The following is a 72,089-nucleotide window of genomic DNA, read 5'->3' on the forward strand; positions in this document are numbered from 1 at the left end:
CCCGTACGCATACTTAAGTGGTTACTTTCTAAGATCGGTTGTACATGAACCTAAAACATTTATCAATAAGGAATGCAATCTTTGCAAATTGTGGCTATAATGTTCATGTATCGATTCGAGTGAATCAAACCGATTTTGCTTCAATTGTGTTCTTGTATAAATCCATGAGAATTTAGCAATTGAACAACTCTTTAACTAGTTTCATTTGAGTCATTTGCACTAGTTATGGTAAAGATGAATAAGGTTGATATGAGAGTAATCATATGGCTAACCTTGGTTAACTATTTGTGAACCAACATAGTGTACACGTTTGCGTACGGTTACATAAACCTAAATGAGGGTACATTTCATTTGTGTGTAACAAGCTAAGTTCGATCTAACGGTTGAAAGATATTAGCTTGGTTGAGTCAGGTTTTTCATCTAACGGTGATTATTGAATGCTTTGTTACCAAGGTAACTTGGATTGCAAACCCTGATTTGAAAACTATATAAAGTAGAACTCTAGCAACTGGGAAACCTAATCCGCACACCTCCTATGTGTTACTAGTTGCATAACTAGAGTTGATTTTCCTTTAACCTTAGGTTTCTTCTCGAGACCATGTAGGTTAACGACTTGAAGACTCCATTGGGATTGTGAAGCCAGACCCAACTATTCTCTTTGTAGTTGCCTGATCTGATCTTGCTGTTTCTATCGTGATTGAGTGCAATTGTAAAATTGACTTGAGATTTATATTCTTAATAGGAAAGATATAAAAGTAATCACAAACACCTTCGTCTCATCGTTTGTGATTCCACAATAACTTGTTTCGCTAGTCGATTAAGTTTATTTTGAGGTGATTGATAATACTAGGTTTTTCTTCGGGAATATAAGTTTGGTTTATCAATTGGTTCCTGTTCACCTTGATTTATCAAAAGACGGGACAAAAACTCTTGGGTATTTCTGTGGGAGACAAATTTATTCAATTCTATAGACTTTTCTGTGTGAGACAGATTTGTTTATCAAGTATTCGACTTTGGGTCGTAGCAACTCTTAGTTGTGGGTGAGATTAGCTAAGGGAATCAAGTGCGTGGTATCCTGCTGGGATTCAGAGACGTAAGGAGCGCAACTGTACCTTGAATCAGTGTGAGATTGATTAGCGTTCAACTACAGTCCAGTCTGAAGTTAATTGGTAGTAAGCTAGTGTCTGTAGCGGCTTAATACAGTGTGGTGTTCAATCTGGACTAGGCCCCGGGGTTTTTCTGCATTTGTGATTTCCTCCTTAACAAAATTCTGGTGTCTGTGTTATTTCTTTTCCGCATTATATTTTGTTATATAATTGAAATATCACAGGTTGTGCATTAAGATCAATCAATTAAAATATCCAACCTTTGGTTGTTGATTTACATTGATTGACACTTGAACATTGGTCTTTCGTACCGTTCAAGTAATCCTCTTATATTCAATCGGACTCGCAGATTCCCATTAGCTGATTGTGGATTGAATTAAGAGTTAGAGATATTAAACTCTTTGATATACTTTATTCTAGATTGAGTCTGACTGTCTAGTCGATTCTCTAGAAAATGTATTGGAGTAAGTCCTCTCATATTGTGAAACGAATTGTTGGGTGTGGTTGTTAGACCCCCGCATTTTCAATTGGTATCAGAGCAGGCAAATACGTTAAAGACCTTATAAGTCTGTGTTTGTAGCAATCTGATTTCTGTGGGCTTGTGTATCTCTTAAACCAGCGCATACTAGGGCTGTTCATGGTCGGTTTTGGTTCGGTTTCTAGCGAAACCAAAACCGAAACCAATACTATTGGTTTCTAAAAATCTAAACCAAACCAATCCATTAACCATTAACCATTGGTCCGGTTTCCAAATAGTTCCAGTTGGTTTCGGTTTGTCCCAGTGGTTTTTGGTTAACCAATAATTATGTCAAACCAAAAAAAAAAAACACAAATTTACAGATAAAAAAATCGTAGTTGCCGATAGTATTGGTTTACACAAATTTACAGACAAAAAAATAAAATAAAAAAATATCAAGAATAGTTAAAGCTTACTTTAATTCTAGAGATCAAAAAAAGATATATAATATATCTTAATTTAGTTATTGACAAATAAAAAAGAAGGAAGACGGGAAGAAAAAAATCGAGTAGCAACAGCTGTAGTTGGGGGTGGAGAAAGGAGGCGACTGAAAGAAGGAGAAAGAGAAAGAGGGAGTGAATCATAATGAAATATTAGATTTAGGGTTTCTATTTATCCTCTAAATCAATGGGTAGAATCTAATACTTGTAAATTAACGGTAGAAACTAAGTTTAAAAATTAATCGGTTTTCCAATGGCTTTTGGTTCGGTTTTAGAGGTCAAACCAAACCAAAACCAACACTATCGGTTTTCCACTTTCTACACCGTAACCAATCCATTAGTAAATGGGTTTGGTTTCTTCCTAATTGGTCTGGTTTGGTCCGGTTCCATCGGAAAACGGAAATCATGTTCAGCCCTAGCGCATACAGAGACGTCTTCCAAATCTTCTGATTACACCAAAAATCTTGGGTTTGCCTCAAAGGATAACTCCTTAGAAGATTCTTCCGAATCAAGAGGGAAAAACAAGACTTGTGATAGCCTATCATAAATGGAACTCACCAGAACGTTAAAAAAATCTACTGAAATCATTGATTGTCAAGCGGCCAAAATCAAGTCTCTTGAAGAAAAGAATGATCAACTTATTGATGAATTTGAGAAATCTCTTGACAGGGAACGTGAACTCTACAGCTACGTTGAATCTCTCTCTAATAGTATCGAAAAACTGGCTCAAGAAACTACTCTACAGCACAAGAGATTAGTATGCTTGAAAATACTGTCAGAGAAAACTCAGCTAGAGAAGAACATTTAGTCAAGACTCATTAATCAGAAATTAACAGTTTTCATGTTGAACAGTGTAACACCTTAAAAAGGGAAAACTCTGTTTTGATGAAAAAGTCATCTCTTGCACCTTCTTCTATTTCTCACAAGGCTTTACCTAGTATGAATAGTTCTTCTAAAGAATTACCCACTGTGAATCACTTGCAAGATTTGCATGTGGCAGAAGAAGTTATGGATCAAGGCAAGCATGTCTCTAATCCACGATGTTGTTCCTTCTGTGGGAAAAAGAATCACTATGCTCTTCATTGTTTTGCCAGAAAGAAACAGATTTCTGTTCTGCATAAATTACTTCTTTCTACTGTCAATGGAGTAGATCGTCAGAGGACATCTAAAGAGAGGTTGTTACCTACAGAAAACCAGAACTCTTATAAAAATGATTTCCTTTCGAGAAAACGTCATAGGATACATGTTCATCTCAATGGTACAAAATTCTTGTGCCACTAATGAACACATTCCCTGTGTGTATAAAAATGAGTCTGGTAAATCAAAGTCTATGAAATGGATTTCTCTAAATCCTTATCCTCTTGAACCAATCTCAAGAGGTCCGAGATTTTGTCCTCAGAGAAATCCTTCTGACGGATATGTTAAACAGGTTGTGTCCTACTCATCTGGAATGAAAGTCAACTGAAGAAAAGAAAGGAACACAAAGGTTAAACATTCTGATGTTGTTTACAATTATTTCCTCAATGATCGTAGTGAGATTATTTCTCACTCTACCACCTGATTACAGGTATTTTCATCCTTGTATCTAGCTTGGGAGCTGCAAGAAATAATTGAGGAATGCTCAAGTATGATTGTACAATATTTTTTATTTTTTATTTTTGTGTTCTTTCTGCTGACCGGTACACGAACGTTCGTGTCCTCCTCTAATGAGTCCATAGGGTTTCCATAAAATGAGTTTCCTTCTCCTGTTTACAAACACATATGTATATATTCTACATATTGTGTTTTCTCCATCCCTAACAAAAAATTACATGGAGAAATCTGAAAAATCTCAAGAGATTGTGCATCTTGACATGGAGGAAGACACTCAAGAACGCGAGTCGATTCTAGAGCTGGTTCTAAAGAAGATGCTTGCAAGGAAGGACCACAACTCCTGGATTGATGATTCTATCAAGGATTTAACTCGTTTTCATAACGATTCAAAGGTCGAGTTTGCAAATCTTCAACTGCAAATAAACCAACTCTTAGATGGTCGTGCCAAAATCCTTGCAAATCAAAATATTCTGATACGGAATCAGAAGAAGCTCATCATGGACTGTGTCAAAGCTAGAGAACTTGCTCGGTTTGTTGATCGTAAAGTTTGTGTGCTTACTCACGCACATGGAGTTTCTACGGTCAGAAGAGTTAAGGAAATCAATGACACCTTCTATGATGGATTTATTGAAAGGTATGAGGTTCTCAAGGAACTTTGATTGTATAGTAAATCTTCATCTTTATGTTTTTAGAAGAATAACTAGGGTTTGGAATAACCATTATTGTGAGTACACATAGCTATGTCCAACGATTTTCATCTTTAATCTTTTTAGATTTATTCATTTAAATTCTAAGTTATTTGGAAGATGATTTTTTTTGCAATTTTAATCTTTATGATTTTGTATATTGCAAATTGTTATGGGATATGTTGTTTACGTCTGTGAACCTGTGACTGTCCCATACTTGTTCAAAAGTTATCTCTATTATGTCGGTATGAAAGTATTGATAGAAGATATAATGAACTTTTGACATTACAAAAGTTAAAGCCTTTTATGTCATTGTTTTGATGGAATAAAGGATAAAACTTTTGTTTACAAGGATTAAGTCTATAATATGTCATTGTGCAAATAGTGATGGAAAATAGAATGAATCCTTGTCTATTCTGCAGTATTGGTCGATCTCTGATCCACATTTTTGTGCATATACTGTGTTGCTCCATAAGTTTTCTTATGTTTGAGCATGACCAATTTAATTGATCATTCTCTTATGTTCAGTTTAGTTGTTTCTTCGTAAGTTCTCTTATGACGAGCATGACCAATTGAATTGATCATTTTTGTGGTTAGTTTAGTTGTGTAATTCCAATTGAATTAATTATGGGTTTTCTTGTGGTTAATTTAATTGTGCATTTCGATTGAGTTAATCATGAATTATTTTGTGGATAATTCAATTGAATACTTTGGATTCAAATTCATGTTTTCATGTGATTTGGTTATGTCCAAAGAAATCCTTCTTTTCTTGTGAAAGTAAGGTCGCATTTGTTGTTCTTTCGGGAATGACATTTTATGGGGGAGAGTTCTTTTTGAACTTGTGCTTAATTGCCAAATCTTTGTGGGGAGTGCGGTTGTGGAATATTATAGGGGTTATCTTGTATCTTTATAAACTCCTTGATGAATGCATTTAGCTTCGGCTTTATGATGGCATCTAAATAAGTTGATATGGTATTCTCTTTTGATCATGAAGTATCTCTATGAAAATTTCATGAGGATCCCACTAGTTTTCGTACCTTTGCCAATTTATATTGACAAAAAGGGGGAGAATTAATGTGTAGTGTGATACTACAAATACATATGGTTTACGGATCATTATGTAAGGGGGAGTGGTTTTCATGTCGAGATGAAGTATTGACTAAGGGGGAGTGATACATATCACCATAGTATTGTTGTCAAAGTTGTGATACAATTGAACTTTGATGTTATGTAATAATACTATGACACTGTATAACAATGATTGAGAGCATTTGTTTTCTCATTATTATCGCTACGGATCTTCAACAACTATGATGCTGAACTTACAACCTTTAGGATCATGGAGTACTTGGAAGTGACGAAGATTTCGAGTCCCGTTGAAGATGCCAAGGAGATCTTGTGGAAATTCATCGATAAAAGGTATGTGGAGACCTAAACTCATCTATCATTTGGAAAGTCTATTTCTACTCTATCTCATATATTGAGACATAAGTCGTGTTACGATATAGTTTTCTCTATACACATTTGAGATTTCGAGCTGAGTATATCTTGCTTACATATTTCTCGAAATATATATTAGTAAGCTTTCGCTTCAACCAAGTTCATCTTGTATCATGAGACAATTTCCGAATACCATCTTACATGGTTAGTGTGATACAATCATTTGGTGTAAGACTTGGAACGTTTCGATAATGATTATCTCAATATCTTGAAAATTGCTTTGATGTTAATAGTGTGTGAAAACGGCTATTGTCATTATAGAAGAATGTTTCAATGATTTAAATAAAGAGTTTAGAATATTGTAACCATCTTAGAATATAAACATAGTGAGTTCGCACATTATTGTATAAGTCCAAAACCGGGAGCCTAAAGTATGGATACTTGTGTATATACTAAAAGATTGTAGGAGACTGGGTAAGTATGCGTACCCGTACGCATACTGGCGGAAGTTCACGTCCGTGAATTTCTGCTGAGTTTGAAAACCAAAACCAAACTTATCCGGTTACCTAAAGTACGCGTACACGTATGCATACTGGGGGAAGTTCACGTCCGTGAATTTCTGCTGAGTTTGAAAACTAAAACAAACTCAAATTCGGTTACTTAAGTACGCATACTTAAGTGGTTACTTTCTAAGATCGGTTGTACATGAACCTAAAACATTTATCAATAAGGAATGCAATCTTTGCAAACCGTGGCTATAATGTTCATGTTGATAGACACATTTTTGTGTCTGAATTGTCCTCAGTGTCTCTATTGCTAGTGCTTGTACTTATTATGGTGTTTTTATGTTTGTGTAGGTGTTTTTGGAGAAATACACTTGTGTGGAAAAAGTTGCTCAAAAAATTCTATTTGGACCCCTGGAGGACATTTGCTATAGGACCCCAGATTTGGCTAAGGGACACCCAAGGTTATGCGTAGCCCAAATTCATCCTCAGCAGCCAAATTTGTCCTCAACACCCATCTGCTATTCTCACCCCAGAAAAGGATAGGGGCACTTCATCTTCAACATTTCAAAAAATAAAAATAGCGGGAAAAATATTCACTCTACTAACAATTTTCAGTTCATGGTTTGGAGGAGTTTTTGTGTGATTCTACCGCCGAAACTTCATGGATAGTTGTGATATGTCCTAACAGAGCTAGTATGGGTGTTTGTTTCGATCAAATTTGGATGGATAACTTGGTTTAATCCAAACAGGGAGTTGGAGGAAAAACATGAGCTTGCACGAGTTGTGAGGAATTTAAACGTGTATTGCAGGTGCTTGGAAGAGTTGATCGATATTCTAGAGCGTGAAGAAGGTATAGAAGGAAAGAAATACATCTGCAAACGCGTAGGAAAACGATTTTTGGAAACAATATATTTTCGAGAATAAAATAAATAATGGGGTTAAATAAAGAGATTTTGGGAGATTCAATGTCGCAATGATGTATAAATAGGTTCCTAGGATCACATAGAAGGGAGACGGAGAGTTTGGGAGAGGCGGAGAGCAACAACAGAAGAGAAAAAAATCGCACCAGAGAACCACCATTTCTGCTGCTGCTGAAGAACACGAAGAACAAAAGACCACCAGAGGCAGTCGTTCATGCTACAGTGACAACGATAGCCACACGAGGGTCGCAGAGATACAACAACAACAGTTCCTTTTTATCGTTCTTTGTAACAGTGTTTTGCAACAATTATAAACGTTGCAAACACCCGATTTTCATTATTTTCTCTCCATTTCATCTTTGTAAACAAATCTTGAGCATGAGTCAATATTTTGAGCAAGTTTATACAATGATGAGCCAAACCCATCCTCTGGGGCGACGGAGGAAGCTATTTCGCCAATAAAATATGGTAATCTCTATTTTATTTAATTTATGCAATTATTATATGATTATTTGCCTTGATAAATAAATAGATAAAATGGTTTTTGTTAACCAATTGTTATTTCAATTGATGGATCATGCTATCCTAGGGTTTTGATATCCCATACTTTCGATTTACAATTGTTATTTCTAAAAAATCAACTTTTGCAATATTAATAATCAACTTGAATGAAGGATTTGCATAATTATAATTAGAAAATATAAATCACTTTGATATTGGTAATTAGTGGAATCCATAGACCCAGTCTTCTCCATATTTTTCATATCACTTTTATTTAAGTTTCCTATATTTTTTATTTAAAATTAAGTCTAAAATATGCTTTCACAAGTCTTGAACGAATCTTATTATTACAACAACATTGAAAATCACATCAACCGATTCGAGTGAATCAAATTGTGTTCTTGTATAAATCCATGAGAATTTAGCAATTGAACAACTCTTTAACTAGTTTCATTTGAGTCATTTGAACTAGGTATCACTACACCATATCAAGGATTTTGCAACATTTCGTTTTTTGGTTTGCAACGCATATCAACGTTGGGGACCATAATCCGTTGGTCATAATCTAGAATACGTTGTACCATATCAGGATATTCCAAAAAAAAAAGATGGAAACAGGACACGCTTGCCTTTGTTAGAATTGTTGGGGGCTTAAATGTCTACTGAAAATGATTATATCTGATTATTCTTATTTTTCTTCTATTTTTCGTTCTTTTCTCTATCCCTCTCCATCACCCAAACCAAAACTTATCTTGTTCTCCACCTCTTTTTTACTTTCTTCTGAACAGAAATCTTGGAAATCAAAATCTATGTCCCTCTCCCTCAGCCAAAACTCGTGAACCAATATTATCCTCAGCTAAACCTAGATCTGTTAAAATCAAAACTATCTTTTGTAGACATAAATCAAACTCAATTTGCTATAAATCAAAACCCATCAGAAATCAAACCTAATTTTACTTACCAAAATTTCATTTTAAACAAACTCAATTTTCTATAAATCAAAACCCGTCAGAAATCAAACTTAATTTCACTTACCCAAATTTCGCTTTAAACCCTAAATATGTGATTTTTGCTTAAATGAAATGCGTTTACCGGTGAAACCCTTATTTCATTGTAATTGATTTTGTGAGTCAAGTTTATTTTGCATAGTTGAATACCAACCTCGATGAAAACTCTCTGATCTGAAATTTTATTTATGTGAATCTTATTTTACATCACGAAAAATATGAAGAAGGTAAGTCAAGAATTATGGCTTTATTTACATAAGAGATTTTCTAGGATTCTATCTCAACAAAACCATGTGTTACTTTAACTTTTTATGTTAGAAATTAATTGGATTGTTCACGATGATGAATTGCTAATAAACTTTTTGTCGTTTTTCTTGTTAGAGTGATGGCGATAAAGATTTGGTGGTGACGATGGTGAAATTTGGTGGCAAGACCATATATGAACGCTGGTAAGTTTTCAAATTAATTTTATCAAAAACCAGATTCAAAGTTTTTGTAGATTTTAGTAATATCAAGACCATATTTGAGGATAGTTATACTCTTCTCTCTGGAATTGGAGTTCTTAGTTTCCCTTTTTTTTTTTTAATATTAGTTTTACATTATGCCCCTCTCTTGCAGGTGAGGAATGGTAGAGATAATGCATAGAACTGTTGGTGTTTGGAGCAACAGAAGATGAAATGGGTTTTGCAGTTTTAGTCTGAAGTTGAAGTTACAGGTTCAGGAGATGGATTTGGTTACTGCTAATGGGTGGATGAGATATGTACTGAAATGGCAGTTCATGGTGGTGATTGTTTCTTGAGGAATTTGAGATGGAGATGGAACTGCTAGTGTTGATGAGATGGTTTGTTTTTGAAGCTGTATGTGGATAAGATGCAGAGAGACAGTGGGTTATATTTTTGCTGATGCTTAGAGCTTGTGCTGATGTAGTGGATGTATGAGATGAAGATGGTTGAGCAGCAGAGAGGCCTTGAAATGTGTTGTGCTTGAATCTTGTTGTTATCAACAGAATGGACTGTCTTGGTGATGTGTAAACAAGGAAGAAGAACAAATCTGGTGTTGAAGTTGAATGAATGGGTTGAGCTGATGTTGAGGAATGAGCTGAATTGTAGATGGTTGGTGGTTTGGTATTGCAGGAATGGAGTTGTGTGGTTCAATGGCCTTGTACTTCGCAGAAGCAATTTCAGGAGCTGGATGCTAGGGTCAGGAAGCTACATCAAGTGTAGATGATGTTTCTGAACAAGAAATTGTCATGGACTTTAGAACTCAGGTTATTAGCATCGTGACCTGATAAATTTACCACTACACTAAGGTGACATCCGCAACTTTGTGAAATTTTCGTTGCAGGTGATCGAGCCGTTTGTAACGTTGCTCCATTTCGACTTACCCACTGCTCTGCAAACTCAATACAGAGGATTCCTCGATAAAAAAATAGTGTACATATATATATATAACCTCGCTCAAATCGTTGATCTTTTGTTTTGTTTAGAATCACATTTTATAGTCGAAGAACCTCAACTGATAGTTTTATGAATTTATCATAGGGATGATTTCAGAGACTTTGCAGATCTTTGTTTCAAGAACTTCGGAGATGAAGTTAAACATTGGACAACAATTAATGAGCCACAACTCTTTGCAATGTATGGTTACCGTGTTAGTCTTTCTCCGACTGGTGATAAAGTCAACGATCCATATGATGCTGCCCATAACATCATCTTATCCCATGCTGCAGCTGCTAAACTCTATAAACAAATATATCAGGTATGAATTCACCAACGTATTTATATTCGTTAACGTTTACATGCAGCACATGTATATTTAACGTTTTTATTAGGCTGCACAAGAAGGAGAAATTGGTATTTCTATCGTGGGTCAATGGTTTGTGTCGCACTCGGACTCACCCCGTGATAAAGAAGCAGCAGAAAGGGCTAATGGCTTCATGGTTGGATGGTTCATGGAACCATTGGTCTATGGAGATTACCCTTTTATAATGAGAGCATTAGTGAGGGATAATCTTTCCATGTTTACAGACAAAGAGAAAGAAATGGTGAAGGGTTCTTATGATTTTATTGGTGTAAATTATTACACTGCTAGATACGCCAAAGACATTCCTTTTACCAGTGAGCATAAGTTCACCTCCACAGACAAATACCAGTTTGTAGCACAGAAAGGTACATACGAATACTCATGCACAACTATAAGCTACGTGCCTAGAACTTGGTAGATTTTTCCGCTAATATCCAGTTGCCCTGAATTGTACCACAGAGGAAAAAAATGGAGTTCCTATATATGCCCATTGGTAAGATTCATCACATCATAACGTTTTATTTCCAAGTGGGACAATTAATTAACATTTTACATATTATATATATAGTCTCCTACTGGTGGTCCGGAGAGCATTTACATTTATCCGGTGGGACTAAGAGACGTCCTGGTTTATATGAAAGAAAGATATGAAAATCCTAAGTTCTACGTTACTGAGAACGGTATGTCCAAAACTCTTTGGCGATGATATCACCAGAATATTTTTTTATTGGACAGTAAGATTTCACTCCTAGATACAAATTTTGTATTGATTAACAAATCCATCATTGGGAAATAGTTTTGTTTTACTGCAGTATATCCTCCTCCATCAAGCTCATTAAAATTCCTACTTTGTGCACATTGTTTAATCCTTACAGGCTGATGGTTATCAAAGAACAGGTTGCTTCAATTTTCTTTGCCAGGGTTTCATACAAGTGCTCTCTAGTATATCATTTGGTGATCCATTAGATCCAATAAATTTATTGATGCGTGTTAAAGTATATCGTGTAAGGAACTCTCAACCAGATGATGTCTTGTTGTGCATTTTAAGTTTACTAGTTAACTTGCCTTAATACTTAGGGCCGCATAATTTAGAGGCGCAATAGTTTTTGGATTAGCGACTGGCCAAGCTAATGAAGAACTGATGCATCTTATGTTTGGAAACTTTGACAGGAACAAAAAAGTGTTAATCGGTGGTTATCCATTGACCGCGAAATGATAGGGTACTGGCCAAATGAGCTCTTTACTCATCTAGCACATGATGCTTCTGTTGTCAGATACGGCGGAATAGCGGGGGCAGTATTCAGAAGCCCAAGTGATCCAATGGGAAATGGAAATTTACCATCGTTTAGTATCCAACAGTCTGGATGGATGAAGGAAATGAAGGTCTACAACGAATCAGGATTCCACGTTTTCTTTGATTTTTATTTATAAAGTATACAAGAAACAATATACACCAGCGGATTGTTTTAACCTTAATAGATCTTACCTCTGTTTCTTTATGTATGTACTAATGCTTCTCATCTTTCTCTCTTTTGCAGTTCAGTTCTTTCTTATCACAAATGCATTCTTATATTTCATCAATAATTCTGATTTCGAATAGATAGTTAACCAAGGTACTTACGACCTTTTTTTTTCTTTTTCTTTTTCAGTAGTGCCCTCCGCTGAAGGTCAATCACTTGCTGACGAGTATTCCAGAAGTGCTCAATACCTTGCGTATTTTGGTGGAAAAGTTGGGTTACGGTATGCTGAGAGTTGTGCTCGTGGTGGGATCTGCTACTTAAACAGGTGATATTTTATATGTTCTACTTGTGTTTATGTGATTTTTTGTTAGTTCAGTTCTGTTAAATCATCGTACTTGAATACTTATGGGTTTGTCAGTTCTTTACTACTTTTACTCACTGGTTCCGTCCAAAATCTATATGTATGAACTACTCTCTAAAATTTGAATAAAATGCTCATGTACAACATATAAGCATTGTATTATGCCAACAGCATATATACTTCCTTGTTCTCTTTGAGTTTCGTCTTTTGGTAATCAGTTAGATTGCTCTTGATGAATATGATATGATTTATATTTTGCGAATTAGATCTTCAAGTTAATATGTTGTCTATTGATGTTGCAGCAGCATGGTAAGTTGGTTGACAAAGAAAATCGGCCAACGGAGGGTCCTGTCATTATAGGTGTAACTTCAGGTGCTTCTACCCAAGATAAAGTAATTTTCCTCACAGCAAACTTGGTTCTATTTTCCATAGTACCTTACACCATAAATCTGCACCTGAAGTGGCATCACTCTATGGCAATACGGTGATATTTTGTGTGACATGATATATGTGCTTGTATGGTTTGATTTGATGGCCCTGTGACCGTACTGCTAAGTGTTTGTTGTTGGAATGAACATTATCGATTCTATTCTCATTTTCTTGTAATAGGTTCATATTTGTTTTCTTATGATTTGTAATCAACATTTTGATTGTTCGTTCTGCAGAAAAGATGCTGCGAAGCTGGTAATTTATGGATGGATTGGTCAATTACATCATGTCATTGTGCCTAGATGCAGCAAAAGAATCGAGGTACCTTGTAGATGCTAGTTGAAACTTGGGAAAGTCCTGTAGTGTGCCAACATACACACTCCCACTATTTTCTTGTTGCTCTAATCCTTAAAGCTAGGACTAAGCTAGTATTTGGAGTAACAACTGGAAACAATAGCTTCATAGCAATATATTTCTTATGTTCGAAATGGAATTTCATTGCATTTTTTTCAAACTTAGTTTATCTTGTTGTAAGGATTAGTGATGATCTGATAAAATTGGGTCTTTTAGTTGATCAACAAAGGTATATGAAGGTGCAGAAATCCGCCGGAACTGTCGTCGGAATTTATTTATTTTTTATTCGGAATTATCATCGGATTTTATTTTATTTTCACCTTTAAATGGGTTTGCAACGTATATAATTGTTGCTCAAATTAGAGTAATATGTTGCCTAAATTAATGTAGCTGTTGCACAAATTAAAGAATCCCTTGCTCAAAAACGTTGGTAAACTTGTTGACCAACGTTTTTATGCGTTGCACAGATTAATTTGCCCAACGGATTTTCGCGTTGCACATAAATTTGCTACGCCATATTTCCATACGCGTTGGTGAAATTCATTGAACGCTTATATCCACCCCAAATCGGATGTTTTGGTGTAGTGTATGGTTAATATGAATAAGGTTGACATGAGAGTAACCATATGGCTAACCTTGGTTAACTATTTGTGAACTAACATGGTGAACACGTTTGGATACGGTTACATAAACCTAAATGAGGGTACATTTCATTTGTGTGTAAAAAGCTAAGTTCGATCTGACGGTTGAAAGATATAGCTTGGTTGAATCAGGTTTTTCATCTAACGGTGATTATTGAATGCGTTGTTACCAAGGTAACTTGGATTGCAAACCCTGATTTGAAAACTATATAAAGGAGATCTCTATCAACTGGGAAACCTAATCCGCACACCTCCTGTGTGTTACTAGTTGCATAACAAGAGTCGATTCTCCTTTAACCTTAGGTTTCTTCTCGAGACCCTGTAGGTTAACAACTTGAAGACTTCATTGGGATTGTGAAGCCAGACCCAACTATTGTCTTTGTAGTTGCGTGATCTGATCTTGATGTTTCTATCGTGATTGAGTGCAACTGTAAAATTGGCTTGAGATTTATATCTCTGATAGTCAAAATAGAAAAGTAATCACAAACACCTTCGTCTCATCGTTTGTGATTCCACAATAACTTGTTTCGCTAGTCGATTAAGTTTATTGTGAGGTGATTGATAATACTAGGATGTTCTTTGGGAATATAAGTCCGGTTTATCAATTGGTTCATGTTCACCTTGATTTATCAAAAGACGGGACAAAAACTCTTGGGTATTTCTGTGGGAGACAGATTTATTCAATCCTATAGACTTTTCTGTGTGAGACAGATTTGTTTATCAAGTATTCGACTTTGGGTCGTAGCAACTCTTATTTGTGGGTGAGATCAGCTAAGGGAATCAAGTGCGTAATATCCTGCTGAGATCAGAGACGTGAGGAGCGCAACTGTACCTTGAATCAGTGTGAGATTGATTAGGGTTCAACTACAGTTCAGTCCGAAGTTAATTGGTAGTGGGCTAGTGTCTGTAGCGGCTTAATACAGTGTGGTGTTCAATCTGGACTAGGTCCAGGGTTTTTCTGCATTTGCGGTTTCCTCATTAACAAAATTCTGGTGTCTGTGTTATTTCTTTTCTGCATTACATTTTGTTATATAATTGAAATAACACAGGTTGTGCGTTAAGATCAATCAATTAGAATATCCAACCTTTGGTTGTTGATTTACATTGATTGACACTTGAACATTGGTCTTTGGTACCGTTAAAGTAATTCCTCTTATATTCAATCGGGCTCGCATATTTCCATTTGCTGATTGCGGATTGAATTAAGAGTTAGAGATATTAAACTCTTTGATATACTTTATTCTAGATTGAGTCTGACTGTCTAGTTGATTCTCTAGAAAATATATTGGAGTAAGTCCCCTCAGATTGCCAAACGAATTGTTGAGTGTGGTTGTTAGACCCCCGCATTTTCAATCTTCATACACATTTTCCAGAACCTCATGATGTCCAGAATGAATCTCAGTTGTTAGAAACCCATCCTATGGTTGATGTGGTTAACCCAGGCTATGATACCAAAATTGACTTTGTTTTCCCACCAAAAAATTTTCTTTCAATTGTGGGAACATATGTGTCATTTATTAAGTTTTGAGACTAAACCTAATTACTTTAGGAGATTAGGGTCGACACATTTTCTTAAGAATGACCACCACTATGGTCAACTGTGTGAGTCAAATCTGATTGACTTAGAGGATCCCCAATTATTCAGGTTATTGTTATGTGCTTCTAAGTTCTTAGTTGAGTATTTTCAGACTCTACAACTTGATCTTTGGGATCTTATCTTTGAGGAAATCCAGTCCAGGAAAACATTTTATCAAGACCCTTTTATAGAACCTGAACCTGAACCACAGCTAGATGTAGTTGTCTTAAACAGGAAACTAGACAAGGGTGTGCTTTATTTGTTAATTTTCTTGGCATGTTGCAGATTGCTTTTACTTGTGATAGCCCTATTTGGTTTTGGTGATCCGATGTTATTCCGTCTATTACTTTATGATTCTATAAGGTGACTAATCCTTTCTTAGCCTGGCTGAAGACTTCAAACTTAGCACTTCTTGGGAGGTAACCCATGCTCATGCAACACGGTAATATCTTTCCTTAATTCTTTTCTTCAAGTGGTAACAATTTCTCCTTGTTCATGCTTTTAATTTAATATTTGGAACATTGAGGACAATGTTAGATTTAAATTTGGGGGTATGGAAGAAACTTTTTAGTTGCAGTATATGATAAATAAACTCCAGAGCCTAGAAATTTATGCCTATTAAGGATAGCACTAACCAATCTAAGTGTATGGAATCATCTTGGTTATCGGAGTTGAGGAACCAATTTGATTGGATGGAATCATGGAAACATCCAAATAGAGTCTATTCATAAAAGCACAGATCTCAGGTGTTAGAAATAACATGGTAGTTTCGTCATATCTCGTAGAGTCCTTTTCACCTTCTATTTTTATTTTCATTTAAATATGTTTCTCTAAGTGATTTGGTGGAGCACACGAATCAAGTTATTTCCAGTGCTAGGGTGAAATAAAGTGATTGAGTTACCCATGAGAGAAAAAAATTTGAGACCAGACCATCAGACCAACCAGAATAAATCAATAAAGTCGACCACTGGTCCCCTTGTATATGCCAGTTGTGTTGATATTAGTCAGACCAATATCTCAGTCTATTAGGATAGGTTCATCCTGGCAGTGGCCTTCAGACATATATGGAAAACACCGTTCACCTTAGTCAACATCAAAACCATCTACATTTTTCTCTATATCCATCTTCTTAATCTATCCATATGATTTGTTGACTCCGGATATTGATGTCCATAGTGCGACTATTTGAGTAGAGCTTTGTCAGTTATATATGAATTTTAGTATGTGAATGCAAACTCGTATACAACAATTGGAATTTCGCATCAGGGTACTTCCTCCTGTAGTCAATGAGAGTATGCCAACCAAGGAGACTCTTTAGTGCCTTTCAAGGTTCTGCGTAGATAGCTAGGGTCTGGAGTAAACATTTTGTGGGTACACCTCTTCTAAACCCTCCCGAGATTATAACTCGGCCACTAGGGATACCTAGGGGTTCAAAGGCTTGTTGCACACGCTAAGTGCAATCGCGATGCCTACGACAGTGAGTTAGGATTTTTTTATTCTAGACTAGATTTGCTCGAGGACTAACAAATAATAAGTTTGAGGGTATTTGATAGACACATTTTTGTGTTCAAGTTGTCCTCAATTTTCTGTATTGTTGGTACCCGATTTTGTCAAATGACTGTGTCACACAAATCATGTAAGATGTTTCAAGGCAATTTTCACATGATCATCTTTTGATTTAATATTTAGTTTCCAACAAATAAATTATTTCCAACTTAACTCATCAAGAATAATGATGAACATAGTTAAAGCAAAAAGCTTCCAATACATATTTCGACAAATAGATAAGCGAGATAAACTCAACTCGAAATATCGAATGTGTATAATGTAAAAATCTATATAGCTATACGACTTAGTCTCATTAGATGATAGAATAGAATAGACTTCTGAGTGATAGATAAGTTTTACTCTCCACATATCTTTTGTTGATGAAGTTCCTCCAAGCTCTCCTCGGTAGATCTTCGTCTTCAATCTATGAACACCGTGAAATCTAAAGCTTAACTACACATTCTATCCTAACCTGAGACATAGCTATAAGTAGACTAGAAATCAAGTATATAGTTTTGATCAACTAAACTTGATAAACAAGCTTGGGATAGCAACGCTTGCAAGTTTGACCGAGCAGTGCTCTAACACATTTATCTTTTAACTTAATCGTCTGATCTCATCCGTCTTTTGACTTATCATAAGATAAAGGCCACGTTGAATTTGTCTTTGGAAAGATTAGCAACTTTCCTAAATCAAATGTCACAAAAAAGAAGGTACACCCACTTGTTACGTGCTAAGTTAAGATTTAAATAAATTTCGTGTTCAAAAAATCCGTGTCTTCCGCGAGTATCCATTTATTTCCCATAAGTCCTAAATGTATACGCTAACAATGTAATTTTGAATAATAACTTCTGGGAGCCACTTAGTGACGAGTCCCTTTTAGATTCCAAGTCGAGAAAAAACGTGAACCGGTAGTAATCATTTTATTAGCAAAATAATCAAGGGAAAGAAGATAACACCCGTAGTTGGGTCTAATGCGCCAAACTTCACAAATGAAATTCTCTAAGTATTTGCATTAATTGACAAAGTGAAGCTCATATATTCAAAAGATTCAGCACATACGATAACGCCCTTTCTGTATTTCATATAAATTTCTTTTTTAATATTTTTTTTATTCAAATAAATGTCATGTAAACTAACTCTAGGTAAGCGTATTAAAAATCAAGTTTGAAGGTTTCCATTCTCTGTAGAGAATAACTACCTTAATTTCCAGATTCATCGCACAAGTATCGGGTTGATTTCGATAATCATAACATCGTGGTTGTAAGTTAGATCAAATCAAGTGCCTTTTCCGAACGAAAGCAATCCCGTTTACATCTTCAATGAGCACTTCCACGTCAATCAACCTCGGGTTCGAGCCCCATCTATTTCATTAGTAGGAATTACCAATAGGTACTATTATGGTAGTCTTAGTTAATGGCAGGTCCACCCACTAAAGCCCAGTAACTAGAGGTCCATAGTTTTAGAGAAGAAAAAAATTGGACCCAAAATTTTATTCCCAGGTCCTAGACACGTGCGAGACTATTGGTGTACATATTTATAATACCCAAATTAACCTTTAGTGCAATAAATATATAAACAAGGGATTGATTATTTTTTCCAGATTTGTTTTTTCTTTTCTCTTTCCTCTCACTGCTGCTACTGGATTTTGATGAAATCCAATTCATTTTCTTCATCCTCTCTCGTTTGTGTATCATGAAAAGTTCTGGTGATGAATATTTTTATAAGGTCTTGATCGATTCACGAATCCAAGATCGATTCTGTTTATATGGAGCTTCTGGTAAGTTGATTTAATCACTAATTAGTTGATGTTTGATTATGTTTTCCGGTCTTCGTGCTTAATTAGATCTGATATTTTATTTTCATTTTGTTAGTCTTTGATTTGTTTTTAGTTTGATTTTGTATATTAATCATCAGTACGTATATGATGTACTGGTGGTTTTTGATGAAAATAGTTCAGATCTAGTTATAAAATCATGTTTTATGTTCATTTCGTTACTAAATCTGATATTTTTAGTTTTGTTTTTGTTGGCTTTTGGTTTAGTTTCAGTTTGCTTTTGTGTATTAACCATCAGTACGTGTATGACGTACTATTTTTCCGTGTTTACTATGCATCTATAGGTTTGGTTTCAGTTTTGGTTGTTTATTAACCATCAGTTCGTATATGACGTACTGTTTTTATGCATCTTGATCGTAATTATTCGATCTTTTTGGGTTAGATTATGATTTATTTTAGCTTATTTGAACTTTCAATTTGATTATCTTGTTATTTTCGTTTCTTTATTTTCTCAAAATCATGTTTGTTTGTTGTTTCACGGGTATTATCCGGCAGTACATATGTTGCATACTAATTTGAACTTCTTTTGATTTTGTTTTATTCTTAGTTTTATCACTTGTTGTGGTTTGATACATAAGTACATATCTTTCATACTAAAATAAGACTCTCGATTATGTTTTTTTGATAGATTCATTACATGTGGTTTGTTTTTTAGTTCATGAATCAGCAGTACATATGTGTCATACTGATACGAACTGCTTTTGATTATGTTTTATTCTTAGTTATATCATTTGTTGTTGTTTCATCCATAGTGTTTTTATTCTTAGTTATATCATTATGTGGAATACTGATACAAACTGTTTTTTTTTTGGGTTGATCCATTAGTACGTATGTGTAGTACTGAATATGTGCTTTAATTCGTCTATATTCATGGATTCGTCACTTTTTCTTTACATGCAGTTGATTTTTTAGTTCATTTGATTTTGTTTTATTCAAAGTTTTGCCACTGTTTGTCTGTTGGTAGTTTAGTTCGGGTTAGGTGTAGGAATGGATCGTGGTGGCCGTGGCGTATAATGGGATTTCCTGAATTTCTTGATGGTTGCGTCCTTTCTCTGAAGGATCAAACTCCGGTGAAGTTCTTGGGACGATATAATGCAAACATGTAAGTGTTTCGATATTCTTGTTTATGTAATCTTGTTTAGTATGAAGTGTGTTTTAATGGGTGTGCATAATGTATGTATTGCATTCTCATGCATTTTTAGTGTGTTTTGATGAGAGTGTATAATGCATGTATTGCATTCTCATGCATTTTTAGTGAGTTTGATGGAGTCCATAATGAATGTATTGTATTATTCCCAGATAAGTATTGTAGAAGGTTTTTGCAGCTTCATTTTGTATAATTTGGCAGTGCGTATATGCTGCACTGCTGAAAATTCAGTTTATATACGCTACACTGACGAGAAATCGATGTATAAATGTTGCACTATGTAAAAATCACAGTCTACACTTCATAAAACATTACAATAGCTGCTGGTTTTTTGCTCCATAACTGTTATTCTGCACTAAGCATAACCAAGTAATCCGCTTGGAGTTTTTATACATTTTTTGATCATCTCAGTTGGTCACTTAGCATGGGGCTCAACAAGACGTGCTAGTTGATATGGTTGCATAAAGTCATTTTTACAAGCAGAGATTGGTACACCTTATCAACACAACTACGTAAGACTCTTGCTTAAGTTTCTTTTTTCGCATAGAGGAATACCAAAAAAAAAAACTAATAAACAGTTTATCTCCTTGCTATACCTTTTTCTCTTAGTATACCAGCACCGTCGTCTATCCGCTGGACGACCCATAACGATTTTAGTTTCAATTTTTAAGTATATTCACTCTATAATTACCCAAGTTGGACTAAGTGAAGTATTGTTCATTATGGGGACATTTATAGATCATGTACATATTTTTCTTAACATTAAATCCGTGTTATTATGTTTAAAATCCACTGAAAATATGAGTGCATCCAATATGTACTGATAGTTGTGAAACGAAGACTTTTCTTTCTTAGCATTACACATAGGTTTAGATAGAATTAGTTGTGTTTTGTAATGCAATCACTGTCATGGTGTGAAAGGAAGAATTTCGTTTCTTAGCATTATCCATTGGTTATATGATCTTTTTGGGTTGGTAATGGAATTGGCTTATTAAGCAGTTTATGTGTCGGTTCGAGAACGATTTTTTTTTTGGATTATACAGTATGAATTGAGTTTATTCAAGGATGATTTTTGTAGATGTAAAACATGAACTGAGTGTGGGTATACTGTCAATAAATTGGGTGTATAAGTACTGTCAAGAAATAGTTATTTGTTGCCTTCGAAAAAGAAAGGACCGAATAAATTGAGTACATCATTTATAGACTGGAAAACATTTTGCAGGATTATTACTCTTCGTTAGTTGGTATGGTTTGCTAAACGCCTACACGTCTTAAGAGTTTTCATTGGTAATGGGTGATAAGTGCCTTAAATACATCTTTTGAATGTCAATTTTTTATGCTTTTCTTAGTTATTTCTCTTGTATTTTTGTATATTACGTTTGTTTTATTTTGCAGGCATTTTGGAGTCATGTTACATGAAAGAAGAGGAGAAGAGGCATAATTCATCATTTTGGCTACGCTAGGTGCTAATGGATTTGAAGCCAAGGCAGTCACACTTATTAATCGGGGTAGCCACCTGCTGTGATAAGGGCCAGTCTTATACGCAGCAACAACAAAGCTAGGTCCTAATACACTCGACCAGTTCCGCTCATTTCATCTCAGTCTACAACCAAAATACGAAGAGATGCTTCCAAGAGTTCACCGTTGTCCAACAAAGTCGACCAGCAGCTAGTCACGGTTCTTGTGGTCGTGTTTGAGGAGGAAAGGCGTGATCCAGAAGCTCAGAACAACAAGACAAAGTGAGAGATTAATACCGAGAAACCAGTTGGGAAAGAGTTGTTGTCTGTCATTGATTGGAATGAAGATCAAGGGAGATCAGGACTGGGATCTCGAAGCTGAGAAGGAAATAAAGATTGGGTATTCAATTTTGGAGAGTTTGGTTTGATTTTGAAGTCGTTTTGCTGCCAAGAGAAGGCAGTGAAGAGAAGACAAGTTAATATAAAGGATTTTTAAATGCTACATACGGGCAACTCCAGATAAAGCTTGATTTAGAACTTGAGATAAACATGGAAACATTGGTCGAATATTCAAAGATTGGGTTTGTAAAACTTGGACGAAAAACCAGTTAAGAGAATGAAGCTTCTTGCCGTTGATTTTGATAGTTAACAGTGTAGAAGATATGTACTCGAATTTATAAGTATATAAGCTATGTGTACTCAAATTTGTAAGCAGTGCAGCGGATATGTACTCAATATAATAAGGGTGTAGACACGCACACGTTTGGTAGTAGAGGGTATTATGGTCATTTCAATGTTTTCAATTAATTTTGGACCTCCAGATAAAAAAAATTTCCGGTTGGACCCTACTATAAATAACCTTATTGACTTAGGACCAAACAAAAAATTTTCCAATTCATTATTATCGAGTTAACTTATGTTTAACGGGAGGAAAATAAGTAAGCAAAGCAACAAAGAAAATTATGTGGTAACATGAAGGAGAAAAAACAGATTTGGAAAAGGCCAGGAGAAAAGGTATCTTACCGTAATCTCAAAAGATGTGAGAAAAAACTTATGTTTCCACCAATCTCAAAAGATGTGACCATGTTCAGCCGGGTGTTTAGAGACTTTTACACGTAAAAAGTTCACATCATTCCTTATTCAATTCAAAATTTTGTATCGACATAGTGAGCGATGATTGTCCTTCACTTTATCCATTAAAACCAGGAATCCTGCATCCATGAGGAAGAAATCTAAATCCCTAAAGAGAGCTGCGGTCGAAGCAGTCGTGTCCTATTAGGGATCTATTTCTATTTACGCTTAGCCAGTTAGCTAGATTCGCACATGGTCATGGTTTGGGATTAAGCCTCAGCCTGATGTGGTTAGCTTTAAGTTATGCAATATGGTTAGTCCATGGCATCATCAAAGCCGTCGAAGAGACTAACGCCAATCTCAGCCGTCCTTTGGCTTATCATAAATCATCCGACCAATCTCATCCGTCCTTTGACTTAATCGGCCGATCTCATCTGTCCTTTGACTTATCATAAGACAAGGCCACGTCTTTCTTATGCCATTGACTAGGTAGCACCCCAGCCTACAGTAGGGGCTCAATCTTTATTCAGAGTGGGGCCTTCGCCCCCGTTATTGTTAAACCCTTGCTAATTGTTAACTTAGAGTTGATCTTAGGACGACAATGTCAAGATTAATGGCTAGTCAAACATAGCCAGGATTGTTTGACGAGAAGAAGCGAGATTAGTGATCCTGGCGAGGCATAATATCAACCGTCCAAATCTAAAGAGATTGGTTATGATTAGCTTTGGTCGTTTGCAATTTTAACGTACACGCTACAACAAAGACTATCTTTAGTTTGTGTTGAATATATCCCTAATTAAAAGATGCAGTACCTCCTGATTATTTTCTGTCAATATAATGTAATTTTTGAACTTGAACTTCCAAAGGTTGTTAATGCTTTGGGACTGGCAACATAGTTAATGCTTAGTAAACTCATCTTTGCCTTGTGATTTTAGAAAGAAGAAACCGCTATTACATATATCTCGGTTAGATTATTTAGTCAACTAGTTAGTTTAAGAAATTAATTATAGACGGGCCCTGACAGAAGTTAGCTATTTTTTTTGTATTGAGTTAGCTATATACGTTCACTTGCCGGGAAATTAGGCTCAGACCCAACCCATGGATAACCCATAATATGAGGCCCCTAGATAAAAGAGTTTTATTAGTAGGTCCTGAATTAAAAAATAAATTTAATAAAAGCGAAAAGACTAAATTAGCCTCAAGTATATAAGAGGCGTCACCTACCTTTCTCTCGTTCAGACGCCATTATTTCATTTCCAAGGAGAGAGAAAACAAATCTCACTCACCTGAAACAGAAAGAAATCTAGAAAAAAACCCAAAAAATCAAGAAATCTTCCTGAAATCTGTTCCAAAACAAAGATCGAGATCAAAAACTATTCATCATTTGCTAACCCCTAAATCAGAGAAACAGATCGAAAAAGTTTCAGATTCAAAAACCAAAAAAAATCAAAAGAAACAGTTTCAGATTCAGTTTCAGATTCAAAACCTAAATCGCCGTTGTTACTGATTCCTGTTGATGAAATACTCTGACGATTAATCACTAGGTAAGTTTTGATTTGAAGCTGTTAGTTTTGATTCCTGTTGTTACTGATTCGTGGGTCGAAAATTTCTGAACTAGGGTTTGTAATGAGATTACAACAAACATAACTCATTCTGACTGATAATTTTACAGATCGGAGAAGGAGAACAATCGTTTGTGCATAAAATCCATGAAATAACTGATTAAATAGAAACAAAGGTAAGTCATGGATGTGATATAACTGATTGATTTAGTGGATTTCATTTCTGAGATGTTACTGTTTGAAAACCCTAGAAACTCTAAGTTGAATTGCAATCAACTAACTTGATTTTATTACTACATCAACTGCAGATTCAGAATCAAATTTCTTTTGGAATAAAAATGGTGAAAGGAAAAATGAATCACCCTAGAAAAGATGATACAATTACAGGTACTAAGTTGTGAAAACTATTGTTGTCATGGTCTCATGTTTATTTCTCATATAATGCTTGTGAATATGTAATTACACAGACAAGGACATGTGTAACTATAAGTTACACACTCAAAATGTAACCACTGACTGTGTTGTGGTTTGTATATTGATTGTGTAACTTATAGTTACACATACCAAGTGAGCCTGTCACCACTGACTTTCCTAGGGATGTGTAACTAGTAGTTGCACATAAAAAATTGGTTGTGTTTAGGATGTGTAACTTGTAGTTACACATAGAAAATTGGTTGTGTAAATTAAAGTTACTCATTAATATGCATGTGTAAGTTAAAGTTACACCTTGTAGAATGTCTAGGATTGAGTGTGTAACTTGTAGTTAAAATCTACTAACTGAAGAAATTTAAAAGTTTCTAATGTAAGTGATGCTTTTGAATGTATAACTACGCAAACAAGGGCCTGTGTAACTTTAAGTTACACATTCAAAATCTCACCACTATGTTGTGGTTTGTATATTGAGTGTGTAACTTGTAGTTACACATACAAATGAGCCTTGCAGAAGTGGCTGTGTAACTTGTAGTTACACATCTTAACTGTGAGTTACACATTCAAGATGTTACCAATGACTTGCAAAGTGGCTGTGTAACTATAAGATACACATTGAAAATCTAATCACTGACTTGCCAATTGACTGTGTAACTACAAGTTACACATGCATAATAACATAACTGATTTGGCAATTGCCTAGATAACTAAAAGTTACACATGCAAAAATATAACCTATGACTGTATTGTGTTTGTAAATTATAGTTGGACATAAAAAAATGACCCCTTTAAACCTTCATATGCATGTAAGTTAAGGTTACACAATACAGAATAGAATGATTCAGTTTGTGTACTTGGCAAATACACATAGTTTGTAACATGATTTTCATTTTGTAGTTAAAAACGAGTGTATTTGATAAGTACACAACATACTGACTCATGCTATTTTTGTGTGTGATGTGTACAGGAAACCTAAGGCAGTCGTTGAATGCAGTAAAGGATTTAGTAAAGGTGATAAAGCCTATAGGACTGACTGATAGGGCTCATAGATATCTTAGGAGAGCTGCTTACGGAGAACTCGTAATGATGTATTACGATGACTATGATACAACTGTACCAACTACAACAAGACAGATAACTACCAACAAACACGGCGTCTTGAAGCTCTTGAACTGCTTTGACATGGATTGTGAGACACCATGTTCATTCAAGTTTGCTGATGATAAGATTATAGAGTCTACACCGGCAAAGCTGGCTGGTATATTTTGCATGCAGAGGATTGGAAGCAGAAAGGGTCAGAAGCTGTTAAAGTACTATTGTCCTAGTGATTTGACTGACAATGTTTTATACAACAAATACTTCACCGATATCAAATCTACAAAGCATCATACGACGGTGACTAAGACAAACATTTTAGAGAAGATAAAACAACTTATGGCAAAAAGGAGAAAAAGTGGGAAAAGAAAGAAAGTTGATGAAAAGGATCTAGTTTGTCTGATAGGTCTTTATCTTTGTTGTGTATTGTTTTTTGGCGACAAAAATGCCAATGGAGTGAACGCGAAATATCTTAGTATCGTTGAAACTTATGATACGGTGCTCAAGGTGTCGTGGCCTGATTTAATACACGAGCACTTGTTTGAAGAGATTCATACTAATCTTAGTTGTTTGTCAAATGTGAAGGCTTGTGTGCAATACCTACTGGTAAAAAGCTTGTGTGTAATTTCTATTCCAGCAGTTTTAGTGTTACGTGATGGATATTTTTGTTCAATCGACTAATTAAAATTTATATGTTGCAGTTATTGTTTGCTGAACACACGCCAGCAGGATTAATCCCGAAAGTTGAGAACCACGAGGAAGATATCCCGAGGGTTGGGAGATGGGATATATACCAGATTTCTGATTACATTTGGAAAACAGACATGACACAGTTTTCGGTAAGTGTTATATGTCAGTTGGTTTAGGTTTTGTAAATTTATGGTAATGTAATTTAGATAAAACTTTGATGTAATCAAAATTGTCATGTGTAGCTATAAGTTACACATTTAAATGTGCTTGTGTAATTTATAGTTACACATGCAAAAGATAACACAAGTGAATGCAACTATAGGTTATGTAACATATATATCCTGTTTGTATATATATCCTGTGCTTATGTAACTATAGGTTACACATTTTATATGTATATCCACTTTACATTAGATATATGTGTAACCTTTAGTTACACATATCCACTTTACATTAGATATATCTAATGTGCTTATGTAACTATAGGTTACACATATAAAATGTGCTTATGTAACTTTAAGTTACACATACAACCGAAAATGTATATTTAGAATGTTCAACTTTTTTTTGCAATCTCTTTTTAACCTCTCCATCTGTTAATTGCAGCCAACTCCTAGCTTTGTGGCTGAGTTTTCACAGCTTGAGAAGCAGCTGGGTATATCAACCGTGGTACCCAGCAAGGACGACCTGCAAAGTTGGCTGAAAGCGCAAACTATTGAGAATAGCCATCTGAAAGAGCAACTGCAAGAAAAGCAAGCAATGCTTAAAGCAGTGTATGCAATTGCAAGAGAAGGGATATCAGAAGGGGACCTTTCAGGAACAGCGGAATTCAAGGTTCACAAATTTAGTTGCCAAATTATGCAAGCAATGGGTATTGATCCTTACAAAGTGACCCAGGAAGAGTTTATGCAACATGAAGATGATGTACATGGAGGTACTGAGCATGGAGCTACTGAGCATGAAGAAGAAGAGTTACAATTAGTTGAGAGAGAGCAACAAGGAGATGGAAGTACTGAGCAAGAGAAAGAGAAAGATGACGCGGAAACTTCCTTCCATGAAGAATGTAAGTAGTTGTTCATTTTTAATATGCTTCTTTAACTTGATAGAGGTACCCAATTAGTTGACACTAAGGTCTTTGAACCTTTTTAATTTCATATTTTACTTGTTCATTTTTAACTTGCTTGTTTAACTTGATTAGACTTAATAAATGTTGAGTAAACTGATCATATGGATGTGTAATCCCTAGTTACACATGCCACATGCATGTGTAACTTCTGGTTACACTAGTTAGATGCATGTGTAACTCCATGTTACACTAGGTATCCATGCCATATTCATGTGTAACATGAAGTTACACATATTAGTTATCCAAGCCAGTCGATTACACATGATATATTCTTCTTGAAATTTTATTAAAAAAATTTAACATCATCATCATCATCATCCTAATTCTCGTTTCAATACTTGTGTAGTTCCATGTATGAGCCTTGCAGCTGGAAATACGCCAACAATTCTGCAAGCTCAAACTGCTGCAGAGGGGCACAAAAGACCACTCAGGACATATAGTTCGAGTATGAAGAGTGTGACAACTTGCAAGACTCCACCAAAGAAAAGTCCTGTCGCAAAGCAAAAGCCCACTCCTACAAATAATTTTGATGAGGAGCAGAAGAAAGATGTTGAAGAGACACCTGTTACGGATGAGGCACAGAAGAAAGCTGCAGATGGTGGAGTTGTGGATGGGGCAGGTGATGATGTAGCTGCAAAAGCCGTAGGTGATGATGTTACTGCAAAAGTCAATGAGGATACACCTGCAACTGTTGGTGACGGTTTGGTTATGACTGCTCCAACTCAGCCAACTCCTGGAACTTTTGATGACAGTCTTCTTCAACACAGTTTGAGGACTCCATGGTGATAACTGCTACAACACCGCAAACACAGCCTGACAATGCTCAGACCTACAGGTTGGTGCAACTAGGAGCTAACCCCGATGATATGACGAATGTTGAAGTGAGTGAAATGATAGATGAGATCGTCAGCAACATTAACAAAACTGAACATGGACCCGCAGTGACGGAGAATGCAGAACCTACCTCAACTGGTAACCACTCTTCCGTTCTATGTTTTGTTTGTAATGGAAGTGTAACTTCAAGTTACACATTGTAAAAGGCATGTGTAGCTTGAGGTTACATACAGTGTGTTTTGTTTGTAATGGAAGTGTAACTTCAAGTTACACATTGTAAAAGGCATGTGTAGCTTGAGGTCACATACAGTACATTATTATTTTGGCTTGTGTAACTTTAATTTACATACATGTGCTAATTTTACTGAGATTCTGCCTATATTTGTTTGCGCAGCTACAACGCAGGAAAACGTTTTTAGCCTTGGATTAGAAAAAACTCCAAAACCTGCAGGAGAGTTACTGAAGGAAGCTGTGAATACAATAAGAGAAAGGCAACCATCATTCATACAACAACATGTGCTGAGGAATAGAAAAATCCCAACACAAGATCTGAAACAATATCAAAGAAATTCAAAGAGGATTAAGAAGACAGCTAATGAAGAAGAAATGGCCGCAGTTCCAGAAGTAGAAGAAGATAGAATGGCTGAGGTTGCTGAAGAAGATGATGGAACAATGAGAAACGATGTGAAAGGTTCAGAAGTTATCGAAAGGCTGGAAGGCGAGAAAAAGAATAAAGTGCTTGAATATTTCAATACTCATCTGAAAACGTAAGTAGCTTGACTCCAAGTAGGCTTGATTCTGTTATTGATTGTTGTATTTTACTACTTGATTCTGTTATCTTGATTGATAATAGTTTACTTCTTTGTAATGCAGAGACATTACTTGGATGGAACGCAAAGAAGATGGTAGCGAGCTGTTTGATATATCTGGAGAACTAATGATACAGCTTACAAAGAAAGAATCCTTCTTGGAGTCAGAATTCATCGACTTCTACATTAGCAGATTGAGGACGAAGATGAACTCTAACAGCAAGTATGACAAGGCGATATTCCTGTCGCCAAAAGCATACGTAAGTACTTCGATATATTTAAAATCTTATTGCATTTATAATGTGTAGTATATGTTGTAAGATTATGATAACATACTCAAGATTTTTTTCCAGTGTAAAACCCAAAGGCCCTATGTGTAACTTCTGTTTACATAATCACTTGTTCATTTGTAACTTTTGATTAAAAATGTGAGTTTGACATTCCAAATGGTTTTTGCAGATCTCTTACTTGAAGGATTACGAAGAATTCAAGAAATTTTGGATTCCGAAGCTTGCGAAGGATAATGTCAAGTACAAGAACGATGCAGTCAGACTTTTCGCCCCAATGTGCAACAACAACACACACTACAAACTGCTGGAGTATGACTTGAGGAGCTCTAATCCTTGGTCCTACATGAACTCGTCAAACGTTAAGGAACTCAAGGGTGAACACCTTCTTCAAGCCAAGAAATATGCATTTGCAATTACTACAGAACTGAGACTCCGCTGTCCTTTTGCTCTTGGGATGAATGAAAATGCCAAGAATCTCAATGCGCCCCCACAAGGTACAATTCCTGACTGTCTTACATGTGTATGCAATTACATGAAGATCAGGATGAAGAATAAACCACTTGACAAAAAATTAACCTCAACTATGATGCTATGGTGGACTGACAAGCTGAACCGCATGAGAGGAAGCATGCTATACAAGATTCTTTCGGATCCATCTAGAGATGTGTAAAGAAGTCATTAGGATTAGAAAAAATTCTATACTCGCAAATATGTTGTTAGCCACAAACAGATGTTAGACTTGGAAAATATGTTGTTAGAAACTTTTAAATTTCGTCAGTTAGTAGATTTTAGCAGTTCTTAGTTTTGCAAAATATTTTTGGGTTGAAATTCTTTGAATTAAAAACTTTTATCTTGTTAGAACTACTACTGCTGTGTGTACAGGTTTCAGAAAGTATGCAACAGGTTAAGTAACTACACATCTTAATTTGATGCAGAAAGTGTAACCTGAGTTTACATATACATTTATCATGTGTAAGCTAATGTTACACATCCATATATTTGAGTGTAAACTGAAGTTACACAAGCCATTGATCGGATTGCCCAATAAATCAAAATAAAGTTACACCAGCATTTATCATGTGTAAGCTAATGTTACACATGCATTCACAGCAGTGCAACTTCCGGTTACACATCCATATATTTGAGTGTAAACAAAATTTACAGAAAGCATTTGACCACTGATCAGACGTATACAATAAATCAAAAATAGAATAAAATGCATTTCAACTGTGAACTGACAAAATATAAAATCTGAATGAATCATCCTTACACATAATCAACGTTGAAGAAAAATAAAAACGTTTGGTCCATGAAAACCAACATGAAGAAAACTAAAAAAACAAATAATCAAAGATAAATAACAATCAAATCATTAGTTGCAGAAATGAATTTTGTTAGGCTCAAGCTAGTGGGGTGTGAACTTCCGAGGATTCCTGCAACCTGCCTTGTTGTGACCTGTTTCCTTGCAGTTGCTGCAATGAACTTTCCTCTTCACCTTCTTCTCGTGTTTACTTATAATCCTTTTCCCTGGTGGTCTACCTGGTTGCTTCTTCACGGTAGGTGGGTTGACGGTGTCGTCTGGATGATATTCAACAGGCCTGTTGTAGTTGGGAATCGGCTGGATGGCATGCATATAAGTCTTCCTAAAATAGTCGCTTGTAAAATACGGTGAAATGAAATCAATAGCCTCACGTTTAATCTTGCGTATGGCTGCAAGAGCATGAGCACAAGGAAAACCATATACGCGCCACCTGGAAGAAAACAAAAAACAAATCAAAAATCAGTTAGTTGCACATACAAATCATAAAACACTCAAAATTAGCTAGCTACAGGTGCATGTACAGGATGTGTATCTTTAAGTTACACTTACAAAATAAATTTGTAACTATTATTAACACATGCATATATCTAATGTAAAGTGGATATACACATTCTTAAAAAAAAAAGAACATACAAAGAGAAGAAAAAAGCATAAGAAACCAAACCTTTGACAGGTGCAAGTCTCGTGTTCGAGGTCCACCATGTGAGACCTTTCACTAATAACTTCAAACACGGTAGGACTAGCAACCAATACTTCCCAAGCCAAACCTTCATCTTGAAGAGCCACAAGCTTTTCTTCATACTCAGGGGTTAATGGAGTCATCATATTAGCATCAATTTCACGACGCTCCGCCATCAAACACATTATTTTCCTCCTAATCTGAAAAGGAGAAAAAAACTCATCAATGCATAAAGTGACAAAACATGAAATAAAAAGACAACAAAACAACAAAACACACACATACACTCAATTAACCTGATCAAGAAGAGCAGATGCAGGAATCTTCTTGTGAACCAGAACCCAGCTATTGACTGATTCTGCTAGAGTACTAGATGTTCGTCCATACCGACAACCTTTGAAATAGGCATTCGCATATGCTTCAGGTGGGATTGTCTCGATGTAATCAGCCACCCAATCGCAGTTCAAATCTCTAATCTTCTGTATGGCTTTCGCATGGTTTTCAGGTGAGAGTGCGTATGTCGCCTCTCGGAAATGGTCCATCACAAGTGAGTACCTAGGATCTGTTGCAGTGATGGGTATATTCTTCGTCAAATGATAGTAGCAGAAGCTGTGGAACCCATCTGGATAAACAAGTAGAACACCTTGCAAGAGTCCTTCATGGCGATCCGAAAGGAAGGTGATTGGCCTCCCATCACCAACAACTTCTTTCAAATTCCTTAAAAACCACTCCCAGTTGTCGATCGTCTCAGAATCGACTAGTGCAAAAGCAAGGGGGGAAAATCCTACAAAAAGAATTGTGCAGAATCGAAAGAATAATAAGTTTCACACATGCTAAAAAAAATATGTAACTTAAGGTTACACATGCTAAAACAAATATGTAACTTAAGGTTACAGATGCTGTTTTCTTAGTTACACACTGAGTAAAGTAATGTGTAACTGTTAGTTATTTGTCAACTGAAGTTGTTCATAAAAAAAAAACACATAGAAAAAACATACCTTTACCACCATTGATCCCAGTAGCTGCCATCAAGCAACCTTTGAATGTACCAGTAAGGAAAGTAGTATCCAAGTATACCATTGGACGACAAAACAGGTACCCTTTGATGCATGTAGCAAATGCGATGAAAATCCGCTGGAACTGTTTATTTTCACGTTCAAACTTTATCACACTACCAGGGTTGGTTTCCCTTATAGCATCAATATACCATACCAAGTGCGAGTAGGACTTGACATCGTCGCCATAAATCGTATCATAAACCTTTTCCCTAGCATTATATGCCTGGTAGTACTCCATGTTGATCCCATAGTTGGTCTGGAAATCAGCAGCAATTTGCTTGGGCTTCTTGTGAGGATTTTTGCGAACTTCTTCCTCAATCAAACTAGACGAGAAGCTGGTGGAGTAAGTTTGGTTCAAGTTGCGTCCACCAGCACCACAAATGTGCTCAGGGTTATAAGACCTGACCTGAAGAGATTCATACAAAATATAAACAATTCAACCAAAACACAATATGGTGCCAAAAACATCATGTGTAAACCAAAGTTACACATACTGTAACAAAACATAACATATGCTAAGCATTAGATGACAGAACACGGAAAACCTACCTGAAACATTTCGTTCCTTTCATCGATAGAAGCTGCATGGAATTTCCAGCCGCATTTTTCATCTGCACACTTAGCCGTGAACCTAGAACGCTCATTGTGAGTTACAATCATTTGGAAACCAGTGCGAAGACGATACTTGGTAAAAGCAACCCTGACTTGCTTAACTCCTTCAACAAACACATGGCCAATATCACCAAGAACCTTGGGCCAACCATCCGATAACAAAGGTTTCGCTGGCTTACTTTTATCTTCCAAATACATTGCAACATTAAGATTGTTTGTGGACGAAGACGTACTACTAGACCCATTAGAAATAGAAGAATATTCCCTAGAGCTAGAGGAAGACGCCACACGAGGAACATTTTGCAAGAAAATATCAACACTGGTCTTCTGTTTACTATTTGTGATAGATATAAGAGCTTGCAAAAAAAATCACAGTCAAGCGGAAAATCTTTCCCACCTTCTCAAGAAGAAAGTAATACCAAGTGGAGTAACTGCTTCCATTCCTTGCAAACTTGTTCCTTAAACTCATCAAGTTTGATATCAGTATTAACACGCAGGGTAATGAAATCAGAAAAGTAGCGAACAACAGCAATGCAACTAACAGCAGCGCAACTAACAACAGCCATGACAACCTGAAAATATCAAATACACAATAAGAATATCAAAATTTGAAAACGAACGCAATTCACTCGGGGGCGTTGCCCCCTCGTGAGAAGTATATTCTATGCGGCAAGCTAAATATAAGTAAAAGATACAGATGATACAATTGTTTACAAATAAAACATGTTACAGGACATATATATGTAACTTCAACTTACACATTCTTAAAATACAACAGGATATATGTGTAAACTAAAATTACACATGTTGTAACTAAAAAAACATCTGCATCTTCCTCACACATGCTTAAAAATACAAAGAGGATATATATGTGTAAAATAAATTTACACATGCTGCAACTAAAAAACATCTGCATCTTCTTTAAGCATGCTTAAAATACAACATGATATATATGTGTAACCTCAAGTTACACATACTGTAACAAAAAAAACAGCATGTATACAAATCAATTTGAAGTTGTTTTTTGAAACAAAATTGTTTCTTCATACTTCTCTCAGTATCAACAAAAAGTAAAACAACAAATTAACAGATCGCACATGAAAGAACAACAAAATAATTCAAAAAAAAAATTTGAAAACAGATCTGAAATCAAAAACAACATAAAATTCTTACCTAGATTTGTTGTTTTCTTTCTTCTGAAACAATGTTTATTTTGTTCCTCTTCTCAGTATCAAACAAACATGTGTAAGCATCAACAAAAACATGTGTAAGTATCAAAAGTGACAAAAATAGATCGAAACGGTAAAATCAAAATCAATTGAATTTGAAAACTAAATCGAAATCACAATTCGTACCTATTTTGATTTATGTATTCCCAACTGTCTTCTTCCTCTTCTCAGACTCAACAAATTCGAAACAGAACAAAAATCGTAATCAGTAGAAGATCGAGATTCAAAAAATCGATGAGAAAACTAGTGAATCAAGCAACAGAAAAGCTAAAATCGAACAAACCTATTTGTTGTTCATCAATGCAGCTTCACTATCTCGTCAGATCTGAAAAACAGACGAACACACCTCAACGAATTGAGAGAAAATTCGTTTTCTTCTTCTTCTCGTTTATGTTGTTCTTCTTCTCGTTTTCTTCCTATCAAATTAACGAAAATCAGTATGAAACTATCAAAATTCACGAATTCGTCTGAAGAAAAATCTCCAATTCTGTTTCTGAACGAGAGCGGAGAGAAGAAAAAGCTGAATCTGATTTGGTTTTCAGTTTCTGGTAGGTATAAAACGTCTATAAATAGGGAAGGTTAATTTCGGTATTTTTACTTTTATTAAAAATCCTGATGACATCAGCAATCCGGGAAAATTGAAAACCAGGCCCCAATTTTTTTTTTTCTGGGCCTAGAAATATCAAAAACGGAAAGTGTGGAGTTGAGGGTGTAAGATCCATTTTGTGGGGCTTGTATATGGTTGAACCCATATAGTAGGGGGTTCTAGTATTTTTCACTTGCTTATATAAACCTAAGGCAACTGGGCCGAGACATAATCTAAACCGTATAAAAACACCAAATTAATCTCATCCATCCTTTGGCTTATCATAAGACAAGACAATGTTTTTCCATACTATTGATGTTTATTATTAAAAGTGCGATATATCACATTTACCTACCTGCTTAAGTGGATCACGTATATAAAATCATTCATACAAGGACATTAAATAACCCACGTTTGTTATATAAAACTTCAAATTTAGGAAACTATAAAAGAGCCAATAAAACTAAGTTAGGATTTCATTAATAAATAAAAAGAAGTAAAATAAAAAAACAATATTAGAGAGGAAGGATCAGTCTTATGATCTTTTATGTTTATATTATGTTTCGGCCGTTTATATAGCTTGGTAAAAAATATGCTGATGAAGTGTTGTGAAACTAAAACATAAAGAAAGAGACACAAAGTAAAGAAAAAGAAAAGGAGAAAATTTTATTAACGGTGCGATATATCACAAACGAAATTTACCCTGGGTAATCCTAAGTAAATTAGCACATTATACATAACAAATGCAACACTTATTCGATTTGATTTCTCGGCTCGCAAGTTGAATTTTTAGGTGCGCCGACAGTCTATTAAATATGAATACCAAATAGACAGTTATGGACCTCTAGTGGTGAACCATTAAGGTCGTGACTTTTGAGCCCCTCCAACTCCAAGGCTGTTATTCGGGAATCTTATCCATGCTTTTTTTTTTTTTTTTTTTCTTTTTCTTTTTTGAAGCAACCAACACTATTGATAGGAGCGTCAGTGGGACATAACATGGATATAACTGCACAATTAAGGATACTAGTATCCAAATCCGAAATCTTTTCTATCGTTCAGAATCCTTGATTGATTACAAAATTTGACAACGCATATCAACATTTGACAACGTATATCAACATTTTACATCAGTATCCAAGCGGTATATTCCATAAAAAAAACATCGAATCAGCTAAATCGAACAGACCCCAGTTCTCCTTTCGTGCCATGTATATTGCACAATATACACGAGATCCATGAATCAAAGTTGAGATAGATGGTGGGTGGTGTTAGGCTATATAAAAAAAACAATTCTACTCAGACCGTGTAAATGACAAACGCCCCCTCACATGGAGTCGGGTCCCGTGAATCAGGTAATTAGCAGGGGAGTGGGTTCATCGAAATATCTGAGAGATGGAAGGTTTTTGCATGGTTTTTCGTGCAGTCCATTTAGAGTTTTTGTAAACAAATTTGGTGTTCCTTATTTGTAGAAATTGATGTTTAGTCCCAAAGTTTTTGGGCTTTAGACTGTCTAGTCCTGCCATCTCAAGCCTAGTACAAGGGGATCCAAATTTACCAAATCCTAAACGAGTCAGTCCATTGTTGAACGATTTAGTCCAAAATGTGCTTTCTTTGAGGACAAAAATACCCTTAAAATAAAATCTGATATTTCCTCTATCATAATCATTTTCAATTTCATGGTTTCATATGTCGAAACTCTCGAAAGTGCTCTCTATTTACTTCTGTTGAAGACGACGGTGATATGATTTTAATAAAAACTCATATCGAATTCGATTCATGATCAGGTTTAGATCATTTTACGCTCCTCTACCTTTCCCCTTTCTCTCAACCTCGAAGAATCTCTGGAAGAAGATCTAAATACAAACAAATCTGGTACAATAACATCAAAATATTATTCAAAATTCATTTAATTTTAGATAAGCTGTTTGTTTTTAACATTTTCCTCGAAAATTTTTCTCTTATTTCTTTTGTGATGCTTTAGGTATCTGTTTTGATAAGTTATTAGATGTTATTTTGATCGGTAGATGTGTATTTATGGTTCGTTTTGTGTTTAAATTAACAGATCTATTAGATGTATAACATTGTCTTTGAAAATTCTAGATTTGTATGAGATCTATGTGAGGTTTATTGAATTTTTATTGAGAAGTTGTTGATTTTGTTTGTTGATCGTCTACAGTTTATACATTGAGATTTAATTTTTCTTATATACAAATTTGAAAGAGGACCAAGAGGAAGCTCGTGTTTCTCAGAATCTTTATCAAGTTATTAAAAATCACGGCCCCTCAATATCTCCAACAATTGGTGCATGCGCAGGTACTCTCTATGGATTATGGCTATTTTCGGAGGAACACAATAATTAACTTTTTTGCTTATTTCTTTTTCACAATTGGATGTTTGATTTGTGTCTATCTCCATTTTTATTAGATCCATTTCATTTGATATTGGAATCTGGGATTTATTATAATTAAACCCAGTAACAAAACCTCCAAGTATTTTTTTCTCCTATTACTAGGTTTTCTTTCGATGTTCACTAATTTAGCCAGCTTAGGCAATGTAAACTGATCTACGAAGTAGTAGTTCGTCATTAACATGCTATGCTTGGAAAAATGCGTCATCTGGCAATTAGATAAAATGAAGGAAATTTTGATTCTCTAGTATCTAACTTTGTGGAATAGATTTGTTTCATTTATAAATTAGGGTTGTATGCTAATTTCATGAATTGTAGTCACATGGAGAGAGTGACAAGCTCTTTTAAAATAAAATAATTATGTAATGTCCCTTTTCTTTCAATAGTGTGGGAAGAGATAAGAGGTACACATTGCACTATAAATGTTGTAGTAGTTGGAATGTAAAGTAGCATTAGAGATTAATGCAAGTGTATACAGATTGCATTTCAAATAGTAGCATTAGAGATTAATGCCAAGTGTATACAGATGGCATTTCAAATCTAGACTAAAAAGAACCTTTATTTGATTGCCATGAACCGAAAATGTATATATATTGACCAATCTTAGAATAAATCTCACATATTTATCTTAATAGTGTTGGTTGCGCCTAAACACTTGTGTTGTAATTGTCAGCAATATAATTATAGCACAACTCAGATGTTTTCAACATAGTTATCTTTTTCTAGCACATCTGGATAAGTGTTAGCTTACTTAGAAAGACTGAATCTTGCATTTTCCTTTAGTGAACCATGTGCCTTACAACTGCTGCACTGACTATACTTACACCTTCCCTTGAATTCTTCTGGTAATATTTGATTTTTGCAAAGACCGAACCACGCTAAGTTCCAAATCTTACTTATATTGGAAAAACAATGAGCATAACATTTTATCATGTTTCCATTTGACTTGAATTTATGGATAGTCTTTTGTGTGATTCTATATACATTTTATAATTCAACTTCAACAAAATAACCAATCTGGAATGAAATATATTTGATAGTTGCACCTAATGAGTTTCAGATGGACATGTGTTTGGCTCACATTTTTGGGTTGTTCTCTAATTGTTAAACTAACTGATTTTTTTTTGTACATGCTGGGTTATTTGTTAGGGACTCCAAATGAATATCGATTGGCAGGGGTAAGCAAGCTAATGAATTGATATGAATATCCACAATGGTCTCCCCATAAGCTGTCATATGATCCTAACCTTGATGAAGCTGCTCAAGGTCTGCTTTCGGTGAGTTGAACTCAAATTATGATTGTCATTATAATCATTTACCTAAGCTTTGTGTGTCTTAGCAAAATAAAGGGCCACCTGAATTGGTTTAGCAAATAATGTAAACCTGGATTAGTTCTCAACTGCTATTGAAGAGTCACTGATTATTTGTTGTCACAAAAATTACATGTGTATATATTAGTACACATGTAATATAAGTGTACATTGTTGTACACATGTGACAGAAATTACATGTGTACATAGTAGCCCACTATAGGACTTTTAATTAAAATTTATTTAACAATCTTTTTTCATTTCTTGGATGTCGAATCAGTGATGCTATGATTCATTGACTGTTGGTTTACATAAATTGCATGTGTACATATTAGTTCACATATAATATAAGTGTACATTGTTGTATACAACCTGGTACACATGATTTTTAATGATTTTCTAAACAATCACAAAGTAATTCCATAAACTATAACTAGGGTGTACAATCTGGTGCACATGTGAAAAAAATGACTCCGTAAACTAATTCTTGCGTAAGTAACTAGGGTGTACAAATTGATGCACATTGGAAATAGATTGATTTGATAAGCATATGCTTGTGTTTCCAGTTTGTACACATTTATTTTTGAATTGTTACTGTGCACATAATTGATATCGTATACGGATTTTGGCATTATGATTTGTGTTAATTTGATACTTTTTATTCTTATTGTGGGATTCTCTATATTTTGATTTAGGTAGTGGTCTAAATAAGATATCAATGGTCATTTATTTCTTTTGTTACATATTTTATTGGGATCTAAATATTTAAATTCATTTTCCTAGTTTTGAAACATATGTTCATAGGAATTGAGTAGCTAGCATGTCGGGAATCCGTACATACAATATTACATTGGTAAATAACGACATGACTCTCAGGTAGAATTTGCTATATCCATTTTGCATTAATTAATAATCAGTCTAGTAACTTGAGAGAAATAGTTTACTATGCAGGTATACTATTCATTTTCTTCTTCTGTAATGACATGATATCTATTTAGTTTTATCGATTTATTGATAGTGGATTTTCGACAAAGGTCAAAATCGTAAAATCATGGTACTACATGTTTCTGACCCGGATTCAGGAACGCATGTGACGATTCATATTTTACGATCCGTGAACCGTTTCACGATCTCTGATCGAGTTCCTCTCAGAGCCATGATGAATATGATTCTCGAAAGGCCTCCCACTAGCTGAGCGTTCGATGCTGCGCATTTCATCATGACCTCTATGTAGAATAACATGATTGGGCGGTCCTCCTACATAATTGTTTGTTGAGAGGGATTAACGCCTTCAGGACGTCGGCGAAACTCGTTGTTCTGTGACTACATAGAGAGACCCACCTCTACATTGAAAGATTGATTGGGCGATCCTCCTACATAATTGTTTGTTGAGAGGGCTTAACGCCTTCAGGACGTCGATGACACTCATTATTCCCTGACTATGTAGAGAGACTGTGTATAGATTCAGGCGGCTCTCCTACATAATTGTTTGTTGAGGGGGTTAAACGCCTTCAGGACGTTAACAATGCTGCACGTTGTTCCCTGACTATGCACCTTTCAGAATGAGTATGATGCTTCAACTATCTCATATCTGGATTCTACAATAGATTAATTCTACTGTGACATTCTCCATTGAATTCCTAGAAAATAATCTATTATATCTCATTACTCTGTTCCATAAATCCCCGACTGACTCCATGGATTAGTAATAGATGCACAATTCATAATTATTGCTCCGTTTCATGAATCATTCTCCGTTTAATTTCATGAATTAGTAATAGTTACTCAACAATCGGGCATCTGGACTATCACCGAAATGGTGTAAGTGTACTCAACAATGATGCATGAACGAGCACCCAAATGCACGAACGATCATTCGAAAATATGGACAAACGAGGAATCCTACACAAAATATGATAGATATATTAATAATAAAAAATAGAAAAAGAGGCACCTAGGGACCGGGACCACCGGCCGGCCGGTCACGCCGCCATGGCCGGTCCCCCATGCCTCTTTCCTTCATTTTTCTTATTTTATTTATTTACATGAACTCATAAAAACTCCTTCATTCAAGCAACTTTCCTTGTTTGAGCAAAACTCACGGTTTCTCCATATTTTCACGGTTTCATGAAACATAATAGAAATAGGGAAAGGTGTTTCGGGACCGAGATACCTAGCCGGCCGGCCATGCCCTAACCGTGTTCGGTCCCACACCTTGCAATCCCTTGTTTTCATAATTATTATTTCCCTCATCTCATGAAACTCCTCCGTTTGAGCAAAAATAATGGTTTCTTCATATTTTCTCAAATATTGCCCGAACCATGAAAAAGCCAAAAAAGTCAAATGGTCACATGACTGACTAGGCTACTCACGCCAAATATTAAAATATTATTATAATATTCTCCAAATTTTTATCAAACGAGCAAAGTCCTACTTGCTCATTTGAGCGAAATCAAGAATTTCAGTCAAAGATCAAACTCTTCTGAAAATCCAAAATATTGCTCAAACGCATCCCAGAAAATGCCGAAACTCTCAAGACTGAGACACAGACATTATGGTGACCAGGGCATGCTTCCTGACCGACCAAGGCCGTCCCTAAGGATTGCAAGGAGCCGATCCGACACATTCTTATAATTTTGACCTAATTTGCTCAATTGCTCATATTGGGTCCAAACTCTTTCCAACCAACTTGGAATTTGCTCAATCGACCATCAGACGGTCCCGCACCACCAAGAGCCGGTTCTATGCTCCCTTGGCCGGTCCCTCACTTCTCTATAATTAGGTTCTATCACTTAATGCTCAGACGAGCACTATTCTAATAAATGGTCAACACCAGCATTTGATCATTCTTTCACCAACCGGTCGACTAAGGACTCTGGTGCACGCTCACTCGAGCACTTGGGAATCATATGGTCGTCCATCATCCCATGCGGTCGGTCCCTCCTTCACTCAGTGACCTATTTTCAGCAATTCATCAATTGACGAACCATTAATCAAAAATTAGGGTTTCGAACAAACGCTCCACAAATCATCATTCTGAGCAAGTTCAAACACTAATAAATTTATGTTGATCCAGCAATCAACATGTGGATTAATTATATAATAATTGGTAGTATACCAATATTTTAATCAATATTTTATTGGGTCACGTTACCGATAAATAATTCGTCGAATTGAGCAATACTTTCTCAGTTTCTCGAATATTGATCCAATTATCAATATTCAGTCATTTATAAAATTGAGCAATATTTGCTCAGTTGATCGAATATTGATCCAACTATCAATATTCGGTAATTCGTCGAATTGAGCAATACTTGCTCAGTTGCTCGAATATTCAGTAATTCGTCGAATTGAGCAATACTTGCTCGATTGCTCGAATATTGATCCAACTATCAATATTCAGTAATTTGTCGAATTGAGCAACTCGAATATTGATCTAACTATCAATACTCAATATTCAACAATTCACCAAATTTACAATATTTGCTCATATGAGCAACATCAATATCATTCAAGAACTATACATCTGACATGTTCAATCCATGAATCACTGAGCATTCGTCACTCATGCTCAATTCAACAAAACTTAGACTTACTGTCTAATAAGTCAACGACTGACTAATCAAATACACATATGTTTTGCAGACTCCACGTTCGTGAGACATCAACCACGTCACATGGGGGATATCAGTTAGGGTTTTGGTCTGGCGGCCTACAACACGTGTGTTCATCTACGATGAGAAATGTGAATGCGTCATGCAAACAGTTGAAGGAGTTATCAAATTAGTGGGTGGATGATCAACCAAGTCTCTGCATGTCCTGGAATTGGTTTCACCATGATCTCCCACTTTCCCACTCTTTCACTCAATAAACCGTCACACTTACTGGGATCAATGTGTTCGCTATTCTGACAATATAAATAAGTTCTGAAATGATGACTGAGACATCAACAATTCGTCTACACACAAGTTATCTCGATCAAACTTATTTACACATATTTGCAGAAACCTTCAACACATACACAATCCTTGATCATCATTGATCCCACAATTCTCAGCTTCCCTCCTACAGATCAACCCATCTCCCTCTTTGTGACCGAATTGACTCTGGAACGACCACTGACTTGGTTTAGGCCAGAGTCCTACAGATTGATCTCTCGAACTCAAAGCACTCCCGTGCAGTGCATCTGTGTGAGGTTAAGCAGTTTGCTCGGTTCAAGGAATCTCTTCCGAACCGTCATCTCCTCAATTCCTTAAAAACCAGCAAATCGTTTTTCCCCATTACAGATTAGCGACCACAGTGGGAGATTAATCTCTCGGTTGCAATCTCAATTTGTCAAGATGGTTGGTCTTAGAAGATCTGATTCAAATACTCAGAGTCCTTCAAAAGGCGACGCTCCTCAATGTCCTCATGCCCATTCGAACGACTCTGGTAACATTCACCATTCCTACTTCACTACTCCCTTTATCTCTATTGATGCATTCGATGGAGAAATTCCATCATTGGCGCAATTAACACAGAGGCAAGGAATTTTGGCCAAGAACGTCAATCGATTGAAAGAAGCGATCGATAACCTATTCACGTGTATGATGGAATTGACAAGACTTTTGGGAGCGGAAATGGCGGAGCGCCCAGACGCTGCTGATGTTCCTCGAACCAACAGTTTCACCACTTACGAGAAACCGGTAAATCAGGAAGTCACGCATTTAATTGAGAATCTATGTGAACTCCTGCACTTCTCCAGAGATCAACGAATGAACACATTTGCTGCACTCAACCAAATATCATCCGATGCGCGAATTGTTCCATCATATCTAGTAGTTGAGGAAGTGTCCATGGCATCTGAACACTCGATCAACAACATTACCTTCACCGAAGAAGACCGACTGGCGGAAGAAGGACATAATCGAACCCTGTTCGTAACTGCCTCTATTAAAGATTCTGAATTCAAGAGAGTCCTCATCGATACAGGCGCTTCTACGAATCTCATCACTATGAAGACTCTCAAGGAGGCCAAAGTTCCGCAAAGAAAGATCATTCATCATCCAATATTAATGGCGGGTTTTTAAGGAAGCCAGAGTCACACATATGGGTACGGCTATGTGGATCTGAAAGTTGGGACGATTCAATCCACTGTCAAGTTTCATGTGATTGAGAAAGACCCTGATTATCACATGATACTCGGAAGACCATGGCTCCATAACAATAAGGTTGTTCCTTCGACGTACCATCAATGTATGAAAGCTTTGCTCAACAACAAAATTGTCCGCATTGCAGCTTCAGTGTCTCCTTATGCTTCGGTTTATGATGCTAAGTTCCTGGAACCTCCAAAGAGCATCCCTAAACCTCCAAGCAAGATCTACGGTACTCTAATCCCATGTTAGAAATCTATTGAGAAAACTGACAAACCATCATCGACAGATGCTAAATCTATCAAACCATCTACCACACCGCTCAAGCGTCGTCAGGGTCAAGGTACGACTCACAAAAAATCCAATTTTACTACTAATTGTGACGCAGAAGGGAGAGTTGTTTATCTCCGCAATTAGCAGAGGAGGTCGATGAAAAGTCTCCCCTTCCTGAAAAATCATGCCAGAATGAGCAATTGCCGTATGAAGAAATTCGAGATGCACCACGACAGCTGCAAGATGGCACGGATTCCACAACTGACGATCTTGAGACTATCAATATCGGAACAAATGAAAACCCAAGGCCGATTTTAATTAGTTCTGCTCTCTCATCTGAGGAACGAGAAGGATTGATAGGTCTATTGAAAGAGTATCAAGATATATTCGCCTGGACGTACGAAGAGATGCCCGGCCTAGATAAAAATTAGTCACTCATCATCTTCACATCACTCCCAGTTCCAAACCTGTCAAGCAACCGCCCAGCCAGTTCAGACATGATGTTGAGGAATAAATGAAAATCGATATCCATAAGCTACTAACAACAGGGTTCATCAGACACATTCAACATCCAACATGGCTGGGGAACATTGTCCCAGTCAAGAAGAAGAATGGTCAAATCCGATGTTCTGTGGACTTCAGGAACCTGAACAAATATTTCCCGAAAGACGATTTTCCTTTACCCAACATTGATATGCTCGTTGATGCAACCAGTGGTCACGACATGCTCTCATTCATGGACGGATACAACCAAATCAAGATGTACGAACATGATGCTAGCAAGACCGCGTTCCGAACTCCCATTGGAAACTTTCATTATACGGTGATGCCTTTCGGCCTGAAGAATGCAGGAGCCACATATCAGTGAGCCATGACTGCGATATTCCACGACATGATGCACAAGCAAGTGGAAGACTATGTCGATGATGTGGTGGTGAAATCGAAAACTCGAGCATCCCACCTGGAAATTCTGAGACAATTTTTCGAAAGATGCAGAGAATATAAGTTAAACATGAATCCTCTGAAGTGTGCTTTTGGTGTTTCTTCCTGAAATTTTCTAGGATTCCTGGTCACTGCAGAAGGAATCAAATTAGGTCCAGACAAGACAAAATCCATCACTATCGTGCCTCCTCCACGCATTGTGAAAGAGCTCCAGAGTTTTATGGGCAAGGTAAATTATATTCGGCGTTTCATTCCTGGGTTGGCTCAACTCACTGCTTCGTTCACTCCTCTGCGAAAGAAAGGAGCAAATTTTGCACGGACGACCATTCAACATGAGGCATTCCAGAAAATACAGCAAATACTATTATCGCCTCTGTCATGAAATCTCCGGTGCAAGTATGGCCACTAATACTTTACACAGCTTCCAGTGATGTGGCTATCGAAGCACTTCTCGCTCAAGAAGATGAAGAAGGCATCGAACGTCCAATTTATTACTTCATTCGTATGAAGAGGGATGCTGAACTCCGATTCCCAAAAGCCAAAATAGCTTGTCTATCATTGGTTCACGCAATCCAGAAGTTCAGGCATTATCTACTATCAGACAGGGTTGTGCTGGTGTCCAAAGTCGATCCCATAAATTTCTTACTGTCGAAACCCGCACTGATTGGAAGACCGCAAAGTGGGTACTTCAGATGTCAGAGTTTGACATAGCATGTGTCCCGCCTAAAGCAATCAAGGGACAAGTAGTTGCAGACTTACTTGCTGGTTTCCCTTGAGAAGATATCACAATTCTACATGAAGAAGTGCCCGGTAAGTTTCCAGAGATCTCAATCATCCAGGAGGAAACATGGCTATTGTATTTTGATGGATCCGCCAATCCGAGTAATGATACTGGTGGAGAAAGAGTTGTGCTAGTATCTCCGTCCGGTGAAGTCTTCTTACATTCCTTCAAGCTGGATTTCCACTGCACCAATAATTCAGCTGAATATGAAGCTTTCCTCCTAGGGTTGTCCTTGGCCAAGCAAGCAGGAGCAATGCATTTGGAGATAAGAGGAGACTCGTTGCTGGTCAATCAAATGAATGGCGTGTACTCTCAAAGAAGTAAAACTCGCTCCGTTCAGGGCCGAATCACAAAGACTATTAACTCATTTATCTGATGCAACAATTGTGCATACTGGCCGCACCAATAACAGACACGCTGACTGTCTAGCGACTCTTGCGTCCAAGTTGTAGTTTGAAGGGTCAGAGAAATCCATCACTGTGCAAAGACGTTTTGTATCATATACCTGGCTTACTCAAGTTGAAGATGCTCAATCAAGTGACTGGCGGGTATCCATCATTCATGAATTGAGCAGTTTTCTTACAGAAGGAAAATCAGCCGCAAGGACTTGAAACACTTATTTCTGCTGCATGGAGGATTATATTATTGCAATCATGATGGATCCTTGTCACAATTCCTTGGAGATGAGGAAGCGAGCGAGCAACTCAAACACATACATGACGAATTATGCGGACAAACCCTGGTAGTCAGACTTTACAGAAGGCTTCAAAGACTCGGGTACTATTTGCCCTCGATGGAGGCTCAATCGAGAATGTTACAAGGGTCATGTCCCAATTGTCAGACACCACCTCATCATTTGGAGGTTCTAACAATCCACCACACTGGGGACTGGAGAGAACCTTACGTAAAATATCTTCGTGACAACGATTTGCCATCGGATAAGAAAGGAGCGATCAAACTCATCCAGAGGGCCAAACGTTTTGTCTACTTGGAAGGGATTTTGTATCGCAAAAGCTTTGGTGGGAACCTTCTGAGATGCTTGGTCGAGCATGCAATTCTTACAATCTTGAAAGAGATGGTGAGCACCAAGGAAAGAAGAAATTATTTCTCCAAATCCATGAGAAATATTATTGGCCAACCATGGAAGACGATGCGGCTGCCTATGTTCGGAGATGTAATCAATGTCAAATTCATATTAACCTCATTCACACTCGTTGTCTTCCATTACATTTCGTGAGCAGTCCATGGCCCTTCTATAGATGGGGACTGGATATCATTGGAAAAATCAATCCAGCATCTTCGAAGCAGCATGAATACATCATCACAGCAACAGAGTATCTCGCCAAATGGGTCGAAGCTATTCCTCTTCGAAGCACCAATGAAGTCACAATTGCAGCTTTCATGAAAGAATACATCATATGTAGATTCGACGTTCCTAAACATATCATCACGGATAATGGAACTCCTTTCGCCAACAAACATGTTGCAGAATTTCTCGAGGAATATGGGATCAAACATATTTTCTCCGCACCATACAATCCCCAAGGAAACGGAAAAGTAGAGAGAACAAACAAAACCTTGATCAGGAATCTTAGTCGAACAATTCATGATAATCCACGAACGTGGCATGAATAATTGCCCATGGATTTATGGGCCTACCACACCGCACCAAGAAGCTCAATTGGGACTTCACTGTATTCTCTCGTGTATGGCGCTGATGCTATTCTCCCAGCTGATATCAAGATTCCCTCTGCAAGAACCGCAGCAGCCAGTGGAGTGCAGTGGGATGAAGCTCAAGTGTCTAATTCAACAATTGCTGAATTGTACATGCTCGATTCAAGAAGGGCCAACGTAGAAAAATACGTGGAAACCTATAAACAAAGGGTTTCCAAGGCATACAACAAAATTGTAATACCTCGAACATTTCAAGTAGGAGATTTAGTTTTGAAAACAACAAAGCATATTCAACAAGACATGTTCGCTCCCAAGTTCTCTCTGAAATGGTAAGGGCCTTATGTAATCATCAAGGAAGTATCCAACGGATATTACAAAATCTTAGATATTAATGGAGGATCGGAAGGGAACATCGTTAATGGCAAGTGGCTCAAGGCATATTATGCCTGAACGATCAGTAAACAATTATATGTTAAATTTCAAAATGTAATTTTTATTCCTTCAAAGAGTATGCAATATGCTCATTCGTTCGAAATTCAAAATTTTCATGAATCTCACAAAATTCTTCCAGTCATCTACTTTATTCAAAAACAAGTCTCAATCTTATATAAAAAAAAATCTCTCTCAAACGCTCACTTAGAGAAAACCATCCAACAACAAATAGTTCTTACTGAAGGCCATGTCAAGTCGCTTTTGAAAATTTTCATTCTTCACTCTTAAGTCCTGGACATCTTTCTCAACCCTTGCCGAATCCAGAGCAAGTGCCTTCTCATCTTCTATGATGGCAGATGTAGCAGAAATCATATTTGCAGCAGCAACTGCCCTATCTACCTTGATGATCTCGAGTCGACGATGAAGAAAGCTTATGTTGAATCGCAAGATCTTATAGTTCGAGATCATATCATCTCATCTGTGCAACTCTTCATTCTTGACATCTCGCAGGTTTATGTTGTTCATTTCATCAATAACGGGAAATAATCCAGCGACTGTGGTTAATAAAGTTGGAAGAAAACCTCTTTATACTTCAGTAGTATCAACGTGCCCGTACTTCTTCAAGATCCTGGTGTAAAGAGATGCATAACACTTAGGGAAGATGAAACCACCGACTGGTTTATTGTCTGGGAAAGCATTAACCATAGGAGTATCAAATAGGAGTCCAGCCGCCGGGTACTCACGAACAGAAGCCCTGGAATCAGCATCTACAGAGTTGTTTGAGTTTTCTTCAGCACAATTTTCGCTATCACCATTAGCTGCAACCACAAACTTTCCATTCTTTCTTTTCTTGGCTTCGACAACAACATGAACATCAACCTGCGACGAAAAAATATTCAACTTCAGTAAAATCAGATAAATGCTTGATCGGAGGAAATCTTCAGTCAAGAACTCACGGATGTTCCAGTTCCTCCAACACGAGCAGATTTATAATGAGCGGGAGCCCTAACAGATTGCTTAGGCCTTAAATTGTAAGAAGAAGAAAGTCGATTCCCCTTATTTCCCTACAACAAATCACTTTCTTTGTTTAAGTGTTTAGATTACACGAAAGTAAGAAAAGCCTACAACTTACCGAGACAGACGTCCAACCTGCATGCTCTGCCAGGGATTCATTTCGAGAGGAAGCACTGCTACTAGACATGGTGATGAGAGGTATGATCGTGATAAAAATTTCTTCTGATAATACACAAGAGCATAAGAAGATATGTCGTATAAATAGAAAACCCTAAGTTTTAAAATTCAAAAAACAAGATGGTGGAGGATTATCTTCTACGGATGATCAAAATCAGTTGCGATTCTTATTGAGACTTCAAATCTCAAACTAGATTGTGTTGGTATGTGGAAGAAAAGCAGCAATATTGGGGACTGGGGACTGACGGTTCAACCAGGTACGATCTGAAAAGACGAGTGTACCCAAATATACCTCAATCTAAAACTTTTCCTACCTATAAGTCCTTTCTCCAAAAGTTATTGTCTATGGACTGAGTTGAGACGATGCAACTAATCGGTTCACACTTCGTGTGATCGTCTATGGATACGAGATCGAGACAATACAACAACGAAGTATGTTTACTTGATAAAAAGGTTCGGACTTAATCAAACACAATAGGATTCACTTATCAGGTAAATAGGAATTAACGTTTGTGTAATTTACTTTAAATTATAATAAGGACAATTATAATTTCGGAAAATAAAAGTAAATGACACAGCAAGATTTTGTTAACGAGGAAACCGCAAATGCAGAAAAACCCCGGGACCTTGTCCATAATTGAATACTCTCAGGATTAAGCCGCTACAAAAAATTACACCTAACTTCGTATAGTTGAGACCATGCAACTAAACCTATAGTTCACCTAGTTCTATCTGTATTCCCACTCCTCCAACTTATAAATAAGTCATGTACTTGGAACAATTCCTTTGGTTCGTATTCCAAACAGTAAAGGAACAACAAATCTGTTTGGTATCAACTCTCTTCAACCAAGTGATATGAGTCGGATAAAGGATTTTCTGTTTATCTTAACATAAACTCCTTCATCAGGTGATAGACACATTTTTGTGTCTAATTTGTCCCAAATGACCAAAAGGAATAAATTCAATAAAGTCGACCACTGGTACCCTTGTATATGCCAGTTGTGTTGACCTAGAGTTAGGTTATCGACCACTGGTTCCCTTGTATATGCCAGTGTGTTGATATTAGTCAGACTAGTACCTCAATCCATTAGGATAGGTTCATTTTGGCGGAGGCCTTCAGACAGATATGGGAAACGCCGTTCACTTAGTAAACATCAAAACCATCTACGTTTTTCTATATCCATCTCTTAATCTATCCATGTGATTGGTTTGACTCCGAATATTGATGTCCATAGTGCAACTATCTGAGTAGAGCTATGTCACTTTATATGAGTTTTAGTATGCTTGAGTGCAAACCCGTGTACAACAATTGGAATTTCGCATCACGGTACTTCCTCCTGTAGTTAATAAGTATGCCAACCAAGGAGATTCTTTAGTGCCTTCCAAGGTTCTGTGTAGATAGCTAAGGTCTGGAGTACAGGTTTTGTGGGTATATCTCTTGTAAGCCCTCCGGAGACAACACTCCGCCACTAGGGACACTTAGGGGTTTAAAGGCTTATTGCATACGCTAAATGCAATCGACGATACCTGGGACAGTGAGTTAGGATTTTGTTTTCTATTTTAGTTTTGCTCGAGGACTAGCAAATAATAAGTTTGGGGGTATTTGATAGACACATTTTTGTGTCTAATTTGTCCCAATTGTATATATTGTTAGTGCTCGATTTTGTACTTATTTGGTTATTTTATGTCTTTGTAGGTGTTTTTGGAGAAATAAGCTTTTGCGGCGAAATTGGCTCAAAATGTGGCATTTGAACCTCCGTAGATAACGTACCAGAAGCACCCCAGAAGTATGCCAGAGACACCCCAGAAATACCCCGGAGGAACCCCGAAAAAGTGTTGAAAACATCCCAGAAAAATTACTAAAGGCACTCAAGGGATAAGTGTTATGCGGACCCAGCACCCTGGATAAGGGGTAACCTAATTACTAGGGGGAGGTCACCTTCACCTTTTGAATTTTGAAATTGGCGGGAAAAGAGAAACATCTCTGGCAGATTTGTTGTGCGTGATTTGGAGGAGTTTGAGGTCGACTAAACCTCTGATTTTCATAGTATAGACTCCTTATGGGTCTAGGAATCTAATATGGGTGTTGGAAACGATTAACTTGGGCTGAATCGACGGGTTTTTACCTCAACAACAAAATATGGAAAGTTGCGTGTGTGACTTGTTTTAGGAAATTCTATAGAGACTAAAGAGCTATAAACCCTCCCAAAGATTCATATATATCTAAGGAAGAGTTTAGAATCAAAAGGAAAGCTCAGAAACGCGTAGAAACTCTAAAACACGAAATTGCCGCAACTTTGCCGTGAAGAGAAAGAAAGAGATTTTGGAAGATTCTGGAGAGATTTAATCGGTCTTTTTGATATAAATAGATTGTTTGGGTCATATAGAAGAGGTGTCGAAAGTTTGGGAACCTTAGGAGAGCCATAGAAGAAGAAATCAGAGTTTGATCAAAATATTTTTCTGCTGCTGCTGCTGCTGAAGAACACGAAGAACAGACCCCCACTGACAGTCGTTCTTCAATAGTGACTACGACCAGCGGCTGACGGTCTTAAAACAACAGCGTAGCAGCACTTTTGATTTATCGTTCTTCTGTGACCCTTTCTGGCAGTCTTAAACTCACTGCTTTAGCACTATTTCATCTTTTAATCAACTTTTGGGCTATAAACATGTATTTTGAGCAAGTGATTAATATGAGGAGATAAACCCCATTACTGAGGCGACGGAGGAAGCCATTTTTCCAATTATTATGTGGTAAATTCTGTTTAATTTAATTTTCGTAATTCTTTTATGATTATTTGCACTGAACTGAAATCGAATATATGATTCTGATTAAGTGGTTTTGTTCTCAATTGATGGGTCATGCTTAGGTTAAATTTTTTGATGGTCCATGATTTCGATTTACAACTATTGTTTTGATAATCTACTTGTCTAGGCGAAAATATTAGAATCACTTTAAACGTAAAGAGTTGCATAAATATTGACTAGATTAAATCACATAAAATTGGAGATTGGTGGAATCCAAAGTCTCAGTGATTTTTATAAACTTGAATACAATTTCTTTTAAGTTTTATATTTTAATTTGAGTCTAAAATCGAGTCTACATAATCCGAGTTGAACGAACTTTACTACCACTTAAAAACTACATCAATTTTTGGCGCCGCCGACGCGGATTTGTATTAGCTTTTAGGTTTTAGATTTATTTCATCTCTTTTAGAATTTTTGTTCTCTTTTACGCCTTTGGTATTTTTTGATTCTTTTCAGATTTCGAGCGAAGCTACAAGGAAAGAAAAAGTGCTATAAAAGGAAAGCATCGCCAAAGAAGGAAAGAAAGAGGAATCCAAAGGAGTGAAGAAGAAGATTTTGTATATAGTTATTTTGTTTATTTTTAGAAACTGTAAATAGGGTTTTTTTTTTGTAATTTTTCTTTTTATTTTTGGACACTTTTTGGACTTTATTTTTGGACTGGGACATTATTATTTTTAAACCCTACGGAAGGGTTGGTTTAAATAAAAACTGTGTGCAGAGAAGGACGGTGATTACGATATCGCCTCGGCCCCTCGGGTTCGTACATGACATAGGAGTCGTGGCCCGAGTCGACTTCAGCGGTTCTTCGCCCGTCTGGTACGGGAGGTAAGTTTTTCGAAACACCCGCGAATCCCCTGTCAGCGGGTTTACTGTATTCCTTCGTTTGCATATATGCTGAGGACTTGAAAACGGCTGCTTTAATTTCCTAGTAAAGGGCAAGGACTGGCCATACAAGATAAGGGTTCGGATTTCATCACCGTTCTCTTCTTGCCCGCCTTAGGAAAACGAAACCAAACGCGAACCTAAGCCTAAAATTTTGACTAGAACGAGACCGATAGGGTAACGAGCTTAATAGGAAAGTCGTTCGAAAAATATTGGTTACTCTTTTGAGCATACTTCGAAGTTCATGATGGTTTCTGTGAGTTGAATGCGTGACTGCGCCGCCTTGTAACCGGTGAGGCCTTGGGTATCAAAGCTCCACTGAGCTTCCCTCGCCTCGATTCAACTTACTTTGACTCGGATTGATTCCAGAGGGGTTTGCTCAGATTGTAACGAGTTCCTTTTCGAAAGAATAGAAGCTGGTCTAGAAACAATCTAAGTGGAACCATCATGCTTTTTGTTTGCTAGAAAATTAGGTTTGATTTGGTTGAGTCAGCCTTGTTTTGTGATTGCATAGAATCCCAAATATCCCGATAGTGCCAGAATGGAAACTTTAAAGCTTTGTTGAACCCACTAGGACTACTCGTCCTCTGTATCAGGTTAGCTGAAACTGAAGCAAATTATGAACTTAGGCCTGGGACCCTACAGATGCTCCCAATCTTTTTAGGGAAAGAAAATGAAAACCCATACTTCCATGTTAGGGACTTTGAGGAAATTTGTAGTACCCTAAAATTAGAACCTTGATGATGATGCTTTGAAACTCAGGTTATTCCTTTTCCTTAAAGATAAAGCCAAGTCGTGGCTGTATAGTTTGGCTTCCGTCAATAGAAACATATGAACAACTTACATCTGCCTTTTTGAACAAGTTTTTCCCTAGGCACAAAACATCGTCTATTAGGACGCAAATCTGCACATTTTCTCAACAGGAGGGAGAGTCTTTGTATAGGTATTTGGAAAGGTTCAATGACTTATTAGCCCAATGTCCTCATCATGGTTTAGAAAAGGTTAGGCTAGTTCAAATCCTTTATGAGGGTTTAGATTATTCGACAACAACCATGGTTGAGTCTCTATGCACTGGTGGTTTTGAAAACCAAACTGTTGATGCGGCGATGGAATTTTTGAATGAAATCGCCGAAAAGACCCAGCAATGGGAATATAGTAGGGAACCCAAGAAAAAATTCTTCTAGGTAGAGGAAACGTTAATAGGGTAGAAGGAGGCTATGAATCAGATGCCAAAATTGCTGCTATAGCAAAAAGGTTAGAAGCCTTAGAATTGGGTCATACTAGTGGTAGAATAGAGCCTTTTTGGGAAGGCCAGAATAATGAAGAGCAAGCCAATGCTCTCTATAATAACACTAGGTTTGATAACCGTCAGAAGTTTGACCCATATTCAGAAACCTATAGTCCTGGTTGGAGAAACCATCCGAACCTTTCATGGTCTAAGGGCCAGAGTCTAGGTCAGTTTAGTAATTCTAATGCTCCCCCAGATTTTGGTTACACTAAGAATTCATCAGGCCCAGAAAATAAAACGACTAGCTTAGAGGAATCTATTAAGATGTTAGCAAAAACTCAGGATATGTTAGCACAGAGCCAAATTAGTTTTCAGCAGGAAACCAAGCAGAACTTTCAAACTAATGCTCAGAGCCTTGCTAAGCTAGAACTTCAAGTCGGCCAAATAGCTAAGACCTTAAGTGAGAGAGATAACGGAAGGCTCCATAGTCAGACTACCCCCAACCCTAGAGGAGTTCATGAAGTAGGTGCAAAACCATTTAATCAAGTGAATTCTGTCACAACCCTTAGGAGTGGTAAAACGGTAGACAATAGGGTAGCCAAGCCTAATAGTGGACATACTGTAGATCCACCTTCTAGTTCCCAAGATGAGCCCCAGAAGGAGCCACTAACTGAAGAAACCGATAAAATTTCTAGTGATGCCAATGTGGTTCCCGACAGGTCTCATTTTGTACCCAAAGCCCCATATCCACAGTTGTTAGCTCCAACAAAGAGAGAGTCGACTTTCAACGAAATACTAGAGATATTTAAGCAGGTAAACATTAACATCCCTTTATTAGAAGCAATTAGGCAAATGCCTGCTTATGCCAAGTTCCTTAAGGACCTTTGTACACGAAAGCGTAAGCTTAATGTCCATAAGAAAGCCTTTTTAGCTGGTCAGGTAAGTTCAATCCTTCTGAACCAAACAACCCCTAAGTATAAAGATCCTGGATGCCCCACCATATCTTGTGTGATCGGTAATTATTCAGTAGATAAGGCATTGCTTGACTTAGGAGCTAGTGTGAACTTACTCCCTTATCATGTATACAACCAGCTAGGTCTTGGAAAGTTGAAACCGACTAAAATGACATTGCAATTAGCTGATAGGTCTGTCAAAGTACCTCGTGGTGTCATAGAGGATGTTCTGATTGAGGTTGATAAATTTATTTATCCAGTGGATTTCGTTGTTCTAGATACTCAGCCTGTTCAGGATCCTAGTGCTCAAATACCGGTGATTTTAGGTCGCCCATTTTTAGCCACAGCTAACGCTGTCATCAACTGTAGGACCGGACTTATGAACATCTCCTTTGGTAATATGACCACTGAACTAAATGTCTTTAATGTTAATAGACAACCTTCGATGATTTAGAGAAGTGAATATGATTAGCACTTTAGTTCAGGATCTAACTCAGGATAATTGGGACGACACTTTATTTGGTGATTCCTTAGATGAACTTGATGAGGAAATTCTCTTAAGTCAGTTAGGTGACCAAACTTTTGAACTAGAAGAAGCTCTTGAGTATTTTAAAGACTCTGAGGATCCAGAAATTCAAGAAATAGTTAGAGGTTTTTCCGAGAATACTGACTACCCTAAGTTTGGGGGTAGTAATGGTCAATTATCTCCATTAGAAGTCCCTAACTTGGGATTCGAGCCTAGTGTACCTGAGGTATTACTTGAGTCACTTCCGACTATCCTCCTGATATTGTCCAGCAGGAAATTCTAAAGACTTGTTCGAATGAGTCAATTTGTCAAGACACTCATATGAAGCCCAAATGGGCACAACAGAAAAGCCCAGTTGTCTTGCAGGAAACCTTGGATGAGGATGTGCGATGTCTGTTCATTTTTCTGATTTGGTGCAGTTGTCTGATAATTGTGGCAATTTTATTTTCTTTTGTTGACCCACAGTTGTTTCGACTATTGATATATGATTTGAAAGGTAATTAACCATTTTGTGGTATTTGACGTCTGGCTGAAGACTTTAAATTTAGCACTTTTTGGGAGGTAACCCAATCTCATGCAACATGGTAATATCTTTCCTTATCTCTTTTGCTTCAAATGGTAACAGTTTCTCCTTGTTCATGCTTTTAATTTTATCTTTAGAACATTGAGGACAATGTTAGATTTAAGTTTGGGGGTATGGGAGAAACTTTTTAGTTGCAGTATGAATAAATAAACTCCAGAACCTAGAAATTTATGCCTATTGAGGATTGCACTAACTAATCTAAGTGGATGGAAGCATTTTGATCGTAGGAGTTGAGGAACCAATCTGATTAGATGGAAACATCTAGAAGAGTCTATTCATAAAAGCACAGAGCTCAGGTGTTAGAAATAACATGATAGTTTCACCATATCTCGTTGAGTCCTTTTCACTTCTATTTTTATTTTTTTTAAAATGTTTCTCTAAGTGATAGGTGGGGCCCACGATTCAAGTTGTTACCAATGCTAGGGTGAATTAGAGTGATTGAGTTACAGAAAAAAAAAAGAAAAAAAAAAAAAAAAAGAGACCAGACCATTGACCAAAAGGAATAAAAACAATAAAGTCGACCACTGGTACCCTTGATATGCCAGTTGTGTTGATCTAGAGTTAGGTTATCGACCACTGGTTCCCTTGTATATGCCAGTGTGTTGATATTAGTAGACTAGTATCAATCCATTAGGATAGGTTCATTTTGGCGGAGGCCTTCAGACAGATATGGGAAACGCCGTTCACTTAGTAAACATCAAAACCATCTACGTTTTTCTATATCCATCTCTTAATCTATCCATGTGATTGGTTTGACTCCAATATTGATGTCCATAGTGCAACTATCTGAGTAGAGCTTGTCACTTTATATGAATTTTAGTATGCTTGAGTGCAAACTCGTGTACACAATTGGAATTTCGCATCAGGGTACTTCCTCCTGTAGTAATAAGTATGCCAACCAAGGAGATTCTTTAGTGCCTTCCAAGGTTCTGTAGATAGCTAGGGTCTGGAGTAAGGTTTTGTGGGTATATCTCTTGTAAGCCCTCCGGAGACAACACTCCGCCACTAGGGACACTTAGGGGTTTAAAGGCTTATTGCATACGCTAAATGCAATCGACGATGCCTGCGACAGTGAGTTAGGATTTTGTTTTCTATTTTAGTTTTGCTCGAGGACTAGCAAATAATAAGTTTGGGGGTATTTGATAGACACATTTTTGTGTCTAATTTGTCCCAATTGTATATATTGTTAGTGCTCGATTTTGTACTTATTTGGTTATTTTATGTCTTTGTAGGTGTTTTTGGAGAAATAAGCTTTTGCGGCGAAATTGGCTCAAAATGTGGCATTTGAACCTCCGTAGATAACGTACCAGAAGCACCCCAGAAGTATGCCAGAGACACCCCAGAAGTACCCCGGAGGAACCCCGAATAAGTGTTGAAAACATCCCAGAAAAATTACTAGGCACCCAAGGGACAAGTGTTATGTGGACCCAGCACCCTGGATAAGGGGTAACCTAATTACTAGGGGGAGGTCACCTTTACCTCTTGAATTTTGAAATTGGCGGGAAAAGAGAAACATCTCTAGCAGATTTGTTGTGCGTGATTTGGAGGAGTTTGAGGTCGACTAAACCTCTGATTTTCATAGGATAGACTCCTTATAGGTCTAGGAATCTAATATGGGTGTTGGAAACGATTAACTTGGGCTCAATCGACGGGTTTTTACCTCAACAGAAAAATATGGAAAGTCACATGTGTGACTTGTTTTAGGAAATTCTAGAGAGACTAAAGAGCTATAAACCTTCCCAAAGATTCATATATATCTAAGGAAGAGTTTAGAATCAAAAGGAAAGCTCAGAAACGCGTAGAAACTCTAAAACACGAAATTGCCGCAACTTTGCCGTGAAGAGAAAAGAAGAGATTTTGGAAGATTCTGGAGAGATTTAATCGTTGTTTTTGATATAAATAGGTTGGTTGGGTCTTATAGAAGAGGTGTCGAAAGTTTGGGAACCTTAGGAGAGCCATAGAAGAAGAAATCAGAGTTTGATCAAAATATTTTTCTGCTGCTGCTGCTGCTGAAGAACACGAAGAACAGACCCTCACTGACAGTCGTTCTTCAAAAGTGACTACGACCAGCGGACGGCGGTCTTAAAACAACAACGTAGCAGCACTTTTAATTTATCGTTATTCTGTGACCCTTTCTGGCAGTCTTAAACTCAATGTTTTAGCACTATTTCATCTTTTAATCAACTTTTGGGCTATAAACATGTATTTTGAGCAAGTGATTAATATGAGGAGCTAAACCCCATTGCTGAGGCGACGGAGGAAGCCATTTTTCCAATTATTATGTGGTAAATTCTATTTAATTTAATTTTCGTAATTCTTTTATGATTATTTGCACTGAACTGAAATCGAATATATGATTCTGATTAAGTGGTTGTGTTCTTAATTGATGGGTCATGCTTAGGTTAAATCTTTTGATGGTCCATGCTTTCGATTTACAACTATTGTTTTGAGAATCTATTTGTCTAGGCAAAAATATTAGAATCACTTTAAACGTAAAGAGTTGCATAAATATTGACTAGATTAAATCACATAAAAATTGGAGATTGGTGGAATCCAAAGTCTCAGTGCTTTTTATAAACTTGAATACAATTTATTTTTAAGTTTTCTATTTTAATTTGAGTCTAAAATCGAGTCTACATAATCCGAGTTGAACGAACTTTACTACCACTTAAAAACTACATCATCAGGTCCTTAGATGTATCTTATGTTCAATTACTAAAGTAATAAGATTTTCCAATCAACACTCTTAATCCAAAGAATCGTGTTGATGCCGATCTACTCAACTAATCAATCCAATTCTATCACAAGGATAAAACCGATTATTAATTGCATCATCTTTTTACCGAAATAAGTATTGTGCACACCAAAGATTATGAACCCCAAATCAGAAATCTTCAAACTCTTCTTTTTCTTCAAATCTTATTAGATCTTCAATAAACACCTGCACACAATCACTTGAATCTCTTGTGATCAATCACGCGCAGAACGGAGTTTGTTAACAATGGGTTGTCACAAGATCGTCTTTAGAACTACAAAGAGTCTAAAGATACCTGTCGAAACTCTGAACTAGTTTGAGTGAATATTATATCATAAGAGAAGATCCTCAAGCATAAAAAAACTAGGTGCAATCAAAATTCAACCACCGTTAGTCAATCAAATCAATCAAAAACAAAAGAAAAACCGCAATTATCTAGTTTCCCACCAACGGTACTAATAGAGATTATCAATCCCAAAGAAAACTTTAAAACGAGCGGCCGTAAGAGATTTCCCCTAATTAGGTTGCTCTCCTCTCTGAATAGGCGGCTTCACCAGTAGCAGCACAACAAGAGGTAGTTTGCTGTTACGGAGGATTAGTTTGATAGAAATGCAAGCTTCAAGTATTTATAGACTAGGAAGTTTGGACACCAAGGAATTTCCAAAACCGAAAATATTCTCAAGATATTCATTAAAGCACAAATTCGATTTCCATAATTCCTGGAAATGCTCTGTCCAAAAATAATGATCGAAATCTCTCGGAAAATCTCTAATTAGTAAATGCACATTACTAATTCTTATTTTTCCTAAAAATGAAATTAATAACCTTAATGAAAAGATTCTTAACTTATTTATGTTTCGATCCTGGATTCTCTTCCCTTAGCTATTAAGGAACAACTTTGAACAATTAAATATAAACGTTCACAACACGTGTTCAAAGTATGTCGACATCCTTACTTTGTAAGTCCTCTTTCATACTTGCAACCTTGAAACCGATTTGCCACACTTCTAAACAAGTTTAAAATTGGTTCATTTGACTTTCAAGAACTATGCGATTGATCAAATAACATTCAATCAAAAAACATGGGTGTAACGGTTCTACCAAAACAAGTTTCGTATCTACATTCCATGTGAGTACTGTGCTTAGTCACACTAGCTTTCCAAAATTCGGTTGACTAGGTACTAGGATCGGTTCCCCACATATATATGGTATCAAACTTATATGTGTTGCACATGTACATAGATCGGTTCCCCTTTCTGCTATAAACCTGCTGCACCTCATATAAGGATCGATTCCCCTTTGTGATGTACTTCACCTCTTACTAGGATAGGTTCCCCTTTTCCCAGTCAGACATAAAATCACAAACTCGATCGTACCATCTCAGGTGATTACTTAAGATCGATTTCACTAATAAAAGTCATACCAATTCATAAGTCAGGCCTTTGTGAATAGTTTTACCAAGAACACAAACAAGTCATGAACGGTTATACTAATCACACATATTGGTTGTTCACAAGATATGCAACGAATAACAATACCAATAACACCTTCTGATTTCCTTTTTGATTCACAAACCAAGTTCATGAATTTACTTCCTTAGAACACATGTAAACATTGTTCCCTAGGATGAAATCCTCACCTCATACCCATACGTAATCACAATAGCATTCAAATGATTATGGCGATGTCTTATCTACAAAGTTTAATGGTTAAGCAATAAACCTCGTATTGTATTCCTTAATACTATGTCTATCTAGAGTTCAATCATGCTTCACAGTTTTGTTTTCAATATGCACGACTTGAAAGATACGTAAGGGAATGAAACAGTTCAAGTCAAATATCACTAACCTCAAATGGAAGGATGATGTTGTCATTGTAGCTACTTGCTTCTTCACATCTTCAAGTCTTCTCAATACTTGTAAAGTCTCATTATCCTAATATTTTCAAGTTAACCTATACGAAGTTGACTCTAATACATAATCAAACGACTCTTAACATGAGTTTTGATTCACTAAAATATGACAACCAAACTTGGCATACCAACGCTTGGTGGGTTCAACCGAGCTATGCTCTAACAGGGTCAATACCTTGACTAGGAATTGATCATCTGCGCAGGTCACGTTTCCTTGAGCAATCATACTTATGTGATTAACTTTCACACACAGACACGGGTTTATCCCATTCCATTGAAAGCCTGAGAAGAATTGGGCAGAAGATATAATAAAGGATCATTATTCGAAAAATAATTTCTAATGCGACGTCAGAATTTCCCAAATAATCATAATAATATCTGCTTCAACAAAAACAAATGGTCACAGGAAGATTTGCAAGCAAGTTTAATCATCAGATTCAGATGCGTTGAATTCATCATTGTCTCTGCAATCGTCATCTTCCGTAAAGTCTTCATCGGATTCCTCTTCAGAGTGATTTTAAACATCGAGGAATTTTTCTAGTTGGTCCTCAGGGTCACCGTACATTGCATCCAAGTAGTCGTCCTCTTCACACTCGGCCTTGAAATCATCTCTATCCAACCGCTCAGCCCTCATACCTGGAGGGTAAGGCTTGATATTATGTTCAGAGGGTTTCCAGATGGATTCGACTTCCTCAGCATCTGAGTCAGAAGCTACACCTCCAGAGCATGGTTGAACCTCATCCTCAGATGCCAGTCTAGCTTGTTGGGTTCGATGTCTTTTCCGCTGATAAGCCGCAAGCTTTTCATCATCAACTTTTCTTTTCTGCTCCTCATGTATTTGTTTCTCTTCCGCGTCAACATAATTTAAGAAATTGTTCATTACCTCGCGAATGGATTTCAGATGAGCAAGAGACATGCCACGTATCAAATTTCTAACATCCCTGAAAGGTTGATCAACCTCTGCACGAGTGTTTGCGGAGTTCCTCATCTGTGGTTTGATGTTTCTCGAACATTTCCCAGAAGAGTCAGAAATATGGTCATCGCCAGGAGCTTCCATTATCTGCTGCCAAAAAAGCGGAGTCAAACCATTTGGCAACAATACGCGTTAAAATGGTAAATCCTCAACTTTTACCTATTTACGGTTTCACGAACTTAGTGATAACAATATAAAACTCCGAAAACTTGATCGTTCTTTCAAACCTGCAAAGGCGAGCAAAATTCATCATTTAAAAGTCAGACACCTGACTTTTCACGAAATTATGAATAATTCACATGACCCTGTGAGCATTCACCGATTTTCTGTCGTGTGCTATACACTATGAAGTCACAAATTCATGGAAATATTGTTTGCTTTCAACAATTACTTAAACTCAATTTTTAGAAATAAAAATTTAACTCACGTAAATCTGCAAAAAAATATTTTTTTTTACGTGAATTATAAAAAAAAGGGGTTCCTTTTGCTCACACATGCATTTATCTACGAAACGAGGACCTTTCATATTTTGTGGAAATCTTGTTTTCATGAAACCTCATAAACAAAATTTTCACTGCCGTAACTAAGTCATGTCTATTCAAGGATTCGTGTATCTCTTTCATATTAGGGATTATTGCTCGTTTCTTAAACTAACGAACGAACTGGCATATGTTTTCTAAAACAAATTTTCATAAAACCTACGCATGCATACACACATGGAAGTTTATTTTGAACAATTGAATAACACACAAAAAAATCATACTTACCTAGTCGGCGTCGGGCGGAACTTGGCCGGACGGTGGTCGGTGACGGTCGACGGCGACTGAAATCCGGCAGAAAATCTCCTCCTCAGTTCAGGCGTGAAGAGATGAAGGGGAGGGTGGTTGGTCAATCAAAACTTAAAAAAAAAATAGGGATTCTTCCCTTTTATATCAATTTTATTTCCAAAACCTAATAAAATATGGATTTCCTTTTTTGGGCTCGGGCCCGTAAACACTAAACCGACCAAAATTGGACTTTTGACTGACCAAATCGGCAGTGCCTCATCTCTCAGTTCCAAGGGATGACGCTCTATCATACTATCAGGGTCCTTACCTAAGCATTTTCTTGTACATGACACCATTGGAGCAAATCGAGGATTCTGAAAACACCTTTGTATGACCGAGTTCAACTGCTTATCTTGTCGACTGGAAAATCACCATCTAATGATTAATGCGGAACATGACTGTCCCTCACTAAGCAGGGGACTTAATGTTGATGGTGATTTTTGACAAAAGTCAAAATTGTAAAATCATGATACTGCATGTTTATGACCCGTCTTCAGGAACGCATGTGACGATTCATATCTTACGATCCATGAACCGTTTCACGATCTCTGATCGAGTTCCTCTCAGAGACATGATGAATATGATTCTCGAAAGTCCTCCCACTAGCTGAGCGTTCGATGCTGCGCATTTCATCATGACCTCTATGTATAATAACATGATTGGGAGGTCCTCCTACATAATTGTTTGTTGAGAGGGCTTAACGTCTACAGGACGTCGGCGATACTCGTTGTTCCCTGACTACATAGAGAGACCCACCTCTACATAGAAGGACGATTGAGCGGTCCTCCTACATAATTGTTTGTTGAGAGGGCTTAACGCCTTCAAGACGTCGGTAACACTCGCTGTTCCCTGACTATGTAGAGAGATTGTGTATAGATTCAGGCGGATCTCCTACATAATTGTTTGTTGAGGGGGTTAAACGCCTTCAGGACGTTAACAACGCTGCACGTTGTTCCCTGACGATGCACCTTTCAGAACGAGTATGATGCTTCAACTATCTCATATCTCGATTCTACAATAGATTAATTCTACCGTGACATTACTCCGTTCCATGAATCCCAGGATGACTCCATGGATTAGTAATAGATGCACAATTCATAATTATTGCTTCGTTTCATGAATCATTCTCCGCTGAATTTCATGAATTAGTAATAACTACTCAACAATCGGGCATCTGGACTATCACCGAGTAAGCCCCAATAAAATGGTGCAAGTGTACTCAACAATGATGCACGAACGAGCACCCAAATGCACGAACGAGCATTCGAAAATATGGACGAACGAGGAATCCTACACAAAACAGGAGAGAGAAAATAATAATAAAAATAGGAAAATAAGTGCCTAGGGACCGGGCCCACCGGCAGGCCAGTCACGCCGCCATGGCTGGTCCTCCATGCCTCTTTCCTTTATTTTTCTTATTTTATTTATTTTCATGAACTCATGAAAACTCCTTCATTCAAGCAACTTTCCTTGTTTGAGCAAAACTCACGGTTTCTCCATATTTTCACGGTTTCATGAAACATAATAAAAATAGGGAAAGGTGTTACGGGACAGGGCTACCTAGACGACCGGCCATGCCCTAGCCGTGGTCGGTCCCATACTTTGCAATCCCTTTTTTTCATAATTATTATTTACCTCATCTCATGAAACTCCTTTGTTTGAGCAAAAATCATGGTTTCTTCGTGTTTTCTCAAATATTGCCCAAACCATGAATAAGCCAAAAATCCAAATGGTCACATGACCGACTAGGCTACTCACGCCAAATATTAAAATATTATTATTTTAATATTCGATCAAACGAGCAAACTACTACTTGCTCTTTCGAGCGAAATCAAGAATTTCATTCAAAGATCAAACTCTTCTGAAAATCGAAAATATTGCTCAAACGCACACCAAAAATACCGAAACTCTCAGGACTGAGACACGAACATTATGGTGACCCGGGCATGCTTCCTTGACCGACAAAAGCCGGCCCTAAGGCTTGCAAGGAGCCGATCCCACACATTCATATAATTTGACCTAATTTGTTCAATTGCATATTGGGTCCAAACTCTTTCCAACCAACTTGAAATTTTCTCAATAGACCATCAGCTGGTCCCAAACTTCCAAGAGCCGGTTATATGCTCCCTTGGTCGGTCCCTCACTTCTCCATAATTAGGTTTTATCACCTAATGCTCAGACGAGCACGATTCTAATAAATGGTCAACACCAGCATTTGATCATTTTTTCACCAACCGGTCGACTAAGGACTCTGGTGCACGCTCACTCGAGCACTTGGGCATCACATGGTCGTCCATCATCCCATGTGGTCGGTCCCTCCTTCACTCAGTGACCTATTTTCAGCAATTCATCAATTGACGAACCATTGATAAAAAATTAGGGTTTCGAACAAACGCTCCACAAATCATCATTCTGAGCAAGTTCAAGCGCTAATAAATTTATGTTGATCCAACAATCAACATCTGGATTAATTATATAATATTTGGTAGTCTACCAATATTTTAATTAATATTTTATTGGGTCACGTTACCAATAAATAATTTGTTGAATTGAGCAATACTTGCTCAGTTAATCGAATATTGATCCAACTATCAATATTCAGTAATTTATAAAATTGAGCAATATTTGCTCAGTTGATCGAATATTGATCCAACTATCAATATTCAGTAGTTCGTCGAATTGAGCAATACTTGCTCAGTTGCTCGAATATTCAGTAATTCGTCGAATTGAGCAGTACTTGCTCGATTGCTCGAATATTGATCCAACTATCAATATTCAGTAATTTGTCGAATTGAGCAACTCGAATATTGATCTAACTATCAATATTCCGCCAATATTGATTTAACTCATATTCAACAATTCACCGAATTTATAATATTTTCTCATATGAGCAATATCAACATATTCAAGAACTATACATCTAACATGTTCAATCCATGAATCACTGAGCATTCGTCACTCATGCTCAATTCAAAAAAACTTAGACTTACTGTCTAATAAGTCAACGACTGACTAATCAAATAGACGTCTGTTTTGCAGACTCCATATTCGTGAGACATCAATCACGTCACATGGGGGATATCAGTTATGGTTTTGGTCTGACGGCCTACAACACGTGTGTTCATCCACGATGAGAAATGTGAATGAGTCGTGCAAACAGTTGAAGGAGTTAGAAAAGTAGTGGGTGGATGATCAACCAAGTATTTGCACGACCTGGAACTGGTTTCATCACGATCTCCCACTTTCCCACTCTTTCACTTAAGAAACCTTCACACTTATTAGGATCAATGTGTTCGCTATTCTGACAATATAAATAAGTTCTGAATTGATGACTGAGACATCAAAAATTCGTCTACACACAAGTTCTCTCGATAAAACTTATTTACACATATTTTTGCAGAAACCTTCAACACATCCACTATCCTTGATCATCATTGATCCCAAAATTCTCAGCTTCCCCCTACAGATCAACCCATCTCCCTCTTTGTGACCGAATTGACTCTGGAACGACCATTGACATGGTTTAGGCCGGAGTCCTACAGATTGATATCTCGAACTCAAAGCACTACCGTGCAGTGCATCTGTGTGAGTTTAAGCAGTTTTCTCGGTTCAGGGAGTCTCGTCGAACCGTAGTCTCCTCAATTCCTTAAGAACCAGCAAATCGTTTTCCCCCATCTACACGGTTATACATATAAAACTTGATTGCTACAGTGTAACTGGTGGGTCCATCATCACCACCTGAAGTGCTGCAAGAATCTTCAGAAATACTCATATTAGAAGTTGATAACAGTTGAATTTATCAGTGCCTATTATATAGCATGTTGATTCTTAATGTGTACATAATTATACACATGTTTATTTTTAATGTGTATATAGTTGTACACTTGCTCATTGTTAATGTGTACATAGTTGTTAATGTCATCGCTAGTATTCATTATTAACAACAAATGATGCTTACCAGGGGTTTTCATGCTTTTGGTTTTGAAAAAGTTGATGATGGAATATGGTTACAATTTTATTTAGCTTCTTTAGTGTATGTTCGTATCTTTGCTTCTATTTCAGTGATGAACCTTTTCATCTAACAAACTAATACTCATAATGGTATTGATTGCTTTCATGTGAAGGGGAAAATTGGATTACGACTATTGCTTCTCACCGTTTGCCTCTCAGCATTGCTGATCATCATGTACAGATAAGTGTCCATTGAAAGAAGGCTGTGCATCGATAATCTTGATCAAAGAATAACCGAGTATGTATCACTCCCTCCCTCCATTATACTAGTACTAATAGTCATTGAATTTGTATTCCTAACTATAGGTCGGTCTTGATCAAGATGTTTTCTCCTTATGGAAGGATCGAGTCAGAGAATTTTTTATGGCACACTCGTGGTCCAAAGCGAGAAGAGCCACGAGGTTTCACTTTCATTCAGTTCAGTACCAAAGAGGTACATCATCCATTATTTTCAACTAATATAAATTGTTATAGTGTGTACATTCTTTCTAGGAAGATTGGAATGCTTGAATAACAATGTAGCATAGATCGAGCAGGTTCACATAAATTATAACCAGGTTGTACAATCTGGTGTACATGTGAAAAAATGACTTCATAAGCTTATTCTTGCATAAGTAACTTGGGTGTACAAATTAGTGCACATGGGAAAAAGATTGGCTTGATAAGATTATGATGCATAGATTCCTACTGATGCATTGTAGAAAGGCTTATGTTGCACATATTGACTTGATACACTTATGCTTCAACTACATATATTTTTATATTTAAGTGTAGTATCCTTTTTCTGGACTTTTAAAGATGTGTACATAGTTGTCACCATTGTCATTCTCATGGATGTATGTCATGTTTAGTTGTATGGATGTTGGATTTGTTAGGATTTATGTAGAGGTGTACATGTCTGTACAATAGTATATGTTTTTTTTTATATAGCATGTACTCTTTAATGTACAACGTATATATTTTTTATTTATGTGTTTGTAATATGTAGGGTATCAACCATGTTGGAGAAGGTTGTGTATGCTATTCTGAACCATGGTGAGTGTTCAGTCATATTTTGGTAGATGTTTGCATATTTCTTCACTGAAATTCTCTGTGATGAATGCAGGGATTATTTTGTTTGAATAAATGCGCTACTTTGTTATTTTTTTTAGATTGTACATACTTGTACGCTGGTTTTCTCTATGTGTGGCCTGTACTGTAGACCCATATAGATTGTGTTTCTATAAGTCAGTAACTGACTAACTTTTTTACTTTGATTGTTTTCTTGCTTTATTTCTTATATGGTTGTTGGTGAAAGGTTAATCCCTTCTTTTTCAACCCGCGATTTCTTATGTTTTATCATTTTATCCTCGATACAGGTTGACTGCTAAACCAACCTCTACAAATCCGGCTATTATCTAACTAGAACTTGGCGTGGTTGATATTTTTGTCGGTCTGTATAGACTAGAATGTCAGTCTGGCTATCATTAATATTGGATTTTCTGGATTTTTGCATATGTGTACATAAATCTACACCAGTGTAAATTAAAAATGAAAAGAGCTTTCCGAATATATAAAGTTTGTATATTTTGGACAAACAATTCGAAAGATAAGATGTTTTTATTTTATTTTTATATTATTTAAAACTGCTGACATCATCATGAGGCACTTTGGACTAAACTGTAAACATTTGGACTAAATTGTAAATCAGGAAGGTTATTTGTGTACTTTCCATAAAAAATGACTAATTTGTACCTAGTTGAATGGGTCAGGACTAACTAGTATATTTGGATAGAATCTTGGACTAAACCGTATTTTTCCCTAATTATTTTAGTCCTACAGTTGTAAAATGATCTGCTAAGTTAAAATTGGGCACTGACCAAGTCACGTAGGTAGTGATGACTTTGAGTCTTGGTTGCACAGACGCAGACACAACACGACGCCGGCGCAGATACTACAAAATTCTCAAAAAACTAGGACGCGGACACGTATATACATATTATATTTATATATTCTTTATATACTAGCCCTTAACCCGTGTCGTAATGGCACGGGCCTTGATGTTGGTTCATTTTTAATGTCGTATAAAATGTATCCCGAATACTTATCAACTCCGTATGGTCCGATGTATGTTAAATCTGGTTTGGTCATAGATATCGCAGGGATATCCCCTGTTTTGTTTTCTCTGTTCTATCAGGTATATAATTAATGTTGCTAACACATTCCCATAAATCAGAAATGCTTTCTAAAATTATACACGTTATCTCCATATAAAATTCAGAAAAATATATACTACCAATAATTTTAAAGGGAATTTGTATTCGTTTAATATCTTAAATTAAGAAAATGAGTTCGCCTACGTGATTTTCTACTTCCTTCCCCATTTACGATTTAAAAAATTTGTACATAATATGTACTTTCTCGGATCTTTTTATTTATTTATTGGAATATATGTTATTGAAATTTTACTTCTGGAAATATATCTCTTGATTTGTAGGACCATATATATACTCTTATGTTGCGAAGTCTCTTTGGAAGATAAGTGGATATGGTCACCTCCATAATCGTCAGTCTCTTTGGCAGCCGTTTGTCGTAACCATTGCATGGATTTTTATGGTAGAGGAGTATGCGGCTTAGTCGCAATATGTATGTTTTTGGAGAGAAAAACATTTCAAAACCGACTAATATGTAATTTGGGAGGCAAGATCGAAGTTCCCTTATTGTCATGCATCTTTCAATGATCGAGTACATATTTTTTGTTGCTGAGCTGTTTAATAAGACCACATACTTACCTTTCAAAGTCTCTCATACAATACGGTCATCTCTTACACCTGACAATAGGTGCCTATTGTCGCATTTAGAATAGTCAACCTCTTTGGTAGGTGTACATCGTAACAATCTTTTGTCTTTTTAATGTGGAGTAGTCAGGTGACCAATTGGCGCAGTTTTGTTTCTTTTAATTTATATTACCTTTGGTATTTTTGCACACTCAGAAAGAACAAATTATAAATAACCTGATCTGCAAGGGTTCGTGATGGTCATCGTAATGACATTGTTTGATCTTTCATTCTTTACCGCATATCAATCCGGAGAATTGCAATCAATAAGAAGAGTAGAGCACATAGACTTATAACCTATTCAAGAAAACCGAACAATTGTACAGTAAAACACATAAGTCATGGTGCATTATCCGAAACCATAACATTTGCTGGCATCTTTGATTTTTTTTTTTCCAAAAGTGCAACCTTCTTGATTTAATTTTTGCCAAAAGTGAAATCGTCTGCTTAGGAAGTTGAAATACGTTAGCTCGGTGATGCCATTGTCAGAACCACTATGGATTCAGATCAAGATTGGGAACATAAATTAGATTATCATATCAGTACGGTTACGCAGGGGATAAATCAGATCCACCAATGCCACTGTAGATCATGACCAAATGGACTAATACTGAAATGCAAAAAAAAAAAAAAAAAAGAGGAAATTACACGTCAACAAAATGCAGTAACGGAAACACATCGGAATAAAATTCAGAAAGGGAAACACACCAAAAAAAAATGCAGAAATACAAAGAAACATGATATACTATTCTCTTGTATTGTTTTATATAGTGCAAGGCTTCATAATGCTTAATCTTCGGCAATGGTAGATGCCGAGAAACCTTCGGGCATTTTCTGAAGTCAGGGTTTCTTGCGAGGTGGATCATTATCGGCCACAGTCTCATCTTCAGCGTGGATGATTCCAGTATTCTGGGAAGATATGGTTGGAGTTGGCGTTGTAAGGAGCAAAGGCAGCTTTGCCACGATGAAGCTTAGGGTATCAAGATTTCTAGGATAAAGGATTTTGGGTACCTATACAAAACGATTGAGCGCCTATGGTGATCCATCTCCCTAAAACCTAACGCACACGTGTAGAAAATGTGTGTGGTTTGGATAATCATGCCCATTGATTTATCTTTCCCAAGTGAAATCGTCTGCTTAGAAAATGTGTGTGTATAAATTATCAAAATTATGGTTTTTAGTATATTAAAATAAAATATATTAGATTTCAATATAAAAGAGAATATAACAACAACAAAAAATAGAAAAAATTAATTGAAGACTTAAGTTTGTTCAATCTAAGCTTTATACATGACGTTTGTGATTAAAAATTAAAAGCACGCCTAGCCGCGGGGGTGACAACAATGGTATCATGTGATTTTGTTGTGGTGGCATGTGACAATCAGGATTTCCGGACTTCTAGCCGGACACAGGTTCGACCTTGTGGGCCGGGGCCGATCCAGCTAGCAAGTCCAAATTTCCGAACCGCCACTCATGTAGGACCAGATTTTTCGTTTTAAAAGATTTCAATAATTCAAGTTCAATTAAATTTACTAAATGAAATGTAATCTTACTTTTAACTTTTAAATAATAATTATAAAATAAAAAGTATCAAATTAAAACAAAATAACGCTTCAATTAAATTTGAAACGCGATACCCAAATCTCCGTGATATATAATAATTTCTTGTCTGATAGTCTTTCTTCGTTCTCTGTGGAAAGGGAGGAAAAGGGGTGAGCAACCACAACCCAGCAGGAAGTTTCCAAAAATAATAAAAATGCATGAAAAACAAACAAATGCATCAGATACAATAATTAAAACCATGTACGGAAGTTCACAACACTACTTACGCCACTCTCAACCACAAATACTTAAAATTTTCTTACTCAAAATGTTCAATTTTAAATTCTAGATCCTTAATCTAAAATTATTTATTAACGGAGATACAAATTTATTAATTTAATTAAGAGAAAATTTATAATGAAAAATAAAATAATAGATCATTTATTATGAGTAATTAGTAAAAAACATTATTTTGAGGAATTAATAAATTATTTATTATCAGCAATTAGTGTGAAACACTAATTAGTTAGGTATTTATTATATTAATCATTTATTATATTAGATTTTTCTTAATGGGTCATTAAATGATAGTCTAATGGGAGAAATTACAACCTTAGATTTATGTATTGAGAGAGTAAATCTCAACCACCACTTACATAGGCTAACTTAGCCAAACTTTGCTTTTATACTTTTGATACAATCATGTATTTATACAACAAAGTTGGGTATTTCGATCCTAAAAATTAGAAAATGATGCTACATGTATATAAATTTCAAAAGAAAAGAATATATCATTTGTTTATACACGCCGAAGGTCAAACAATCAATCGCTATTGAACACATGGCACAATCAAAATGCATTCTTAGATTAACAAATGCCCAACTAAGGGCATGTGATGTCATTTCCAATAATAAAACCCTAATAAAGACCTAAATGATTGATCTAAATGTTTGTATTTCTTCATTTAGTTAATAATAGTAAAAATGATGCAATTTCTTTTACATTTAGACCTAATAAAGAACTACATGATTGGGAAATATCTTTTGGTTGCAAAATAGACAATCTGCCATTTTTGTATCTAGGTATGCCTTTGGGTGATAAAGCTAACTGCAAGTCAATCTGGACACCCATTCTTGAAAGAATTGTTGCAAGACTCACATTCTGGAATCAAATCTCACTTTCAAAGGGAGGTAAACTGGATCTTCTTAAACATATTATAAGCTCTCTTCCAATGTATTATTTCTCTCTATTCAAAGCTCCTACTTCTATCATAAATATCTTAGAGCAGAAGATGAGAAATTTTCTATGGGAACATAATTCTTCTAGAAGTAAAGTTTCTCATTTGATTAACTGGAAGTTGGTAATGGCTTCTAAAGAGAGAGGTGGTTTAGGGGTGCTTAACCTCAGGGTGAT

At 36.6% G+C, this 72,089-nt stretch overlaps 2 protein-coding genes across 7 annotated transcripts; both read left to right on the plus strand.

Annotated features, from left to right (window-relative positions):
• Positions 1 to 8,433: 8,433 nt before the first annotated feature.
• Positions 8,434 to 13,436, plus strand: LOC113276124 (furostanol glycoside 26-O-beta-glucosidase-like). 6 transcript variants are annotated; one of them, XR_003324026.1, is made up of 12 exons: positions 8,434 to 8,943; positions 9,098 to 9,165; positions 9,335 to 10,149; positions 10,258 to 10,474; positions 10,548 to 10,884; positions 10,979 to 11,012; positions 11,088 to 11,199; positions 11,395 to 11,523; positions 11,690 to 12,019; positions 12,169 to 12,304; positions 12,643 to 12,732; positions 13,006 to 13,436. XR_003324026.1 is itself a non-coding variant. In XM_026525706.1 (7 exons), the coding sequence occupies exons 3-6, from the start codon at positions 10,352 to 10,354 to the stop codon at positions 11,134 to 11,136; spliced, it is 543 nt and encodes a 180-aa protein (XP_026381491.1). In that variant the 5' UTR covers positions 8,434 to 8,943; positions 9,098 to 9,165; positions 9,335 to 10,351; the 3' UTR covers positions 11,137 to 11,199; positions 11,395 to 11,524. The 6 variants fall into 6 exon arrangements, 1 of the variants encoding a protein (XP_026381491.1); XR_003324024.1 differs by having other exon boundaries at positions 9,335 to 10,474; XR_003324027.1 differs by having other exon boundaries at positions 9,335 to 10,474; positions 12,646 to 12,732.
• A 14,645-nt stretch (positions 13,437 to 28,081) lies between these two features.
• On the plus strand, positions 28,082 to 31,794 carry LOC113272805. The gene is made up of 5 exons (XM_026522603.1): positions 28,082 to 28,274; positions 28,531 to 28,903; positions 29,010 to 29,205; positions 29,405 to 29,491; positions 31,741 to 31,794. The coding sequence occupies exons 1-5, from the start codon at positions 28,082 to 28,084 to the stop codon at positions 31,792 to 31,794; spliced, it is 903 nt and encodes a 300-aa protein (XP_026378388.1).
• Positions 31,795 to 72,089: the final 40,295 nt, after the last annotated feature.

Source organism: Papaver somniferum, chromosome 4, assembly GCF_003573695.1.
Source record: "Papaver somniferum cultivar HN1 chromosome 4, ASM357369v1, whole genome shotgun sequence".
NCBI lineage: Eukaryota > Viridiplantae > Streptophyta > Magnoliopsida > Ranunculales > Papaveraceae > Papaver > Papaver somniferum.

What these genes read in the sequence shown, in the direction of transcription:
- LOC113276124 (XM_026525706.1), top strand. Translation starts at nt 10,352, where the DNA reads ATGTATGGTTACCGTGTTAGTCTTTCTCCGACTGGTGATAAAGTCAAC. An exon ending in TCTATAAACAAATATATCAG is followed by an intron (nt 10,475 to 10,547) that starts GTATGAATTCAC and finishes CGTTTTTATTAG; the next exon opens with GCTGCACAAGAAGGAGAAAT. An exon ending in CCAGTTTGTAGCACAGAAAG is followed by an intron (nt 10,885 to 10,978) that starts GTACATACGAAT and finishes ATTGTACCACAG; the next exon opens with AGGAAAAAAATGGAGTTCCT.
- LOC113272805 (XM_026522603.1), top strand. Translation starts at nt 28,082, where the DNA reads ATGGTGATAACTGCTACAACACCGCAAACACAGCCTGACAATGCTCAG. An exon ending in TTCAATACTCATCTGAAAAC is followed by an intron (nt 28,904 to 29,009) that starts GTAAGTAGCTTG and finishes TTTGTAATGCAG; the next exon opens with AGACATTACTTGGATGGAAC. An exon ending in TCAAGTACAAGAACGATGCA is followed by an intron (nt 29,492 to 31,740) that starts GTCAGACTTTTC and finishes CATGGTTTTCAG; the next exon opens with GTGAGAGTGCGTATGTCGCC.